Here is a 71,482-nt window from a genome sequence, read left to right as displayed (position 1 = left end):
GGGACGGCCGACTGATGCAAAACAGTGAGAGATTCCTTGGTTTCCCAACCAGTTTTTGAGAGCAGGCGTCTCAAATTGAAGACCGTTGTCAAAGACTATAGACATAAGCACCCCAAACTGGGTGATGAAAATTTCTCTAGATGAAGGAGATAACATCCTTTGTTTTAATGTCTTTGACCGCCTCCGCCTCTACCCACTTAGTGAAGTAGTCAACAGCAACCAAAATGTATCTCCATCCGCCTGTAGCAGGCGTATACGGACCCAGAATGTCCATGCCCTATTTGGCGAATGGTACTGGGCTATGGATAGCCTTCAGGTCAGAATGTCCATGCCCCAAACCTTTGACACTTGTCACATTTTTTTCACCATCTCCATGGCGTCTGCTTCTAGGGTAAGCCAGAAGTAGCCTTGCCGCTTGGCTCTCTTTGCTAGGGTCCTGCCGCCTATGTGGGAGGCGTAGAAGCCCGAGTGCAAGTCTTCTAAGACCTCTCGTCCCTTCTCTGGTGTGACACATTTCAAAAAAGGTTGGGGATAGCCTTTCTTAAAAAGCTCTCCATTGTGGATTTCGAAATTGACCGCACGTTTTTTCATTGCAACCATCTCTGGGTAAGTATCCGGCAAGGTGTTGTCTGTTAAGTATGCCCGGATGCCATCCATCCAGGTTGAGCTTCAATCTAGGATTCCAATGGGTTCCTCTTCGATGCTCCTTTTTTCCATCACCTCCCAGAAAACTGATCTTGATGTGTCACAAGAGGCGGATGATGCCAATTTGGAGAGAGCATCAGCCTGGTTATTCTCAGACCTGGGTACCTGACTTAAATGAAATTCCTCAAGCGTCCCAGCCTCTTCTTTGACCACCTGTAAATACTTTATCATAGCCGGATGCGTGGTTTCATAATCACCATGGTATTGGCTAACAATCAATTGTGAGTCAGAACATGCGTCCACTTTCCTTGCCCCAGCCGCCTTACACATGCGAATGCCGGCTAGTAGGGCTTTGTATTCTGCCTCATTATTTGAGGCTTGGAACTTGAAACGTGGTGCATACTCATACTTGTCTCCTTCAGGAGACTGACATATGACGCCTACACCACAACCGTTCAAGGTGGAGCTCCCGTCCACATATACCTTCCAAACCTGTTCAAGGTTTTCAGGATCAGCCGGCCTGGTCATTTCAACAATGAAGTCAACAAACGCTTGTCCCTTCACTGCTTTCCTTGGCTCAAAAGTAATTTCAAGGCTTTGGATTTCAATCGCCCATTTGATCATTCGGCCGGATGATTCCATGGTTGTCATTGGCCACTTGATTGGCTGGTCAGTGGAGACCACAACCGGATGCGCCAAGAAGTAAGGCTTTAACTTCTTGACTGCCATGAAGAGAGCAAGTCCAAATTTTTCAACCATGGGGTACCTCAGCTCTGCATTCCGTAGAACATGACTGATGAAGTAGACCGGGAGCTGGGTGCCGCCTTTTTCAGCAAGGAGAACAGCACTAAGCGTATGGTCAGAGACGACTAGGTACATGTACAACACTTCTTTTGGCAAAGGACTAATCAGCCTTGGTAGAGAGTGCAAGTGTTCCTTCAACTTTTGGAAGGCCGCCTCTGCATCCACCCCCCCCCCCCCCCGCCCCCATTCAAACATAGTCTTCTTCTTAATTGCTTGGAAGAAATAGAGGCATTTTTCGCCTGACCGACTGAGGAATCTCCCCAAAGCCGCCAGACAGCCTGTTAATTTTTGAACTTCTTTTACAGTACGGGGCGACTGCAAGTCTATGACCGCCTGTACTTTTTTCGGGTTGGCCTCTATCCCCTTTGATCAATCAGAAATTCGAGGAACTTCCCAAACTCAACACCAAAAACACATTTCTTAGGATTGAGCATGACCTGGTGCCGCCTGATTGTGGCGAATGTTTCTCGGAGGTCTGTAAGATGGTCCGTTTGTAGTTTGGATTAGACTATCATATCATCAATGTACGCCTCTACATTCCTTCCAATTTGATTAATGAAGACTGTATTAATCATTCTCTGGAAGGTCGCAGGCGCATTCTTCAAACCAAACGGCATCACAATGTAACAGAATAACCCCTGATCAGTGACGAATGCAGTTTTTTCTTGATCTTTTTTCCACAAGGGTATCTGGTGAAAGCCTGAATAGGCGTCCATAAAGCTCATCAAGGCATCGCCGGCTGTAGAGTCGACCAGACTGTCGATCTTTGGGAGAGGATAGCTATCCTTAGGACATGCCTTCTTAAGGTCTTTGTAGTCTACACACATGTGCCAGGTTCCGTTCGGCTTCTTTACAAGCACAATATTGGCAACCCAATCAGAGAAATAGCATTGCAGAATGAACCCGGCATCTAACAATTTTTTCACCTCGACAGTTGCCATCTGGCTTCGTTCTTCTCCATGGTTCCTCTTCTTTTGCCTTACCGGCTTCTTTTTAGGATCTACAGCAAGCTTGTGGACGGCTAGATCCGGACTGATGCCTGGCATCTCGTCCACCTCAAAGGCAAAGATGTCTTTGAATTCTTTAAACAAGTTGTGCAATTCTGCACCAAGTTTAGCAAAAGCAGACGTCCTCACCTTGACAGTCCGTTCAGGACGAGAGTCATACAAAACGATGTCCATGTGCTCACCAGCCGGCTAGGGACGGAGTTCATCCGGCCTTTTACCGGTTAATGATTGCTATTGCTTGTCTTTTTTCTCAGCCACCATTTGGTTGGCCTTTCTCTTCTTCCCGGCTGCTGTGGCAGCAGGCGCAGCTTCCTTGATTTGCTCAAGGTCAGTAGTTTCTCCATTGGGGCCGGATGCGACCATAGTGGGTTTGACATCAGAGAGGTAACACTCCCTGGCCATCTTTTGGTCTCCCCGAAGGGAGCCGACTGTTCCATTATCCTTCTCAAACTTAAGGAGCATAAGAGAAAGAATGATAATAGCCTTGGATTCATTCAGGGTGGGACGCCCCAAAGTCATGTTATAGACCGTCAGCTCTTCAACAACTAAAAATCGGACCACCACGTGGCGTCCCTCCCCTTTTTCACCCAGACGAATGGGTAGGTCTATTCGACCTACCGAATGTACCACACCACCTCCAAATCCCACTAAGAGATGAGAGACCTGGCGCATGTTCTCGGGCTTGTACCTGATCTTGGCCAGGCACTTGTGACTGATGAGATCAGACGAGCTCCCAGTATCAATGAGGATTCGGCCAACTCTTTGCATTCGATGACAATAGGGTCATCATGCAGCCTCCTGACTTTGCCCCTGTCATCCTCAGTAACTACAATTTCGGGGAAGGAGTCCTTGGACGTCTGCCCCTCGTCGACCTAGTTGACGTCGAGCCGTCTGGTGTAGTTCTTGTTACCATGGATCGTTGGGCCGCCTCCAGCAAAGCCGCCTGTTATTGTATAGATCGGAGTTTCATCAATGTCCGAACTATTAGCAGAGTGAGGCTTCTTCTTAGACGATTGCCCAGGGTTAGTTTGCAGGGTAACTTTAGACCTCAAAATATAAGACTTGAGAACTCCTTTATCAGCCAGACGGTCCAACAGCCGCTTGAGACTAAAGCATTCGTTGGTGTCATAGCCAATATCCTCATGGTAGTGGCAATATTTTTTTTGTTCCGATTTTTAACGGAACCTTTCATAACAGCCGGCTTGTCAATGGAGACCTGGTCCTTAATTTCCATGAGGATGGAGTGACAATCTTTATTGAATTTGTACTTTAGGGAGTACGTTTTTGTTTCTCTCTTTTTCTTCTGAGACAGCTTTTCAGAAGTATCAGCCACCCAGACTTCTTTTCTCTTCTTTTCTTTCTTAGCCGGCTGTAATGGCCGACTCTCTTTTTTGTCAGACCTCTTTGAGTCTGATTGTTTACTGATGTTGCAAATCTCGGTCGCCTGAATATAGGCGTCCGCCTTTATCAGTGCTTCTTGGAGGGTAGCAACCCTCTTCCTTACAAGGTCGAACTTGAAGGCCGACTCGTCTTTCAAACCTTTGAAAAAGTCTGTATAGGCCACCTCATTAGATAATCCTTGAATCTAAATTTTCATCAGATTGAACCGCCTAATATATGAGCGTAGCCCTTCCTTCTCACCCTGTTATATAGCTCCCAAGTCAAGACTTGTTTTCTTTGCAAGGATATTCATTGAGAAGTTTGACGCTAACAAGTATGCAAGCGTCTTGAAATTATTGATGCATCCGGCTGGCAAGTTGCCAGACCATTGCTGGGCGACGCCCTTCAATGTGGCCGGGAAGCATCTACACCATGCAGCATCATCCAACCGTTGAAGATACATAAGGTTGGTGTATGCCATCAGGTGGTACCGTCATAGGCACCTACCAACACATTTTTCACCTTGGCCGGCTTGGCAGCCTCTATTATTTCCTTGGAAAAGCAGAGGGCTGTTCCCCAGTCTTAGCAGTCAGAGCTGCCAATCCAAGGGCTAGACATTATGTGTCGCCTGCCCCCCAAAGAGGGTCGGCTGTATGTAATGTTGTCCATACGGCATGTATGGCTGTTGAGGCACCGCATGGAGCATCTAAGGACTAGAGTGGGCGGACATGCGCCCGTCTGGTTCTCTTGATTTGATTATGAATACCTCATTGAGGTATTCTGAAAGCTGTCTTGCAAGTTCGACATGGAGGCCGACTCTGACAGTTGCATGTTCTTCTTCTGCTGGATTAACATCCGGGCATCAGAATAAGTTTTCTTTGAACCATCCGGCTGTACATGCTGGATGGCCTTCCTCTTCCTTGGCTCAGGGAACCGAAGTCTGGCCAAATTTATAAAGGGCTTTTGTCCCTCCCTTGGTTTAGGGTAAGGAGTGGCCTTTCGGTCTTTGACCGGCTTATTCCTCCCAGAATGGGAGGGCTTTTTGGTCGACTGTTCCTTGATAGGGAAAGCCGTCCTATTATCGATCAAGTCCTTAATCTCCCCTTTGAAACTTGTCATGAGAGTCATGAGCTCGTTTCTGGTGATGGGGACAGAGCCTTCGGCCGCCTGAGGTCGACCGACCGGCTGGCCGGCTGGTTCGCTAAGGCTCGCTTGTTCGACAATCCGTTCCTTCCTTTCGAGGGGACGAATACGCCGAGTTCTTAGGGACCCGTCAGGGGCCGTGTGTGTGTCGACCTCACAGTCGTCATCTGTATCCTGGTCTGTATAGGCCTGGACATCGGCCATAGGCTGTTTTTCATTAAGAGGCGGCACAGGTTCTTGTGAAGTCATCTTAGAAGTACTCTCCCCACAGACGGCGCCGGATGTTTCGGGGTTTTTTGGATGTTCTGCGGGAGAGTTACAACACCAAGAATGACCTCTGGACGCCTGTACCTACAAAACAACGGAGACTCCTGTGGGTGGGAGTTCCGCCTCCGACGATCAAGTTAGAACGTGTTTTGAAGTAAAGATGTGGAAAGTAAAGGGGATCAGACTCCTCTCGAAAGGGGAGTGATCATCCGACTGTCTGAGACAGTCTCAGAATCCGAGCCTTAGCTCTCAAGTAGCGTAATTAAAGCTGAAGTTAATGCTCAAAAAGTAATGTACGCGTGTGTTTAACGATTTCTGAATGATGTTCCTCAGATGGAACATCTCCCTTTTATAGGGTCTTTGAAATGCGGGCCCAGTACTAGGTTTCTATAACCTAGGACTGACTGGACTTGCCTTGGAATTTGGGCCGTAAAGGTCGCTTTCCTAGTTGGCAATCCGTCTGCCACGTGTCGTGACCTGATTGGTCCACCATGGGCCTCTCACGAGGTGACACGTGGCGCACTCTGATTGGTCCATGTGGATAACACATGGCAGAGTTCCATTGGTCCACGTGGCGGGAAAAAAATCCCCTAATCAGATATTATCACGCAGGATTTCATTAATAGATACAAGTGTAATATCCAAGTGGAGACCGACCATAGAGAGCTCGAGATCCTTAAACAAAAGGAGAATAAAGGCTTCACTGCATTTTACAATAGGTGGAAAGAGACTTGTATTGATTCAAGCGAACCTTCTAGCATTTCTATAACTTTATCCATATGTGGTCGATTTGAGGGGTATGACTGTATGGACCATAATCCCACCAAAATCATCTTTCTTTTTAACTCTTTCTCTTCCCCATTCATGATCCCATGTACCTCAAGGTCCAATTGACGGTATATCCATTCAGGAAAATACTGTACATTCACTGCCCTGTTGAGCTTCTGGAACTACATTCCTTCGACCACATACCAATTCTAGGAGCATCATTCCATAACTATAAACGTCTGATTTATTAGAAACACCACCAAAATTATTTCTATAGAACACTTCTGGAGCAATGTAACCAATTGTCCCTCTTGCTTCCGACATGGACACCAAACTATCCTTTGCAGGACACAGTCTAGCCAAGCCAAAGTCTGAAATCTTAGGACAGAATTCTTCATCAAGAAGAATATTATGAGGTTTGATATCAAAGTGTAAAATACGTGCATTGCAACCTCGATGCAAGTAGTCAAGCCCCTTAGCAATGCCAACTAAAATACTATACAAAGTTTTTGATGGCAAAGACGAGCAACTTGCTGCATCATATATAAACTTTTAAAAAGACCCATTTGGAAAAAACTCGTACACAAGAGCACGTTTATCTCCTTCAAAACAGAAACCTAAGAGGGCAACTACATTAACATGATTAGTTCTACCAATGCTTACAACCTCATTGATGAATTCTTCTCCATCATCTCTCAACCTCTTCAAGTCCTTGACAGCCATAAAGCAGCTATCATGCAATTCACCTTTGAAAACAGCACCATAGCCTCCTTCCCCAAGTTTCACTTCGAAGTTATTAGTCATTTTTGTAATCTATGAATATATACATCTCTTTGGAGCAAGAGATCCATAGCTTTTAAGAAAGGCTTCTACATTTCGGTTCCTTGTTCTTTTATTCCCCAAAATCTTAAATCCTTTTGATGCTCGCCTTCTTTTTGCGCGTATGATGATAGAAACAATCAAAACAACCACCCCTAATGAAGAAGCTGTTGCAACTGTGGAACAAAGAAGTCAAATTCTAGGTGTCGTTTGGTTGATGAAAAGTTGAAATTCTTTTGTGGTGTTTGGTTGACAAATACATGGAAAGTAGAAAATCTTAGGAATTTCCACTTCCAACAAATGAAGGAACTTAGTGCTTGTTCGGTTGCACATTAAAAATGAAGGAATTGAAAAATCCCATGAATTTGTATATGAGCTTGTGGTTTGGTCGACAACAAAAGGTAAAAAGGGGGGATTGAAAGTAAATGGGAATTTCAATTTCCTACAAAACATGGGAATTTAATCATCAAGTTCCCCTTGGTAATTTGATTTTTTCATGAATTGTAAATTCCTTGATACAAACCAAACAAGATATGATAATTCTCATGAATTTTATGTGGGAAGTAAATTCACATGAAATACAATTTCCTTTAGAAATTTAGTTCCTGTGTGAACTAAATGATCCCTTAATTTTTAGGGAGACCTAAGAAATCCAATTATATAGGAAATTGAATTTTCAAGCAATTCCTAAATTCAACCAAAGAAGCCCTAAGCAATTTATGCAATTAAACTTCCGGCATAAAACAATTCTATGACGAGTCAATTATAAAGTAACATTGGAACTACAGAAGTAGTGAGCCGCGTGACAAATATAAATAAAAAAAAATTAAGAAAAGGGGGATTCGGTACTTTAACGGTAGAATTTGTTATATACACCTGGGTGCATCGTACTCTCAACTAACCCAAGGTCAATTTTTGCTTCTCATTGGATGATTAAATGAAAAACAATCATTAATGAAAACAAAATACTCATGAATGTACGGTACACCCGTGTGTATAAAACAGTCTCTCCCTTAACGGAGGAGGGAATTAAAATTGTAACCAGTTAATTCAATATACAATAGTAATGTGCACTTGTGTAGTAAGATGAGCATAAAACCTACAACTCTACAAGAACATAAGCCCTAAAATAAAACAAAGAACATGTAATTCAGATCTAAAGAGGATGTTTAATCTCCATGCCTTATAAACCCAAAAAACATATTCATTTTTTATTCAAAATTAAAAGAACTGAAGTCTTTTTTTTTTTTTTTTTGTGAACAAACCCGAGTCAATGTTGTAACGAATATTAAATTAAAAGAAATAATTCCATCAAAAATTCAATAAACATATAATTCAACTTCAAACAACATCAGTTGTTATTGTTAACGGGTGCACCATGAGCTACAGATGCTCCTGAAGATCAAATCATGATTATTTTCTGTAATCTCATCTAATGAAGGACGATTTACCTGCGCAAAACTTGAATTCAACAACCTTTGTCTAAGTTCAATATGCTTTTTAATTTGAAAGGATTCACTTACCACCTAATCCCAGAATAAGTTGCGACCTCTTTCCTGCAAGAAAACATAGAATGCTTAGCGTTTGCAAAATGGAAAATAAAAAATATAAAGTATATAAAAATATAAATTAAAAAAAAAAATCGAAAATATAAACAGGTGATATGATGAGGATCCTTATGCTACCTTTTCGCTTTCTGATACACTGAGACTGAGATTTATCATTCATGAGTTCCTGACAACGACCTCCTTCACTAATGCACTGTGAACATATGTCAGACAATTATAGTATCAGATATCTCGGATACCGAAATACTTCGCAGTCAGAAGTATCCTCTGAGTCTTCAGAAGTATCCTCTGAGTCTTCATAAATGATGTAATCTTCACAATTGATCACACAAATCCCACAGTCCGGGTAGAAGGCCGTGGTGAAGGGGTAACTGAAGGTACCAAGTGTTCCATACTGAAAGGTGAGATAGAAGGAATAACAGGGTAACTGAAGCCGATGACATTTGATCAGATACCCTTGTCAAACTACAGAGGATTTTGTGCCCATGCCAATATGAAAATGGTAGCTTCTCTTTATTGAGTTGACGGATGATAAATTGATAATGTATATAGAGCGAATGAAGAAAATTCAATGGTGCAACAGACTTTCATTACTTACGGACTAATCAAGTTGGAGGGTCATTGTTTAGAGTGTCATCTTCTGCAAAGACGAAAACAAGATCATAAATTCATATTTGTTTTTTTTTTTTATAAAAAAAAACATATTATCACCGGTCATCTAGTCCAGATAAATCTAATCTAATCTTATAAGACTATAAAGATTAATTTTATTTTATAAAAAAAAACATATTTTATAAGACTATAAAGATTAATTTTATATAAATTTTAGTTTTGATAACATGTTTTATTTATCCACTTTTATTAGATGGAAGAGATATCGGTGTGAACAAAGTTGGTGATCCTATCGAATTTTATTTTTTTTTAATACAAAGTTTTTTACATCAAAATATTACATCTAATAACTATTATTATTAATGTTCAAAAATATTATGAGTATGATCTAATACAAAAATTATTTTTGAGATTTTATGTATAAAAAACCGTGGGATATTAGGATTTAAATTATTAAAAAAAATAAAAATTATCTTACGAAATTAATGGTTTTATCTAAATACCCGATTAATAAGATGTTTTTTTTTATAAAAAAATATTTAAAACTTATAACGCAATAAAAAACTTTACCTTCTTTAAACATTTTATGTCTAAAAATTTGAAAAGACAGATAATTTGTTAGAGATCAAGAGATCACAAGAAATATACAAAATGATATATAGATTTGAGAGTTTAATTTCAAGTGTAAAAAGCAACGAATAATGATTTAGGATTTAAATTATTTTAAAAATAAAAAATTATTATCTTTTCACATTAAAGATTTTATCCTAATATGTAATCAATGAAATATACTATTTACAATTTTTTTTTTTTTTAAAGATACCATATTATTGTCATATAACTAACAACAACGAATAAAATACAATTTTTAAAACAACAATAAATTAAGTCGCATTATAAATTACATTAAAAAAATATTACTTTTGTAATTGGAAATATCATTTTAATTGAATTAATATTTTTTTTTTTGTCTGAAATTATTAAATTGTAAAATAAATCAAATAATTATAAAAAAATAAAAAAACTTAAAGTATATAGGAAATATCTTTTCTTGAGATATATGTATGAAAAATCATGCATCGCACGGGCTAAAAATTATGCCTATTACATATTAATTTAAAAAATCGACACGTAGGTAAAAACGATGAATAATGATTTATTAAAATTTAAATTATTAATATTAGTAAAAGTGACGAATGAAATTTAAAAAATTTGACACGTAGGTAAAAACAATGAATGATGATTTATTAAGATTTAAATTATTTTAAAACTAAAAATTATCTTTTCTAAAATAAAGATGATCATTTGATATTAGGATTTATATTAAAAAAAAAAAACTATAAATTATACAATTATTATATACAAACACTTTAAAATTAAATATTTGAAAAAGGAAAATATATGTTCATTTTGTTTTTAAGAAGACGTTCAATCAATTATTTTTTTTTTAAAAAAAAAATATTTTAAAAGAAATATAAATTATTAATAATTAGCTAATATTCTTCAATTTTTTTTTTTAAAAAATCAATATTCTTCAAAAAAAAAATAACACTAGCGTTCAGTCTTTATCAATATTATTCAAAAAAAAAAAAAAAAAAAAACCAATAATGTTCAATTTTTATCTTATCTAGCAACCCATTTCATGATTAGATAAAAAATTTTAAGAGATTTATTTGCTACTCCACAAATATATAAGATAGGATGATATTAAAGATTTGTATACATCCTCTCAAAAATGCAATTTTTTTTTTTTTAATTGTAAATAGACAATATATATATATATACTATACAAAAAACACAAACATGTGAATATTATTTATCTACACTTTTTCATGGTGTGAATTTTTTTCAGGTCTAATTCGTTGATTAACAAAAAATATTGGAAATAATGTAAGTATATCAAGGCTTTCTGATGGTAAACAAAATAAATTGATTGTTATTCATTATTTTATAAGATGTATATTTTGTTTTATTTTACCTAATCTAATTATGTTACTTATGGTATCAAATTTTGTGTATTATAGTTTCTGGTAGAATATCTATATTATTATTGTAAAAATCATTGTAGTAGTGTATACATATAACTCTATTATTAAGGACATATGATAATGAAATTTCATAATAAAGATTTAACTTTATTCAATTAGATTAATTTTAAGTAATGCAACACTCTTGGTAGTATATATATATATTTCATTTAACTATTTAAAAATTTATAAAGTCATATCTTTTACTGTTACTCCCACTGTCTTTATTTTAACCCTATAGTTTTGGGTTTATATTATTAATTTTTCATAGTACAAAGTTGATACGGAGTAAAAGAATAATGGTGGTGTAAGTTATTGTTTGTGAAAGAAAAATATTGATTCTATAACTATATATGTATAGTGGAACAACATGTTTTCGTCATACAAACGAATCATAGGTTAAAAAAATATGAACAGGATTATGATTTTATTCTAATATCTATCATACTTATAATTTTCATATAACTAATATTAGTAAATTAAGGTCGCATTATAAGTTGCATAAAAATAAAACAAATTATCCATTTTCTAACAAGCAAAATAATAAAAAAAAAATTATAGGGTTAAATTAAGAAAATAATCTTTTCATGAGATTTATGTATAAAAAACCGTGCATTGCACGGGCTTCCATCTAGTTTTTCTTATAAATTAGGGACTATTCAACAATAATCCAACATTGGTTTTATTAAAAATAATTTTTCCAAATTGAAATGAATAATTCTCAGAAAATTTTAACACGGCAAGGAACAGGCGAGTTCATATTCTTGATTTTCATTATCAGAAAAGACTAGTCCTCCAAAGAATCAACAACGCCTAAAATACAAAATTAAGAATGAAATATTAATTAATATTAAAGAATGATAATAATGCAGATTAGCACTTGTACCATAGAATCTATGTACATATAGAGTATTAAGCCTTTAGGCTTTTAGCATAGCTGAACACAAAAGTTCAACCTGAAATCTCATCTAGATTGATTCTATAACCATAACTACATCCAATGAACACTAAATTAAATAATCAATTATTTCTAAAGATTACATATATACTAGGTGTACTAGTTAAAGCTAACTACTACCTAAAAGAATCGCCTACCAAATGAATTAAGAATTAAAAGAATTGAATGGTAGGTATAACAACTAATAACGTTGGAGAGAATATGGATTACATAATTTTGAGACCGCTAGGGCGTTTTCCTTCCATGGCATCTTTCTTGTTTCGGCAATCACCACAGAGGAAAGGACCTTGCCAAGGCTTGCTGCAGGTGGAGAAAATGGAACCAGCATGGACTGAGATGCCTTCATTTGCAGCAAGGTCAACTTGGCATATAGCACAATTGAAACCAGAGGCTGATTGAGCAGAGGAATCACCGTTTCCCAATCTAAAAGCCAAAAAAGCAAGAAATACATTAGATCAGAGTGATCCATTAGCAAGAATCAAGCAAAAACAGGTGGCACAAGTGACTGTAACGAGAAGAATGAGTGTACTTAACAGCGTATGAAAAAAAAAGTGTGTTCTGACTATAAAGAACTTAATATGACGCTAATAGCCAGTTTGGCACAAGGTTATGTGTAGTTAGTGGTCACGAGTTTGGAAAAGCATGGAATGTCCCATGTTATTGTCAATGGCTTTTATCATGCAGAATTACATAAATTCAATACCACAGTACAAAACAAGCAAGAAAAGTGAGATCAAAACACGATTACTAATTGCGTATGAAAAAAAATAAAATAAAAATAAAAAACAAATGAAGACCCCTGAATGACAAAATACACCATTAAAAGACCATATTCCCGCCCTCTTTGCACTCTCACCAAACAGTCACTGCCAGAACACCCACCACGACTAGATACCAGCCACAGACTATCCAACTAGCCACCTCAAGTCCTCAACTAAAAAAATTAAAATTAAAATTAAAACCAAAATTATCGATTGTCCATAAATTTGTCAAAGAATGATACAGAAAAACTCTAGGACTGTATCAACTAGAAGAATAGACCTCATAATAATCAATCAGCCCTTGCCAACAAACATGCATGGTGTTCTTCCATCATCGTTACCTTAGACAGTGAATATCTTATGAAATACAAACAAGAAGTGGGTTATATACTTATATACACAGAAGTCAGAAAAAATATTTATAAAACAATATCTGCCTAATTTAATACACAGGATGATTTAGTTGCTATGTTCCCCAAAAGGCCAAAACAATAGCTGTTAAGGGGCCATAACATAGGAATAATCAAGTACCTAAAATAGTTAGGTATATCAGACTGATTATGTTGGTAGTAAAGTCTTATAGCTTCTCATGTGCTAACAGAATGAAAAGTGCCTCCCACCTTCACTGAAAGCACATCCTCTAAATTATCAATCAATTTCAGCATATACGTCAATTTTGGTTTCACAATATAGTCAAGACAAAGAAAGAATTGTCAACACATTATATGCTCTGCCAATGTACATTTTACTCAATCGACACAGATCACTGTAAAGAGAGTATATTGTTGTAATCTTTATCTTTATCTGCATTTGTCAATCTGCAAATGAAAAGTTGCTAGAAAGATCGCAACTAAAATGAGCATGAAGATAGTGCAGCTAGGATAAAAGGCAAGAAAGACATTTGTGGCAGTACGAGAGCACTAGAGCAATAAAAATTGGATTGCTTTAAGTTGACATGAAAGAATACATATTTTCCTGAAGCAGAAAGATAGGAATGCGAAACCACTGAAAGGAAAATCAAACACGGCCCAAGGTTACCCAGTACATCAGGTTGCATAAACCCGTCCATCTTTCTTAATTATTATGCTCCTAGTTATATTATGATAGCACCAAATGCCATGATTTGAAGCATTGTTCAAGCCAAATAAATCATACTTGAATCCAAAATTGTAAATGCCTAAAAGGCAACCACCAACCCAACCCCTCCCCCCCCCCCCCCCCCCCCCCCCCCCCCCCCCCCCCTCCTCTCTCTCTCTCTCTCTCTCTCTCTCTCTCCCAGTCAAAAAGACAAAGGAGCCAGTGAAGAGTCAGTAGGGATGGCAAATACAGCAGAGCAAGAACTGATCCTACACAGAGCATCTATTGCATCATTAAATGACTACAGGAAGGCACAACTTGCCTAATTGGCCATGCAATGATTTTTTTTTCTTCTTGGAAGCCAAAAGAATAAGAGGCCGCCAATTTAAATTAAAAAGTAAGCCTAATTAGCAGAAAGAACAAAAGGTATAAAGACATTTCAACCATCTTCATCCTATATAGCATTTAATTAATAAGAAATTCTAACTAATCTTAATATTTAACGAGTTAACATTCATTCCTAAAACAATCCATGATGCTTAATTCCCAGGAAAAAAAAAAAAAAAAAAAAAAAAAAAAAAAAAAAGAAGCAACCATGTATCATATCATATAATCATCATAGCATTAGCTCGTAATTAAAAAAAAGCAAGTTCTCAGTATCTTACCATAAAGAATTCAAGGGCATTACCAAAGATAAATTGCCAATTACTAAGAGCGTTATTCTGTTCACTTGATTTTCCCTCATCTAAACTTACTGAACTTATTGGCCCTAGTATTAATCTATTTTTGGAAGAAGATTAATGATAATAATAAATAGGTACATTGATAAGGGAGCAATTATCATTAATTGTATCATTGAATAAATCTTATTTGCCGTGTGCACACGTTTTCTAGATTGGTGAATAAAGAAATACTCCCTCCGTCCCATAATTTCGTGCCTGTATTCCTTTTTTGGTGTCCCAAAATGTTGTGCCAGTATCTAAAAATAACCTATAATCATTACTTACTTTTTATCTTTTTCATATAAAATGCACATGTACCCAAAAAATCATTACTTACTTTTTCTTTTTTTCATACAATATTCTATACTTTTTATTATTCCCATACAATATTCTCTACTTTTTTATATTTTCAATAGAATATTCCTCTACTTCCACCATTCTCCTTAATTACCGTGTTTTTTGAGAAATAGGCACCAAATTATGGGACGGAGGGAGTAAGATACTGAGATTTGGTTGATTAAAGGTGAATATAAAAAAAAAAAAAAAAAAAAAAAAAAAAAAAAAAAAAAGACAGTGGGGTTTGTTTATTTGAGTAAAAGTTAATAAAGAAAATAAAACAATGGTTTAAATTATCAAAAAGTGAATAAAAAGGTGAAACGGGCCTTTTATTTAGGGCAATGTTTTTGGTTTAAATGAGACATTAATATGGGGGTAGAGAGAGTTTTACTTATGTTTATTGACAAGGCTAAATGGCAAGTATTGATAGCCCTTATATTTCCTGAATTTATTTTAAAGTTGCATATTTACAAAAAAGACACCACTAGGAGATATGCCTAAATAACAATATTGAAAGTAAATTCCTCTGCGAAGCCACGGAGAAACTAACAAAAGAGTAAAACCTTGATAAGACAATTAATGGAATATCCACCATCTGTTTTGTCCCAATAAGTAATCAACTCTCAGATAATTCCATATTCACCTTGATTTGACTAACATGTCTTAATGTTTAAACGTTTATTATAAATTACTAAACAGCAATCTAATCACATTAGAAGAGGATCCATAGAGCTCTAGTCCAACAGGCGCACTATCACCTAGTTCTCCACCAACAAAACTAACTGGCATAACAACACTAAACATTTAAACATAGCATGACAGAAATTCAAGTTCAGTGGAATAGGAAGTATCAGTTTCCACTATTCTGCTTGGAGGCACCAAGTCAAATACTCAAATTCCATCCCAAAAAATCATATCATTGAAAAGTTTGCAATCAAGCTGTTAAGAGACTATTGAAGAAGTCAAAAACAGAATGCAGGAAATCCAATTGTACAATGAAGTATAAAGGATTAATCCTGTATAAATGCTCACTTTTTACACTTGAATTCCCAGTGTGCATCACGAATTCATGGTATAGCAGTTTCAAGGTGCGATAAAACACAAAAATAATACAGCCAATCAATTTACATAAACTACAACTTAGGATGCTAAATATTCTCTAACCTTACTCAAGAACTAGTAGATTAACTGTTGAACACACTGCTTCTCATTTACCTCGTTAAACTTAAACCACCAAAGATTTAAACAAGCTTACCTAACTAGAAAGCTGAAAAAATTTGGTAGCTGAATTAATAACTCACAGACCAAGGAAAAATGATACTGACCTTTCTGCAAGCATAGCTGATCCTTCTTCAAATAGCTCTTCCACAATAATTAAAGGAGATAACTTCTTCGATGATTTGTTTGTATAGTTAAGGAGTTTCTTCCAGAAATATAAAGCTTTAAGTTTGCTCTGCTTTTTAGGAGGTGGCAATAGTGGCAAAGCATTTTCAGGTGGGATTATGTCAACAACTACGCACGTTGTGTCATCCTTGAGTCCCTTTGTCCTTAGGGTTTCCTATTCACCAATGATGAGAAAAAACACATAAATGACAGTAATATCAACATTTTAGGTTATCAAGTAACCTGGAAGATTGCCAGCTTTTAATTCTTGTGTAGATACAATATCCTCAAGGAGATAGATTATGACCATGCATATTCTAACACAAATGCATGCTTCTCAAGTAAACTGAGAAAATGAAGCATGTATAAGAATTTGCATTACCTTGACAACTTGCCTGGCAGCAAGATCAGCTGGCAAACCACGACATGATTTTGCAGCCATCTCCGATGATAAAGCATCCCAAACGCCATCTGATGCGATTATAAGTCTCCCACCAACACTTGATAGCTTTAATTCATAGCAACACATACCAAAATTATTAATCTAGATACAACGTTACTAGACTGTCAAACAAAAACTATTTTTGCTACTAAATATAGACAACCAAAAAAAAAAGAAAAAAGGGTGGTGAAGATACCTTAACTTGTTTGACATGTGGAATTGGAACTATAAATTCTCCCACATCCACATCTCCAATTGACCTAGAAAGGCACAAACCCCCTGGCCAGCAACGGAGAGGCCCAATCTGTCCAAAGTATACTTGTCAAGACATCATACTTGATTTGAAAAAAAGTTCAGCATAAGTATCAACAGGAGCACAAAAGAGATGCTCAGTAGACTGCACAAGGCTGACATCTCACCTCTACACCTCCAACAATGCTTAGCCTCCCAACTTCACCACCACTAGCAATTACACGCTGCCTCCTGCAGTTAAATTTACAGTTATATTATGTATGCAGCTAAGTAATATTAATTTACAATTATAGTCCCTCCATATTTTTTTTAAGTGAAACATTTCTTCTGGACACGTATGCAGTATGCCAATGCAAAACTTTGACCAATCATATTTTTAATTATCAACAAGTAAAAGTTATAACAAGTACCACAAGACTATATAGTCTTATAGATAAATCACTTACATTAGTCAAAGTAGATTAGATGAATAATGCAAAAGGTCAAAACGGTTCACTTAAAATAAATACGGAGGGAGTATTATGAAAGAAAGAGAAATGAATAGTTGCAAATAAGATAGGGTTAAAGGACAGAAACGTACTCTTCCTCATTGTCTTCCAGCCTATGGTCAACAGATAAATCTGAAACTGCACCTCCCTGTACATCTAATACACAGCGGGAATCACCAACACATGCAACAGTAACTGTCCATCTGTCTACAATTACAAAAGTGGCTGTGGTTCCTGAAGTTTTCCCTGATAACAAAGTGAAGATGAAATCACTTAAGACACCCGGAAATGCCGGAATGAAGCATCCAGTCATCCACCAATCAGTGGTACACCTAATGTTACAGAAAAAAAGCAGGTTAATTACCTTTAAGCTGGAATTCCTTGTCAGTTTTGACAAATCCAGCGACTAGTGCTCTAGGTAAGGCGTGAAGCCATTCATCACGACCAAGCTCTCGAGGCATCGCAGCTAAAACATGATTCAGTATGTTATCCCTAGCGTATATGGCAGCAGCATTTCCATGATGCCCATCAAAAATCTGAAAATCAGCCAAGAGCAATAAGAGATTACAATTTTGACGATTCCAAGTAAATGGATAAAATTATGAACATGCCCTAAACCAGCATAAATTCAGATTATGATAAAGGAAAATTGCAGTCAAAATTGAAAACTTATTCCCTAGTTAAATTCAGACTAGTAAACATATAGATCTGGAATCGGTCAGATTATTAAAAATCCCTATTAAATTAAATCTCGAGACTAGATCAACACACACCAAAATCCCCAACAAACTATAGCATCTATCTAAAAAGGCCCATCCAGTATCATTCTATTTATTTATTTTTCTTCATTTTTGGTTACATCATTCTAATATTTGCAAATATAATTCGGAGTATTACATAACCATAAACAAAAAGAATCAAAATAATAACAGCCATAACACTACCATTAATACATGAAAACTTAAAAATCAAAATGAAGCAAAAACAACAAATGAATAACAATTGTTTATCAACAAAAACTCAAAAACAGCAAAAACAAAGGAACTCAATTGCTAACAATAACTGTTTATACCCAAATCCAAAACAAAAATGTAAATGAAAATAAAGTTAGATCACATACAGCAAAAACTGAAAATGTTGAAGCAGAATTGCCAGGAACTCTCTGACAATCAGTTTTAACCAAGTAATAATCCTCCCCTTTCTTAGCTTTCTCAGCATAACCATAGCTAACAGATGGTTTTTCCATCTTCTCACTCTTCAATTCTCTACTAATTAATGCAGCTAGTGGTATAAGTTCATGCTGTTGATTATTCTGTCTTCTCGATTCTTCTCTTGTCGCCATTTTCAGCCAAACAACCCCTTCAAATTCCTCAAAAAAAATTCACCAATTTTTCTTCTTTCTTCTACCAATCATATGATGAAATTCAAAATATAGGTTGTACCTACCAAATTGAATTTTCTGGAGATCTGAAAAAACCCAGAAATTATACCATATGATTCAGAATCAAAAACCCAGAAATTACAATATGATTTAGAATCAAAAACCCAGAAATTAAAATATAATTCAGTACCAAAAATCCCAGAAATTATATTATATGATTCAGAATAAATAAAAAAATTCCAGAAAATTGCAAAAAATAAGAGGATAACATAAATTGGATGAGTAATAAAATTACCCGCCAACAAAATGAGGAAGACAGGAGTCAGAAATTAGATCTGAAAATGACTGAAGTCGACAAAAAAGACAAAGTGCAAGTGATGAAAAGAGAAAAGGGGGAGAAAATCGACACGGCAAGGATACGCGGAATTGATTATCTTATACCAAATATCAACACCCAAATTATGAACTGTAAAATAAGGCCACCAAAATAAAAATTAAATACAACCCAATTGCAATAATTAACAATTGATTGAAGTGAAATAGCTAAGAAAGTGTAATGGGTTTTGATTAAAATAATTCAAGTAAAAGGGGAAGACTTTGTTGAGAAATGGGGGATTATTGTAGGAGGATAAAAAAAGGTGCGACTTTTTTTGGTGTTTTTGCAGGTAAAAGGAGGATGGTGAAATGGAGGGATGAGATAGTCTGAAATTTTTTAGGAGAGTGGAATTTTGACACTCTTTTGGATTCACTTGCTGTAATAAAGTAATGTTGTATCCTTTTGTAATGAAAACCATGGACAAGATTTGGAAGAGATGAGAGGATCATAGAATAGTTGGTTAGTTTGTCCAACTTTTCAATGGAAGATGTATAATTAGATTTCACGTGATTATATTTTTCTGTTAAAAATACTCTTATATATTTCAGTTTTCAAATTGTTTTATTTCAGACATATTAGAGAGATTCATTTCACATAAGTTGACTGGAAAATTACATTAATTGATATTGATACGTTTTTCTTTATGACATGAAAAAAAAAAAGGTAATAATCACAATTATTGAAAATTTATTAAATGAAAGATACTCGTTTAATGAAAGACGGGAAATGAGATAGAGCAAAACATTAAATTAAAATTTATTTTTAAGAAAAACACTCCATAAATAGGAGGGAAGAGAGTGTAATACTAGTTAAATGGAGAAAGTATTTGAAATATTAGTAACAAGAATATCCTAAAAAATACAAATACATGAAAATTATAAGTGAACAAAGGGAGCACATGAAACACCAAAAAGCTAAGATGAGAAAAATCATGTGGATAATGAAAAAAAAAAGGTGTTGAAAATAAATAAACGCGGAGGAAGTTTGATATTACAATTGCTTAAAGTTTTTATTTCTGCATTAATATGCAATTACAAATATCTATACTATAAACCTCATTGAATGGAAACCACATGTATTACCATCTTAGCTAGAATTAATTCTTACTCTATTAATCCAAATTTATATATAAAATACATACACGTATTAGAATGTAAAATAAAAACCAAAATAAATCCAAAATAAATTATTATTATCATTGTATTCTAATTTACCCACATTAAAAAAATTAATAAGTTTTTTAAAGCGTCTAATATAAAAATAAAATTATTCAAAGGGCAAAGCACAGGTCACACACTAGTTTAATAAGTAAATGGAGATAGGATACTGGTTCTAACTTTTCTTATGACAAGATAAGTACTCTGTAATGATATTCTTATGTAATTAAAGATATTCATAAATAGCCTCAAGCTTCGCATGAGCTAGGTTTGCCTCAATGCTTCGCCTCATGTACATGCATCAAAGATCCAGTCTTGTTAACCCTATCTTTGCAATTTTGTTAATTTTATCTTTGCAATAAATCCAATTAATAAGTTAGAATTAGTGCTTTGCAATTAACTTTGTTCAAATAAATCCAATTATATATCAAATAATCGCAAAATGCAGTAACTCATGTGGTCATGTCACATAAAACATATGTCAAGCACATAACACATTATAAGAAGTTAGCCCCTCCCAACTATATTAAGTTTCAATTAAGAAAGTCGTTGCCGGTCAAAACTCAATACTCACGAGTTTGATTCTAATAAGTTCTCAAATATGTGCGAAAATTTAAAGCTCGTGAAATAATTTTTTATTTCCTATCTAATTAGGCGCAACCGCTTAAGGATTTGATTATTTTATTTAATTATTTTCTAGATTTAAAATTTCAATTTTTTTTTTTTTTTTTTTTTTTTTGCAAAAGATCTAAAATAAATTGAGCAACTAAACATCCGTAACACCTAATTAAAATGGATAAAGTCCTCACGAATGATGAGGAAGTTCAAGTTTTGTCAGAGTTACAATCAGTTGGCTCTCAATCATTTAATCTTTATTGTTTGATGACGTAATGATATTCTCTAATGGTGATAGAGTTTCTATTTCCTTGCTTATTTTGAAGCTTTTGAGCTTTGCTTTGGCCTTGAAGAAAGCACTAACAATAAGACAGCTATATGTATTGGTATAGCTAACAAGAAAACACTAACAATAAGACAGTCCATAGGAGATCTTGCAGTACTCGGGTGTTGTTAAAGGTATCACTCCCTTCATATATCTCGAGATTCCTTTGAATGCTAGAAGGCTTAAGGCTAGTGATTTTGATGTGCTTATTGACAAGATGATGGCTAGGTTGCATTGCCGGACTAGTAGAAATTTATCTTATGCTGCTAGGGCTCTATTGGTTAACTATATTCCTATGAGCTTGCACACTTATTAGGCTCAAGTAGTGATATTTCCCAAAGGTATTATGCAAAGGATTACACAATTGTGTAGGACTTTTCTATGGGATGGTTATACAGTTCTTTCTAAGTTCCCCTTCCCTATTACTTGGGACTGGATTTGTAAATCCAAGTTTGCTGCCTAGTGACTTGGGCATTAGAGATTGTATTCTTTGGAATAAGGTAGCTTTCGGGAGTTATGTTAGAAAGATAGCTAAGAAGCAGGATGCATGTTGTTACATCAAGGAGCAAGATTGGTGGGAGTAGACTCCTAAGAAGGAGGTCATTTGGGGTTGGAAGATGCATGCATGGAAAAATTAAAGATAAATTGAAGCAACGTTTTTATAGAGAACAAGTGGTTAAACTCTAAGTTTAAGATATTTGCTTGTTACAAATGGTTGTCTATTAATAAGCAACCTTGGATAGTCTAGGTATGAATAGATTTAATGTTCCTAAGCATTCCTTTATCACTTGGCTAGTTGTGCACAAGAGGCTTCAAGGGATAAGCTAGTTATGGTGTTTGTGATGATAACAGACGTTTGCTTTGTGGTGATGAAGAGGAATCTGTATTGAATCTTTTCTACAATGTAGAAACAGCATTATGTGCTTACAAGATATTTGTAGTTGGTTATACATTTAAGGTTAGCACCTTTGTCTTGATAGTGCCTGGATGGAAGAGGTGGAGAAGGTTCATGTAAACTGAAGTTTAGATGAAAGTTGCTCTTGATGTGCTTCTTGTTGTGACATATCATATCTGGATGGCTAGGAACAATAGTGGCGGATCTAGGACTTTATGGGTCTTGTGTCACCGCCATCTATCAATAATCCATGAGGTGGAGTTTGTAGAGGATGATTTTGTGATGGAGGAAGAGGATTTTGTGGAGGAGGAGGATGAATTTTAGGACTAAAGTAAGTTGTTATATCACATGTTTTTTTTCCTTTTCATTCTAATAATTAAATTACATTTTCAATTAGATTAATTGATATAACTCATGTAATTAATATAGGTTACTATTAAGGACTAAATAGCTAGGTATGAGATTTATCTTGCGCCAATTAGGAAATGTTTTCACTTAAAGCACTCGAGTGCTGAACCACGGAGATGTATATGAATTATACCGTACTTGTTTTCATTTTATTTAACCTTTTTATTTTCCTGTGTCACGTGACTAAGCGTGAACAAGGTTGGGTCCACTACTGGCTAGGAATCATTCCTTTTGGCATCTAGTGGTTACCTACCCTTATATTTTGGCGCTTTCTATTCAACTGGAAATTTGTGGAACAACTCAATTCTCATAAGTTAAGTAGAGGGGATTTTAAATGGATGTATTCTCGTAAGTTAAGTAGAGGGGATTTTAAATGGATGTATCATGTATGAGTTGAGAACTTGTATGACTTCCTTTGTTTTTTATTCTGTTTTCTGTTGTTCTTTGTTAGGGGAGCTCTTTTTAGTTGTGTTGATGCTGGGGTATAGGTTGTTGGTTCAAAGGGTATGCCCTCTTTCCTTGTACATATGTTTTAGTGATTAATAATATTCTTTCTTACTTAAAAAAAAAAAAAAAAAAAATGCCGTACAGAATCTCATGTGTGACTGAAAACATAATTACCATGACTACCATCCCCAACTCGTTTGTAGATAATTGTGAAACAAAGAGTAAGCTTCTTGTAATTGGAAATCTTTAAATTTGAGTATCTCACCTCCCAATAATTTTTTATATTTTTTTAAGAAAAAAAACCAAAAAATAATAAAATTATGTTGCTCCACAAAATTGATTTTAGAATCATAGGTCACGGAAGTAAAATCATGCAAATATGCGAAGTAACACCCAAGATAAAATCAGCTAATTTGCAATATCTAGCATAACATGCAAAACAAAGAATGAAAATAAAAAATTTCTAACATTCAAAACAAATGTTAATCAAATTTTCCAGCATTCACAACAAAGAAAGAATGTAAACATGTACAATTTGAAATGTTGCATAAACAATTTTATGCAATCAGCCGCAAATGCACAACTGTACAATCAAAATAAACAGATATACATGAATCTTGAAAAAGAGGGGGAAAGGAAACAATAGAGAGAGCAGAAGAAACAGTGCCGATGGCACGCGAGCACTTAAAATTTAAGCCGAGCAATATGTTACAATGGTTCTCTATGTTAGAGATATTAGGGAAGTCCATGTTCCTAATATCTCTTACACTATGATTTCGTCATCATCATATACTCAGGCCTCAGGGCACTTGCCTGGATTCCGCGACCTATGCGTCAGTCAGAATCAAGTACAAGAATAAACTCAATCAGGGTTTCCTTGCCAGCAGAATAACAGAAGTCACCCAAGAGAATACTCTCATCACCAAATTGGAAAATAATGGCTTTCATTGTTCCTGAACTTCACTATTAACTGTTTTACTTTCTGTACGCACTAAAGTTTTCAATTAATGGAAACTGTTTTTTCCTGCATTACAGAGTTGCAACTATCAATCTATCACTATCTCGCCGTCAACTGGTCCTTACTCACAGGGATTGACGGTGCTCTACTATTAGATTGGTCCTGTGTGTGCTCAGAACCAGAGCCACTCTCTTCTTCACCCTTCACACTACATTGAGGCTTGCTATGATCATCAATATTAGATTGGCTTAATGGTGTCTTTGTTGCAGGAGTTACTAGCTGCATCAAATACCTAAGAATCATCTCATAACTTGTAAATGTAATGACAGCATTTGGGACTGTTCTCATTAGGTTAGTTGCACATCCACGATAAAATCCAGCTAGACCTTCAGCTAGGAAAACCTTACGGACACAATCAACAACCCCAGAGTAATGAACTTCACGATTACGAACTTGCCCTTGCTCCTGAAGCCTAGAACGAACAACCTGATAAAGCTAAAAAAAGTAAGGCAAATGCCAAAAGGTAATTTGCTAGAGTACAAAAAATATAAGGACTGCGATCAGAAACAAACCTCATGGGGATAAGTCAACATTGAAGCTACTATCTTCGACGATGAAGAAGCTATTGCAACATCTCCTGTACTTAGCTTGTCAACAGTTGTGTTTTCTGCAAATCAAACAGTGCCAAGTTCAGCATTACAGCAAACAAGTCCAATAAAATGGTAATTTCTGCAAATCAAACAGTGCCAAGTTCAGCATTAAAGCAAACAAGTCCAATAAAATGGTAAGGAGAAGAAGTTTTTGTAATACCCCTGCTCGCCAAATAGAACTTGATTCTTTCATATGCAGGAAACTGGATGGCTACATGAGTTATCCCTGCCAATGAAGGCAAAAGCCCACTGTTCAAACCAATTACTCATCAGTATCAAGAGGTAAAAATAACAAAATTTCCAAATATATCATTGTCGACAATTAAAAATATTTTACACAATAAAAAACTTGTTCTACAATTCACCAAATTAACCAACTTCCAAAAACAAATTTCACACATTTTACCAGCTTCAATTGATACAGCACTGAACATTTTTAGCCGATAGAACAAAGCTCATTGAACAAATTGAACTAAACTAATTAATCAGAAATACATAGGCCATCCTAACCAGACAAAGATTAAAGAAAGCAATATTATCCCCAAAATATGAACGGAAATAACAATGCTTATACTTAACTACCCTCCAAACCTCCATCCATACATAATGATCCCATATCATAAGTTTACACAACAATAATATTCAATGCTTTTAACTAATATCCTATTTAAGCTGGGATGGCCAGATGGCTGCACCTACCCTCTGCGATAACAGAGAAGATGTTTATAATAACCTTATGACCAAAAATGCAATAACCGTTACTTTGATAAATAAAGTAGCTTTATGACCCAAAATGAAACAACCTTTGCTCCAGATAAATAAGAGTACAGCAATCAGTCATGTTGTATCAGTCCAATGTAGCATTAGTATGGGCACATGCTAGTGTAATCTAAAATAAAGAACACTGAATTTTCAACTGTTTTGCAAATGGACAAAAAACCAATACAAAGGCCAATAGACTATTTATTCTATTTATTCTTTATGATGAAATAATAATGGATTGTGTTAACAGCTAACAGAGGACAAGCTGTCCTTCAAACAGAAAAATCTAGAGCTACAGATTAACACACTCTCTTTGAAACGCCTCAACTGAGGAACTCTTAAAAGCACCAAACACCTTAGCCCAAAGTGACACTAAAGAAGTGACTTTGTCCCACCACAAGTCAGAAGACAAAGAAAGTTAAGCAAAGATCTGGAAGTTAAGCTCCAACCACACAGTCACACACATGAAAGCTTTGTGCCTATGAATGCTACTGGTTACGTGATTCAAATTTCAAATAAAACTTTACAAGTTATACTGCCATTGATATAGGTTTTTTGCAATTTTATAGTGAATCCAGCATGTGGAAAAGAAGATTCGTGGGTAGGAAGTAGTTTAAAGGTAAAAGTATTTGTTGTAAAAAGATGTAAATATGCAGGAAAAGGAAAAAAAATAAACTAAGAAAAAAAAAAAGCTAATTATGATAATCACTCCACATAAAACTGAGGACTGTTTTGAGACACTGAAGATGGAAAATAACAATTATTTTGAGATGAGACAAAAGAAACTAAGTAGAATATTGCTTCAATTATTCTGTGTATTTTACCTGTACAACCCACGAATTCCTTCTTCACGCGTTATCCTTGATAAGGCAGAAAGTATGCTTTTATATGGAATTACATCTTTCCTCATTCCCTGCGTCTGAAATTGACAAAGCTTAATGATCAATCATAATAGGTCCCACCAAAATGAATATATTAATCAGAGTTTTTTTAGAAAGAATGAAACAATAATTGTATCTATACTTGATCACATGTAGATTGCAAGCTTTAAAACAAGTGGCAAACAATTTACCCATTGAACTCAATAAACTTGTAAATTAGTATTTACCCTATATCAAAGAAACCAGTTCCAATTTTCAATCATCAATGAGAGTAAAGAATAAAATAAATTAAAACCCAAACTTGATAACCAATGATTTGTTCACTCAAAGGCAGAGTTTATTTAACAAATTCTACTTTGAAAAAGCTTTTTCTGACCACCCAACAAAAATGGTTGCAGAAAATGTTATCATCCAAGAAAAACAACAATCTTGCGAACAATTATTCAAAAAAAAAAAAAAAAAAAAATCAAACAGACATAGTTGGAAGACATTCACATAAACTGAATTTCGTCTTCTCACACAGTCTGTATAAAAAATTACACCTCCGTTTCAATTTATTTGCTACAATGTAACATTCACCAACATCTAGGTAAAATTTGTGTGTGAGTGGTAAATGGAGAGATAAAAATAAAGTTGCATGTGATGAGGAGAGATAGAGAGAAATGACAAGTAAAAAAAAGGGAAAAAAAAAAAAACATTTGTTGCAAATAATTTGTAGTATCCATTTATGGTAAATGTTGCAAATAAATTGAAACAGAGGTAGTATATAAGAGATAGAAGTTATAAATGATATAAAAGGGCCCTACTTAGTTCAAAATAGATGAAGCATGAATGTTTACTCACATGATACAAATCTCAAGTCTTTAATGAGTATTTACCCAGTTATTAAATATTTTCCCCTAAGCTTCTCACGTACTCACGTACTGTACACTTACTATGCATTATATTCACCTGATATTTACTTATCTGAACCTTATTTTAACTCGATTTATTTCAACTTATCTGAACTTGAATAAACTAAGCTGAACTTATCTAAACTTATTTAGTTGTAAATGAATTTGGGTAGCCCTTATTTGAACTTTACTGAACGTATTACCCTTTGTCTGATCTAATATTTCCTGAAATAAGTGGAAATGAGGTGAGCTGAACAAGGTCTTAAGGAAGAACTGAAGAAGATATAAAACATGTGACAGTTCAAGATATCTCCTGCATGACTGGCATAGCGAGCCTTGAGCAAAATAAGCATGGTAGTAGGTGCGAATCTTTAAGGTGACACGTTTGTATAAATCCCAATGAATAACACTGATTTAATAATCTGCAGTCATAAGTTGAGATAAACATTTCATCCCCCAATTTGACATTTGATAGACTATGTCCATTCCAAGAAATGCTTTCAATGGTAATCTAAGTGCTGAAATGATTGTACTTGATAAGACTCATAAGAATGAGTAATTTTATTTATAAAACCATTAACACAAGTCTTTCATACAGCAATTGCTGACTTGCCACAAAATCAAATCCCAAAATAGGTGTATGAGTCACAATACTTCTTAATGAGATCTCAAAATCAAATAAATACCCACTTTGACATAATAGATTTTCACATGCAACACCAAACACTACCAGCACTGGTCTAGAGGCTAGAGCACAGCACAAACAATAAATTCTTACCACAAAACTATGTTCAATCTAAAATAACATGAATATAAAGAAGCTATTTGTTGAATACAACATACCCCCTCCATCCTACATTAATAGGCTAAATTTCTATTTTGGAATGTCCCAATATATAGGTCACTTTTTATAAATAGTAAGTAAAAGCATGGAATATCCAGTATTACTCAAACTTTCTTTTTTCGATTTAATAAGTAGTATCATGATAAGATGTGTTATAAACAATTGTACAAATTATCAAGGATGGTTAGGGTATTTCGAGTGAATACCTTGAGAATGACCTGTAACCAAATGTGGCCAATTAAAGTGGGATTGGTTATAGTTATTTTTCATCTAAGCATATGCCACTATCCAAAACATACTTAACATTATTTTGGGAATACGTAATTCCCCTCCCTCATATTTCCAAAATAATGTTACCTCTGTTAAAAAATTTGGTAACCACCTTTTTTGTGAGAGAAATAAGCAATTGTCCTTAAATATCCACTAATTGCTCCTGTTCGTAACCTTTAAGCCAACATCAAACTAACTTCGGTCGGCACTTAATTTATTAGAAAAATTCTACTCCTTCCATCCCGTAGTGTTTGCTAGGTGTTTCCATTTGAATGGTTCTGAAAGGCTAATATCCGCATTAATTAATTGTCCACAAGTAAAATTATAATTAATGCAAGTTTGATGATATCTTGCTTTCGTTACTCCGTAATTTCCAAACCAATGCAATCAAAATTAATATCAAGGAAGAATAGTTTACTTATGTGAGAATACTTTTGTCTGTTTCAAATCTTAAAAGCAAGTTTACATGATCTTATATGTTTTATGAATTTGTTAAAAAATAAATAAAAAATTGTTGTCCCAAAAGACAGGTTTTTAAGGACTTTCAGCCCATACATCCAATCAATATCAGCATTTTTAGATTGCCAAACCAATATCGAAATTGCAAAGGATTGTCAAGTTTCAGCTTTCACCTAATATGATCGAAGGTCAAAAGTCAAGCAACAAAATTTCCACACACAAGTCAATGGGGGTGACCATGTGCTTAGTAGTGTGACCAAGTTCAGAACACATAGCATATGACCAAACATCCTACTTACTTGGAGTCGGGTCTTCACTACCCACAGGGGATTAGCTGCGACAGCTGTAGCAGCTCCAGCACCAGCAGCAGCAATCATATTTCTACCAATTGTAAGCTGACCATTACCATGCTCTAGATAAATGGAAACAATTTCAGTCGTAGAAAACCATAACAATATAAAGTGAGTAACAAATACTTTTACTCCCTCCGTCCCATAATTTCGTGCCTTTAACCTTTTTGGGTGTCCCAAAATGTTGTGCCTGTTTCTAAAAATAGCCCATAATTATTACTTACTTTTTATCTTTCCTATACAAAATACACATATACCTAAAAAATCATTACTTACTTTTTCTCTTTTTTCATACAATATTCTCTACTTTTTATCAATCCCATACAATATTCTCTACTTTTTATCTTTCCAATAGAATATTCTCCTACTTCCTCCATTTTCCTTAATTACCGTGTTTTTAGCAAAATAGGCACGAAATAATGGGACGCAGGGAGTAATTAATTTCATAAAAAGTGTCAAATAAACCAACCATCTGTTTGGAGTAAACCTTTAAGATGTTCATAAACAGCAAAGTATACCTACATACGAAATGAACAAGTATGTCATTCAAAAAATTTGGAGGTAGTATATGGAGCATGTATCTCCACAGAGCCACAAAAAAATAGGAATGGAGGTATTAACATGGAGAGTGCAAATATATGCCAGAATATAGAAAAATTGGATGCAATAAACCTACTCTTTTGATATTAGATAGAGAACTTTAATAAATCTAGCATGAAATCTGATTCATTACCAATTTTATCAAGTAAATTACATAAAGGCCAATACCTATCGTATAGATAACTGTTGCTAAGGAAAGAGCAAAATAAAAACCAATTTAATGTACAACGATACTGATCTCATATATAAGGAAAAGAGCCTTGAGATCCAAATAAAACAAAATAAAATAATAATCATAATAAACTAAGAAATACTGCTAGTTGTAACATGTAATTAAACTAAGAAAACCAATGTTAGGCTACTAAATTAATGTCAATGAGCCAATTTCAACAGGTTTTAGTACATAGCATCCATTTAGAATCCTCATAGCCCTGATTTTATTTGGAAACTCAGAGTAGTATGATGTGATGCTATGACAATTGTGCATGTGTTTTATCATCACAGAGAACACCAAAGCTCTTAACATCAATCCATAGACATTCCTTCAAACAAAATTTCAACTCCTATTACTTGATTTGTGGTGCTAAATCCATTGATGACCTGATGAAGTACCACAGGTGCAAAATTGAGTTCAAAAAATCAAACAATACAGTTAATGCAATAGCAATTTTCCCAAAAGACCGTCTTTGAAATCCACAAGTGACATCCATACTTTATTCCACGCCAATCTTCTAAAGGTAACATAAGAGATAGGATTGTGGATTATTAAAAGGAGTTGGAGCCGTCACAAATGGCATGATGGAAGGAGTAACACATTCTTTATCCATTTTCTTGAGTTCTAATATGAACTGATAACCAAGGAAAATATAGCAGTTTTAAGAGGGAAAAGGTAATCGCAGCCCCATGTTGATTGGAGGTCAGATAAGGAATATAGCAAAGGTGATTAGATCTTAAAAAACAGATGTGAAAAGAAAGTGAGCAGAACGCCAGAACATAGGAAAACGGAAGGAGTATAATAGAACGGCCACCGTCTCCCTCTCATTCTATATAATAATTTTCAAAAGAAATTGAAGAAAAAGATGAAAAAGAATAAATAATGGAAATCACAAAGGTGCCATTAATGTCTAGATTGTAATATGTAAAGCCAATTAACTAAGCTACAAAAAACAAAAGCTCTCATTTTGTCCTTTTCTCCAAAATTAACAGTGAGCTAGAGTGGTATCGTTTATGCACTTATCACTCACTTACAATCATACCTAGAAGAGATAGGCACATGAGTGCGCAAAACACACCTATAGCCTAAAACACATACACACATCAAGAATCTTCTTCTTCTTCTTCTGCTTGAACGCCTTAATCCCATGAGTGGAGTTGACTACATGAACCAACATGAGGACTTCCCGGGAGGTCACCCATCCTAGTACTACTCTCAATCATTGTGGCTCTTGTCAAACGATGTGACAAAATATGATAATAACTTCCAAAAATGTACCAGATTATTTCTATAAATGCATAATTGCAAATGAAGGGACAACCAATATGCATATATCTCCTCAAGTACATGAATTAGGCCGCCCATGGTTGTTTAAGAATCAATTTTGACCCCATGTTACCTAACTCGCTAATCCACCCAATCCCAAAATAAATTAAGCTATAAATAAGCAATTTGGTACATGATACTAATGCACTATGCACTTTGATTGTTAATTTTACTCATTATATATTAGTAAAAACTAGTTTGTCAAATTTAATAAAATAAAATAAAATAAATCTTTCATATGTTTTTATGAATATAAAATATTTAAGAGATATGGAAGGAGCATCTTTCATTAAGACATTTCCACATCAGTCGATATGGGATATGAGGTTTTCGCATCCAATAATCTACCAATTACAATTAAATACAACTCGCTCGTAGATTTAATTTTTCATCCTAAAAATTTTCTAGAATATGGATAAAAAAACCTACGTCATGTAGATATTTGGAGGCAATGTATAAATAGGCTCAAGGAGCACAAAGGAATTTCAAAATTCCCTAGGAACGCCTTAGTGCACTTCGATGTGCCTTGTTGAAGTGAGGGGCATATAAAAAGCAATAAAAAAATTTGTGAAAAAGATGTAGTGGGCCACATGCTTCAACTACGCTTCATCAAAATCACTACGACGGACAACAAAAGGTGCATGACCCCTAAGGCCCTGCGCGTTAGTGCCTAGGCGCGCTTTTTCATACATAGTTTGGAGAATAATTGGAGTTATGGATATTGAGGATAAGATAAAGGAGAATTGATTATGATGATTTGGGCATATTAGACATCGATTGGAAGATGCTCCGATAAGGAAAGTGAAGGGTTAAGGTAATGGAGATCTCAAGCATAGTCGAGAAAGACCAAAGATGACTCGAGTGGAAGGAATGATGTAGCACTAGATGAAAGCGAATGGAGGACGATCTTTATGGGCTTTCGACTCATGCATCCGACCTCATCTCTATGGAAATAAGGCTATGGGTTTGTTGTTTTAACACTAGATGACCAATATAAACCTTATTCGGAAATTTAGAAATTTTAAATCCATACCATTCAATGTAACCAGGGAAAATCAACTCCATAAAACACCTATGGTTTTGATTCTTTTCTTTGTTAAAAATAGTAATTGGATTCTATCCAACTTTCCTTTCAAAAAGCTCAAAGATAATCACCTTTAAAACCTTGTACTGGAAAACAATCATCTAATTGTTCTCTATAGAGAATTTTTTAATTGTCCTCAAAGAAGAGGGGAAAAAAATAAATAAATAAATAATTCAATAACATTTTAGCCCAGTTCAGCTGAATTTCCCCTATTGAAAAGAGGTTAGATAAATTTTCTTTTTTTTTTTTTTTTTTTTTACTTATATCTTATGAATTAGTGCTTCTCACCATGAAAAGTGAAGTGAATGACACTCTGCCTAGGATTTATATATTTGATAAGTCATAGTTAAAGGTAAGTTTGGAGCCTTGTGATATATTCCATTCCCACAATTCTATTTGCCATTTCAATAGGCTACAATTTCTAACTTCAAATTCTAATAAAACCACCTATTCAACAAAACCCAAACAAATTTGTCTCCATTCTTTGTTAATCCCCTTTCCTACAATTCTTGGTATTTCTAAGGCCATGTCCAAATTACATTTTCTGCTACGATATTTTACAAGTGGAGATGGTGCGTAAGAAATGTTACATTTTGGGTAATAAATAGCTAACAACCGGAAGAAAGGTAGTCATAAGGAAATTCTATTGGTCCCCTTCAAATTCACTTTATTTTATCTTATAATACTTATTGACATCATTTTAAGAGAATCTGAAGAGTAGTCCACCTTCCAGAAACAAGCAGGACTTTATCACTGCTATCTGTTCTTATGATCGATTATAAGAGCATCATAGAACCCTAAGAGAACCTAGCTACACATGCAAATTTCTATACACATATATAAATATGTACATAAAGTGATAAATCCCTATTCCCCCACTAAAAAAGGCCCTGTTCTCCACCTGATTTTACTAGACTGAAATTAATTTTGATAGATTGTAACTGACTATTACTGATCCCAACTTATTTTTACTAATTGAAAATAATTTTTACTGATTCACTAGTATACTTTTCTATAGAAAGTTACTGATAAAAACTGATCAAAACTGGAGTTTTAAGAAATTTTCACTACGAGTAAATATATATACTAAAATAGTTGATTGTATTCCTTTCTGGGAAATTTCTTTTTAGTCGACATGTTTTTTTAATATAAAAAAGTTTTCTTATGTATAATTCCTACTTTACCCTTATTATCCCACATTTTGAGAGGGTAGGAGTATTATTGTCTTTTTCCTTCTTTTTATCATACCTATATGTGTGTCAAAATCAAGTGCGTCAACTAATAAAGAACGGGTTAAGAAGAGAAAAAAGCCTTAAGAGGTAAAAAGAGATCAGATGTCGTTGCCAAATATTGGTAAATTATAAACCTTCTGGTGCAAAAGGGGGGTATTAAGACATCTGATGTTAAAATCCGCTAACATGGAAAAGATACAGAGAATCAAACCCGGTCCACAACAAATGTTGTTCAAGAAATTCATGATATTATTATGTTGCAAATGAATTACCAAAATGTTTGATTTGCTTGATGAAGTTAAGTACACTAAACGCATATTTTCTTTTTATAATAATTTTTTTAATAAATGAACAGAAAACAGAAGTACAGAAGACAGAAGACAAATTTCCCTCAAAACACCAAAGAACAAATTACATATTAGCACAATTCCACTGAATTTCCCCCACCAACTTTAAAGTCCTCCCCTGCCTTAGCCCACAAAGAAGGTAAATAAATTATTCTATCCTACAACAAAGCACTAGTTGAAGCAGTGCATTCTGTTCTAATCACAAAGCGAACTTGCAGCATATACAGCCAATAGGCTCCTCCAACTTTGCCCTTTCACAATGAAGACAGACATGACAGCAGGACTCACTATTACCATGACATGAAATGCAAACATCCTGTGAAATAACCATTCATCGTCTTCTCAAAAGGCATTAGATAATATCATTAGTGTTGATTCTACACCAAGGTGCATATTAAGAGGAACACTAGCCTTCCAAGCAATCTATGAAATTAAGAAAGGGGGTGCCTAGGTGTCAAAGATAGACAAACCAAAAACTATTGCAAGTTAGATGTTCCCTAATTACATGTTCTGCCCAACGACTCCTGAGTAACCAACTAAGGAGGCCAACTCCCATGCAGCTTCAATTTGTAAACTGCTAAGACTCTGGTAAGTAATCACAACCACTGAACCACATCTTACTATAAATGCAGCCAAGAACTCACTTCGATGTTCAGAGTGCCCATTTAAAAAAATTCACGAGAAAGAAAAAAAATGATTACTATGGGGTAACAACGCATAATAAACAATAAGATGCCAGAATATTAAATGATGGAAAGAACTTAGATAATTAACATGTTAAATCATATCACTGAATCAAGTGACCAAGCAATAAAGTAATTAAAAATTAATCAGCTTCAATAAAAGGGGGAAAAACACTCCCTTCACTGGAACCTCAGGAACATTGTATAGAGTGGGAAGTGAACAAGATGTATACAGATAATTATAATTGTTTCATTCAAAATCCTAAGTCAACTAAGCTTAAGCATACCGCCCAATTTGGAAGTAAAGCAAAAATTGTTGGAGAAAGCCCACGATACATGCCACGAAACCCTTCCTTTTTAACAATGTCTTGAAGGCTTGTAATGATAATGCTACCTGCTTCACATATAATATAACTTTATTAGATAAAAAAAATCAAAAGTTAAGGAAAGCAGTAATAGACCAGCAGCATACTAAAAACAAAAACAAATAAGAATGAACAAGATTTGATCTTTCACAGCTGTGGTCTGGTTCAAGTTCACAGATATATAGTCAGAAGTAGGAATCATTTGAAAGATTTGACCCTCTAACTTGTACCAGAAATTTACATTTACTAAATGAATCCCATGCAGCCATGCCTATAAGAAGTTCAAAATGACTTCAGCCTAATAAATCGTGTTAGGGTACCAGCAGTATACAATTTCTAGAAACATGTTTGATTTAAATCCCTTTGCTCTTCCAATAGAACAAAAGTGAATGAATGAATTGCATGTCAAAATAAGCTCATTTCACCAGCAAATGAATGTTAAGGGATAGAATTCACAGTTCATGAGAACCAGATCAAGTGCTTAACTCAAAATCACAGCAAATGTTGAAAGAGCCTAGAGGTCAAAGCTCCTGAAAGAAGCACTTAGTTGTTCAATTACATTGCTGTAAGCAGAAAAGGGAAAATATTTGCAGCATAATTAGTTATTTAATCTAGGTCATAGAGATTCTGTGTAGACAATTGAGCTTTAAACCATCACCAAAAAGCAATTGAAGAGCTTCCGGATGAATTATAAGGATGTTCAGTACTCTCCAATCCAAGTTGGACTTGAAGTCAGGTTATTATCACATCCAAACAAGGGCAGGGGATGAAGTCTAGACAATCCTCTGCACACATAAGGGTATTATGAGTTTGTGGCCGTGCCTTTTGCGCTTACCAATCCCAAGCTACCTTACTATCCTCTGCACACATAAGGGTATCAAATGAATCCTTATAAGTCCGATTGTTTGCGGGGTCAGTTAAAAACTGTTCAGCTATCTAGAACAACAAAACAGTTGAAAACCAAAAACATCATTCTTCTAAACCCCCAAAGTCACTCCACCATCTCTACCACATCAATAAAAAACCAAATCACTTTTTTAACTGTTGCATTACGTACAAAGCAATTTAGTAGTCCAATCATCTCAATGCCCTCTCACATATCTTTATGTTGGTGAAGCTACTTCTCAATTACCCAAAAAAAAAAAAAAAAAAAAAAAAAAGTTGCTATAATAATATCATGTAATTTCTAATTTAAAATATAGTTAAGCATCCACTGTATCCTTGATATACTATGACATCCTTCTTCCAAAATAATTTATCATTAAAAAAGCATTTTGAAAAAAATAAAGCTCTAATAAAATAGAGTACATCATTCAGATTCAATTAGCATACCTAGCCATTAACTTTACAATCATTTGATCAGAAAAGAAAAAAAACTTCCACAGCTAAGTAACTTAAGTTCTTCAACTAGGCTCGACACCATTGTATCCTATGACTTATATATTAACACCTCCAAGAAGAATACTATTCAAACCATCCATTCTCCCATGCTCAAAACAATCAATTGAATAAGAATCAAATTTGAAGTTTAACCATAACCCAAAAAAAAAAAGATCAAAGTCGTCCATTGTATCCTTGATATACCCATGACATCCTTCTTCCAAATCAATTTCTCAAACAAGGAAAAATACCATTCAAACCCTCCATCCCTATCATGCTCGAAACAGCCAATTTGACATGAATTTTTATCAACGATTAAGCAAGTCCCCCCCCCCCCTCCCCAAAAAAAAAAAAATCAAAATCATCCAATTTATCCTTCTTTCTATCAATTTCTCATACAACATAATTTGAAAGATTGTAAACAAAATCATAACAAGAATTCCCTTGCTCAATTTTCAGCAATTACATTTTTTTTTTTTTTGACAGCCAGCAATTACATAACCCACATTAATCAAAAACAAAAAAAAATAAAAAATAAAAAGAATCAAACAAGTAAATTCAACTACCTTTGTAAGCAGAAGTAGAAGAAGTGACAGGACGGCCATGAACTTGTAATCTTGTCTTAATTACATCCAATGGACACACAAATGTTGCAGCAATTCCACCTACACTTTCACAACTACTGATATCAACCTTTACACCATCAAAATTCCATTAAAAACATCAATTTAACACCAAAAAAAATACAAAAACCTAATCAATCAATTCAATTAACATGCAAAAAATGTAAAATTAAGAAATGGAGGAATTAAAATAAAGAACCTGCAGCGGCGCCAGCGACGGCATCACAGAAAATGTTCTTGCTGCCACCACCACTCTCCGACGACGGTCCACCGCCAGTCATTTCAAACACCCAAATTCAATGAATTAAACAAATAAAATGAAATGGGTATTGGAAAAAAGTATTATTTATATTGCAAGAATCAAAGAATACTTGAAAAAGAGGAGAGAGAAAGAGGCATTTGGCGGGGTTAAGACGGTGCAAAGTGGAGGAAAAATTATTAAATTTGCATTTAATTTTTTGGATGAAAAAGGGAAATTGATTAGGAAATGTGAGATTTGGGAAAAATCTGGGGTGAAAAATAATGTGAGTATTCCAGATTATCTGGGTTTTCTTCCTTTTCTGTTGAATCAATCCCAAGAATGCTTACGTTTTTTCTGTTTCAATGAATTAATGAATGGGGTTGAATTGTTGAATTTGTTGAAATGTTGAGTGTGTTTTTCGTGTTACCTGGGTTAACGTTGTAATAATGTGATGATGAAGATTAATTATTTAAACTTGGGCTTATAAATTGTGTTTAATTATAATCACGATTATTTTATTTCATTACATAGGATAAGATAGAAGATTGAGTTGAGCAATATAATAGGGATAGAGTCAAAGAAGGGACGTTTTCCCAAACTAAGCCATTTTTGGTAAATATTAACCAAATTGGTTGTGTGGCAAAAGTATTTACGAAACTAAGCTTCTAGGGTAAAACGCTGTCTCGGACAGCGTTTTATATCCTAATTTTTTTTTTAAAAAAATCAATGTGTAAAACGCTGTCTCGGACAGCGTTTTACGTGTTGACTTTTTTCTTTTCAATTTCGGAATTTTTTGATTTAAAATTTTCTAAAAGAAAATTGAATATGTAAAACGCTGTCCCAGACAGCGATTTACATATTGACTTTTTTTTAAAAAAAAAAAATTACCAAGTTTCTGATTTAAAATTGGTTTTTTTTAAAAAAAAAAAAAAAAAAAAAAAAAAAAAAAAAAAAAAAAAAAAAAATTAGCTAGTGAAACGCTGTTCGAGACAGCGTTTCACTTACTAATTTTTTTTTTTTTTTTTTTTTTGTAAAAAATCAAAAACTTGTTTTTTTAAAAAAAAAAAAAATAGTGAAACGCTGTCTCAGACAGCGTTTCACTTACAATTTTTTTTTTTTTTTTTAACAAAAAATCAGAAAATTGGTTATTGTTTTATTTAAAAAATTAAAATGTAAAACGCTGTCTGAGACAGCGTTTTACATATTGAGTTTTTTTTTTTTACAAAAATTTTAAATCAGAAATTACGAAATTAAAAAGAAAAAAGTCAACACGTAAAACGCTGTCCGAGACAGCGTTTTACACTTTGATTTTTTTAAAAAAAAAAACAGGGTATAAAACGCTGTCCGAGACAGCGTTTTACCCTACAAGCTTAGTTTCGTAAATACTTTTACCACGCAACCATTTTGGTTAATATTTACCACAAATGGCTTAGTTTGGGAAAACGTCCTCAAAGAAAGGAGTGTGATTGTACATTTGTACTATGACTTTATAACTTTTTGTAGCATGAAAATATGGAAATGTATTTGATTTTATTTTGGATTTATGACTTTATGAGTACTATGCATGCTTGAAAAATGTGTGGGTTGGCTTTGGTCATCTTTGAAAGTTTGAAGTCATATGAAAACAACAATTTTATTTTCCAATATCATCATCCCTCGTTTTTTTATAATTGCATTAGTTTGATCGACGTATTTGCCAAGACGTAATTTTGACCATTAATATCTTTAATTGTGTATTGGTAAAAGAGAAGGTTTTGCGTGAGACCGGACTCACCGTGAGTCCAATATGTATGACAATGATATTCTAATATCTAACAATAATAATCTAATACCTGACAATAATAATCTAATATCTGACTATAATAATCTAATACCCAACAATAATAATCTAATACCTGACATTATTTTCTCCTTCACCACTGACCCTCTTCTTCTTCCATGGCTATAATATTTTCTTTCTCCTCAACCCTCAGATTTCACATCATCTCTAACAAGCCCTAACAATTCATCTCCATCCGACACCTTCCCCTCTAAACTCACACTCAAAGCTCTCCTCGACTTAATCACCGCAGCACGAGGCATCCGAACAGTCCTCGATGCCGAAGCAGCAGCAGCAATGTCGTAGAGGATGGAAGTGGGTTGGACGTGGAGGAGTGTGATGGAGTCGGAGGGACGGAGGTAGTTTTGGACGGCCCATTGAACAGCAAAGGCGCTCTCGTCGCTGAGATCGACAGGAATTACGATTTTCCTGTGGGGGGGTTCGTTGCCGGCGGCGGAAGTGGTGGTGGAGGAAGACGGTTGAAATGGGTAACGAGGTGATGATGGTTGGATTTCGATGGCAATTGGACGGTCGAGATTTGGTTTTGATGGTGAACTCATTTTAGCGAGAGTTGTTGAATGAATGGTGTTGTGAGTATTGGCGACGGACTCACGGTGAGTCCGTCTCACCCAAAATTTTACCATTAGTAAAAATTGTAAAAAAAAAAAAGAATAAAAATAAAAAATAAAAGGGAAATTCTATTTGGTGGCCTCGTGGTTTCAAAAATTCCACATGGAAGACAAACTTTTTTTTTAGTCTCTTTCGTGGCACCAAGGTTTAGAAAAATATACATAGTGACCTTTTTTAAGTTTATGGCTAACCTTTTTAGCTAAAATGGTTAACCTTTTGATTTTTTTTTAAAAATAAATTAATTTAAAAAATAAAATAAATTAATTAAAAAAAAAAGTCAGCCACCATCAACTACCACCCTGCCACCACCAACCCCACACCCGCCGGCGCCCATACCCACCCTCGCCGGCGCCCAGACCCACCCTCGCCGGCGTGCAGGCCTTCCCAGCCGTCGCCAATCCCCCTGAACCACCACCCCATCCCCGAAACCCCCTCCCTCTTTCACCGAAACTCCACCACCGACCCTTCCCTCACCTCGAAAACCCCAATCGGGCCTCCTCCCACCTCGAGAAAACCCATCGCCCCTCCCCCCACCACGAGAAAATCCAGCTCCGGCTTTGTTGCTTCGATTTGTTGCTTCGATTTGTGGTTGTTGCCGCTTATTGAGAGGTGTGGCTGCTGGTTTGTGATGGAGTTTCGGTGAGAGAGGGAAGGGGTTTCGGGGATGGGGTGGTGGCTTAGGGGGATTGGCGACAGCTGGAAAGGCCTGCACGCCGGCGAGGGTGGGTCTGGGCGCCGACGGGTGTGGGGTTGGTGGTGGCAGGGAGGAAGGGTGGTAGTTGATGGTGGCTGACTTTTTTTTTTTTTAATTTATTTATTTTATTTTTTAATTTAATTTATTTTTAAAAAAAAATCAAAAGGTTAACCATTTTAGCTAAAAAGGTTAGCCATAAACTTAAAAAAGGTCACTATGTATATTTTTCAAAACCTTGGTGCCACTGAAGAGACTAAAAAAAAAGTTAGTCTTCCATGTGGAATTCTTGAAACCACGAAGCCACCAAATAGAATTTCCCAAAATAAATAAATAATGAAAGTAGACATTGCAACTAATCTAATGATTTACTCCCTCCGTGTTTAAATAAATGAAACATTTTGACTTTTTACACTCTAATTCACTTTGACTAATGTTTGTGATTTATACATAAGAATAAATATAGTCTTGTGGGTACTTGTTGGAATCGTCTCAATGAATATTTTATCAATAGGAAAATTTGTCAATAATAAGGCAACCTTTGCGTGGTTAGCTCAAAATAAGCCAACTTTTCGATTAACTCAAATTAAGTCAACTTTTAAAGGGTATTTTTTTAAATAGGTCTGGTGACCTACAACCTACTAAACAAGCCATTTTTTAATTAAAAACAATTTATTACATTTTATTAAATGTTAATTATAATTATATTAAATAAACAAATTAAAAAAGATTAAGAAAAAAAAATCCCAGCAGCCACCCTCTTCCCCCACCCACTGCCAGCTCCCACCTGTCACCGACGGCGACCAACTCCCTCTACGGGCACCGACGACCCTGCCCCTCCAGGCCTCCACCCTTTCCCCCCACCCACAAGTCCACGAGACCCCCACCCCTGCTCCCTTTCCCCTTTCTCGCTTCCCCCACCCCAACACCACCCTCATGTCCCCCCCAATCAAAACAGCCCGCCTCCCTTGTCTGGTTGTACCCAAACCTGATTCGACCCCCACTCCCCCTTCCCCACCCAAATACCACTGCTCCCAAACTCATAAACCAACCCCGACTTTCCGGCGAACTAGAGAGCGAAAAAGGGGAGATAGAGAGAGAGGGGTGAGTGTCGAGGTGGGGGTGTAATACCTTGCAAATTTCCTTCCTTTAAAATACTCTTTTAACTCTAACTAAAACCCTTTTTAGGAAATAAGCAAAATATTACCGCCACTGTGATAACGGCTTAGGCTAATTTTCAAAGTCTCACGGCAGAAGTCTAAAACAAAAACCAACTTTTAAAAATAAAACTTGAGTTCACAACCTCAAAACAAATGTAGAATAAAACATCCACAAGTTGGAACCAATTCAAACATGGCCCTTCTTAAAAACCAATTAAAAACAAACATAATATTGTTAGTCCATAAACAATAACCAATAATTCAAAATATCAAAACTAAGAAACATAACAAGTAACTCTCTGCACTTTATCCCATCATGCTCTTCATGCTTCAAGTACCTGTTACTTTCTCTTTATTTAACTCTCTACTCATCATATAAATGGGTCATAGTAGGGTCAATCCAAAGAAAAGCCAAACACAAAAGTACGAATCAGCAAAGCTGAGTACATATGCACCACACTAACATGAATACCCTAGCATCAAAATAAAAGTAATAATTAAAACATGCTCGCTACACAATCACAATTCAACTTACCTTTGACTTCTAACTAGCAATATTAATTGTTAATAATAATTTTGGATTACGCATCGAACGGGTTTCCTTCCTTGAAAAAATCCCATTTGAATATTGAGCTTCCGATCAGGGAGCTACCCCAATTGGCACCTACTATGTCACCTTGTGAGGGAATTCCATCGCATTAATAATAAAAGAAAGTACAGCGTCCTGTACCCCTGTAGAAGCTATGGTTAAATATAAAACCCCATAACTCCCCCCATATGTTCATACTCAAGGTATATACGTTCCAAGAGTTTTGGTGCGTATCCTCTTACACTTTATGTGATTTACCAATTTAAGTTGTGACAACTCCAACCAATCAATCAAGAACAAACATAACAATTCACAACACATACTTCCATTTCATTCTTGATTTAATTAGTGAACACATACTATTTATTTTAATTCAGGTTCCTTGCCTAATTTTGTGCACAAAGCACTACTAAACTTCCTTGACCAAACTCAACTTACATGAGCGAGTAAATAAAGTAACTTCTTGACTCAACACCAATAATAAATGGGTGAGAAATAAATTCATGAATCATGCTCAATAATTCTAACTTTAGTTCTTTAATTCATATATAAGCCTTGCTTATTAAATACATGCCTTCTTAATACTTGAAAATAAAACATACTTCCATGATTCATACATACTCAACTTGTATCATGCCTCAAATAATATATTCACATGCTTGCATAACAATTCATGCTCAACCAACATCAATTCCAAACATATAATCAACCAAACATGCTACTAATTCATCACTTAAATCATACTTTTACAAATCCTAGCATGATACTACGCATACACAAATATTCTTGTGCACATACGTACCTTGAAAAACGCCTAAACTCGGTCACACTCGCTAGAAATCGCCTAGCTTGAAGCTTCCTACAAATAAGAATACATAACTATAATTAATCTACTATTCTCACAAATTTCTAGCAACTATAATACACTTTAAACCTTACTAATCAACCCAATTTAATGACATAAAAGCCATAAAACCTTTTCTTTTAGTGGCTACCTCAAGTCCTTTCAAAGAAACTTAATTTTTATGACTTAAGTAAAATTTCAGCATACTTATTTAATATAAAACATCACTAATTGACTAGGAAATCATATTTAAATCATTAAAACCTTTTTCCCTTTTATGGATAATCAAACCCTAACTCAATAATTAAAAAGTAGTGTGCATAGATAAATTCCAACATTAATTTGAGGGCTTTAAACTCATTAAAAACATGCACTACATGAAAACAGCTTAATTCCGACGGAAATTCCATCAGAAAATGGTCTTCCGTCGGAATCAGTCTGTCGCAAAACCCTTTGTAGGAAATTCGACCTTTTCCGAAGGAATTTCCGTCGGAAGGCTGGTTTCCGACGGAATTTCCGACAAATTTATCTCTGTCGACGTTTTTTTTACTGAAATTTCGTCGCAATTTTCCGACGGAAATTTCCGTCGGAGTTGGAAAGGTTTCCGACGGAAATTTCCGTCGGTAGAGGTATATTCCGACGGAAATTTCCGTCGGAAAAGTCAATAAAAAAAAACAGCTCCCACCACCCCACCACCAGCCCACACCACCAACCACAAGCCCCCTAACCCGTACCACCAGCCCACACCACTAGCCACAAGCCCCCCTAACCCGTACCACCAGCCCACGCCACCCACCACCACCACGTTCAACCCCTTTTCCCACACCACCCACCACCACCACGTCCAACCGAAAAACCCACCCACCACCCTAACCCGTATCCCCTCCCCACCACCCAAATACCACCACCGAAACCACCACCCACCTCGCCAGATCTACAAACCACCACCACCCACCTCGCCATTCCACACCCTCCCAAACCACCACCGAAACCACGCAAAAAAACATCCAAAAATTCCGACCAAAACCCGGATCTACCCACCACAACCCAGCCAACAAAATCCGAACTCCAACATCCACCACCACCACCATAAATTTTCAAAAAAAAAAACCAAAAAAACAACAAAATTAATTAAAAAAAAAAAAAAAGATACATACCTTAATTCGACCACACAAGACCTCGAAATTGGGTTTACGAGGCCAAATTCGACCATAAAAACTCTAGATTAACTCTAGATGTAGAGTTTTCATGGTCGAATTTGACTTGAAAACCTTGTGTTGTTGATGTTGATGGCGAAAATGACGAGAATTTGTTGTTGGTGGTGTTTGTTGTTGTTGATTTCAAAGTTGGTGGTGTCAGCGAAAATGACGGAAAGAGAAGAAGAACGAGAGAGGAGGAGGGGCGTAGAGGAAGAGAAGGAGAAGGAGAAGGAGAGAAAAAGAAGACAAGGGGCGTAGAGTAAGAGAAGGAGAAGGAGAGAAAAAGAAGACAAGGTGTGTAGAGGAAGAGAAGGAGAAGGAGAGAAAAAAAAGACAAGGTGTGTAGAGGAAGAGAAGGAGAAGGAGAGAGGAAGAGAAGGAGGAGGACAGAGAAAAGATGAAATGAGAAAGAAGGAGGAGGAGAGAGAATCAGTAGAAGGAGAGAGGAAGAGAAGGAGGAGGGTTTTAACTTTTAAGGGTTGGTTTTTTTTTATATATATAATTATATTCCGACGGATTTTACTTCCCTCGGAAATTAAATTTTTCGACAGAATATTCCGTCGAAAAGTTTCGACTGATTTTATATCCGTCGGAAATTTATATTCTGACGGAATATTCCGTCGGAATGCCCATATATTCCGACGGATTTCCAATGGAATAAAAATCCGTCGAAATTTCTGATTTTTCCAACGGAAATACGTGTCCATCGGATACTGTCCGTCGAAAATCGGCCTATTTCTACTAGTGATGTTTAAACCATTAATTAAACAGCAACAACAACCTAGGATCAAACCCTAAACATAAACATTAAATTCCCAAATTCTACGGCTTGTAAATTGGAGTTTTTGATTGAAAAAAAATCTGAAAACACTACAAGAAATAGGCCGGATTCCGACGGAAACGTTCCGACGAACTTAAATTCCGTCGGAAATTTCGAAATTTCCTACAGAATTTGGGTCTGTCAGAAAATTCCGTCTGAAAAGGTAAGTTACGACGGAAAATCCCTCGAAAATATTCCGACGGATTTCTTTTCCCTCGGAATTTACAGGTTTCGACGGAATATTTCCTAGAAACATTTTTTTCGACGGAATATTCCGTCGAAAGCTGTAAATTCCGAGGGGAAAAAATCCGTTGGAACAAATAAAATAAAAAAAAAAACCAAACCCTAACTCTAACCTCTTTCTCTTCCGCCCTTTTTTTTCCCTCTCTTCTCTTTCTCTCTCCTGCGCCTCTTCTTTCCTCTCTTTCTCTTTCTCTCTCCTCTCTTCTCTTTCTCTCTCCTCCTGGTCGCCTATTTTCTTCTCCTTCTTTCCCTTCTTCTCTCTCCGCCTTTTTCTTCTCCTTCTTTCCTCTATTTTCTTCTCCTTCTTTCTTCTCTTCTCTGTCCGCCTCTTTCTTCTCTCCTCTTCTTCTTTTTCTTCTATCCATGACCAACACCATCGCCATCACCCACCATCACCAACAACCAACAACAACAACGGAGACCACAACCATCGTGCAACAACAACGGCGACGACAACAACACCGACAACGCGCAACAACATCAATTGCACAGCCACCGTCGCGAGAATCGTCAACCGCACAAGTGTTGTAGATCTAATTTTTTTTTTATAAATTTCTTATTATGGTTAATTTTTGAAGTAATTGTATTATTAGGTTATAAATTGTATGAGATAATTGTATATTTATCTAATTCCTTAAATTTTTTGTGGTTGATTTTATTTTTATTTTTATCGAAATTCGGAATATTAGATCTTGTTTCGCTTTTTTTTTTGGGTTAATTGTTGTTGTTTTCGTGGTTAATTTTAGATCTACATTTTTTTCATTATTAGATCTACCTGTTTTGGTGGTTAATTTTAGTTTCGATTTTTTTTTTTTTGGTGGTGAACAGTGAACGGAGGTCGTGGTGTGGGGTTTGGGTTGGTGGTGGTCATTGTTTGAGGTTGGGGCTGGTGGGGAGTAGTGGGGGCTAGTGGGGAGTGGTGGCGGTTAAGAGGGAGGTGAGGTCGTGGGGTGGTGATGGTGTGGGGTAGGTGGGGCAGTTTTTTTATTATTATTATTATTAATTTTTCCAACAGAAATTTCCGTCGGAAGGAAGTAGCTTCCGACGGACTCTCGATTAAAGTCAAAAACAGCGCCGACAGAAATAAATCTGTCGGAAATTGGTCTTCCGACGGAATTTCCCTCAGAATAGGTCGAATTCCCTACAAAGAGTTTTGCGACAGAATTTTCCGACGGAATTTCAACTGTTTCCGACGGAAAAAATCCGTCGGAATCAAGCTGTTTTCTAGTAGTGAAATTATATAAATAATTTAACAACAACAAATACCCAAAATCAATACCAAAACATAATCAAAATCATGTTTTAAATTAATGAAAACCATAGAATTAAATTAGGAAGAGAAAAAGAGTTTATTTTATTTTATTTTTTTTATAATAATACCAAACCGCAAAAACAAAAGGAGAAAGAAGGAGGGGTGGCCAGCGGTGCGCCGTCTACTGCTGCTGGCTGCCGGTGGCTGCTGACGTGCGTGAGGGGGAAGAGGAGAGATAGGCGTGGGAGAAGAAAGAAAAAGAAGAGGAAAAATAAGGAGAAAAAGGAGAGAGAAAATAAAGAGAAAATTTTTGGAATTTTTGTGAAGTATGACAATAATGATTTTAGAGTGAAAAATCTTGAGGTTTTGAAGTATTTATACTCCTCTTTTAAAACAAAAACTCATAATTACAAAACTGTCATTACTAAATCCTACTTCCCTATTGACTTTTTCCTTTGGGGCCAACTTGTTGGGCTCTTAAGGGTCCTTAATTTCCCAACAAGTTGATCCAACTATTTAAATAAAGATGACCCAATTCAAAACACTTTTATTGCCTCATTTAATGACCCATATTATTTTATGCACACGTACATAATATTTAAGTAATTAATTTCTTTTAAAATGAAAAAAATCATTTTAATTTATAAAAATAAATAAAATAAATAATTTATATATGTAAAAATATTATAAAAATACGGAGTATTACAGGGGATGTGGGTGTGGGGCAGCGGGAAAAGGGAAAAGGAGGGAGGGGGTGTGGTAGCCGGGGGAGGGGAGGGGGTGGTCTGTGGCCGACAGCCGGTGGCAGGGTAAGTGGTGGGATGGGGGGTTGGCGCCAGGCAGTAGGTAGGGGGTGGCTGGGATAATTTTTTTTTTTTTTAAGTTATATATATATATATAATTGAAAAATAGTTTTTTAAAAAATAATTAATCAAAATAAATCTTAATTAATTATTTTTAAAAAGCACCAACCAAATAATGACACGTGACATAATTGACCGAAGCAACTGGTTACTCCAAAAGATAACTGGTCATGACTCATTTTGAGAAGATACTATATAAAGGCCGACTTATTTTTAGTTAATCAAAAGGTTGACTTATTTTGAGCTAACCGGACAAAGGTTGGCTTGTTCTAGACAAATTTTCCTTATTAATATTCAATTGTTATAATTTTTATTTATTGATATTTAAAGATATTATCAGTCAAGTGTTGCATTGACATACGTGTACAAGGGAAAATTTCATTTATTTAGACACGGAGGGAGTATTAATAATTAATTATCTTTTAAAATTTATTTATTTTATAATAGTGAAAAATTAAGTCAGACATAGTATATGAATAGTGCAAAAGTCAGAGTGATGCATTTAAAAAAAAAAAAGAGGGAATAACTTTTATTCATATTGGAAAATTCATTTATTTTGGGGTAACTTGTGAATTTTGATCATTTTAGAATAACTTTTCAATGAAGTACACTGTGCACCTGATTTTTTAAAAAGTCACAAATAAACCACAAACAACTAATTTAATGAGAATCTATTGTCAAAATTTTAAACTTTAACCATAATAATTAAATAAACACTATATAATGGGACAAATGGAGTGAAATATATTTATATACACCCTTCATTTTTCTGTAAGTGTTACACTTTGACTGATACATAGTTTTAGGCAACTTAATTGTCTTTAATATAATACTCCTTTCATTTTCTAATAAGTGCTCTATTTCTCCAGAGCACATACGCCGATGCAAATCTTCGACCAATAATACCTTTAATTATCAATAAGTATAGATTATAACAATTGAAATTTACATATCTACACATTGAAACGATTCCAACAAGTACCCATAAGACTATATTTTTTTTTATGTATAAATCACAAATATTAATTAAAATAATAAGTCAAGTAAATTCTTTTTAAAAAAAAACAAAAAAAGTCAAGTAAATAGTGCTAATACAGCACTTACAGAGTATTAAAAAGTGGAGGGAGTAAGAGGAAAGTGCAGTATTTAGTTGGGTATTAAAAAATAATAAAATAAGATAATGGAGTTAGTATTTTAATTATTGATTTGTGCACCCAGGAGCACCATGAGCCAGTAAAAAAATAATAAATAAAATAAATAAAACCTAGCAAAAAAAACATTGTTATAAATTATAAAAACATGGATATATATAAAAGAACATGTATAATACTGAATTCTCATAATATTTTTCTCTCTTAAATTAATTTTTCCTAAAAATAATTCAAGGTTTCATTTTCAAATATTAAAATTTTACATTTACAAAATTTATTTACAAAATTTCAGTTTTCAAAATATTTTATTTCAATCATATTATATCACCATTTTTTTTTATTTTATATTAATTATAATATTCATCTTAATAATGGCCGTGTATTTCTTAGAACAACCCGTCTTGTGTGTGGACCTGAAACCCGACCTGAAATAGAAAAATATATAAAATAATTAAAAAAAATCATTTTTAATTAACATTACTAATTAAACACAAATAAATAAACAATCAATTTCAGCCGTCCATTTTAAAAAATTATGGTAGTCAAAAGTCATAAGATTACATTAGAATTTTCACACTTATGACCTTTCATTTCTAAATATATACAAACCACCTACTCTGATTTATCTTTTCCATTCTCACTTTTTATCTTTCTTTCTCATACTCTATAACAATGGACAATGGCTATGATCTCTCACAAATTTGTGAGTTTAGCAAACTAGCTAAATATTAGATTTGCCTGCTTCACACGGCTTTCCCTTCGCCGACTAAAGGGTTCAGAGGCATTGGCCATTCACTCTGTCGCCGACCAAACACAAAGCTGTCTTCAAGTCCTTCGACGGTGATAGAGTTAGGCTCCAATGAGGTAGTGACGACGTTTCACGACCACCAGTCTAACCAGTAGTACTTGAGGCGTCGTTTTCTTTCTAGCTTTCCTATTTTATACGGAGTACTCCCTTCGTCTCTTATTTACATGCCTGTATTCCTTTTTGGGGATTACAAAATTACATGCCTATTTCTATGTAAAGAATGTACTTTTTGACAATATTCCCTCTTTTTGATGAGTTGTCATCAATTTTCTTTTATTTTTTTTGTACTTTTGACATCATTTTCCAACACTTTCTCCTACTATCTCTTCAATAATTACCAACTATCTTTTCTTTCTTTCTATCTCTCTCTAACTCCACATGCACATTTGTAATTCCCAATCATGGGTTTTAAAGAATCTCTAAGTTCCTTAATTTTCGTGAAAAATGAAAACTAGGCATGTAGATAAGGGACGGAGGGAGTATATATATTTTTTATCAATATGTTGAATAAAGTATTAACAAAGCCCAAAATTAGATCCATCAGGTCCAAAACCAGACCGGATCTGATTTTTCAGGTCGAGACCGAAACTGGACCGGATGATTCAGGTCTGGTCTTTGGTCATCAAAAAATAAAATTCAGGTCCCGGTCCTAACCGGTTCCGATTCGGTTCGGTGTTGGACCGGTTTACAGCCTATGTGTGGCTAGCCACACCGTGTGGCCACTTATAGAAGAACAAAGTAACCCCTATAACACTGACTAAGTAATCCCTGTAATACTGACCAAATAACTCCTGTAACACTGATCGAGTAATCCTACATCACTGACGAAGTAATCCCTTTAACATTGACCAAGTAACTCCTATTACACTAACGAAGTAACCCTATAATGACGGCTACATGCTGGCCGATGTAATCCCTTTAACACTGACCAAGTAACTCCTATTACACTAACGAAGTAACCCTATAATGACAGCTACATGCTGGCCACACCGTGTGGCTAGCCACATAGGTGACACGCACCAAGTTCCCTTGATCAACGAGTAACCTCTGACCGAGTAACCCCTAACCGACCAAGTAACCCCTAACCGAGTAATCCATGACCGACTTAGTAACCCATGATCGAGTGAGTAACCTCTGATTGAGTGATTATCCCCTGACCGACCGAGTAACCCCTGACCGGCCAAGTAACCCTTACCGAGTAACCCCTGACCGACTTAGTAACCCCTGACCGAGTGAGTAACCCCTATAGCACTAACAAAGTAACCCCCATAATGGTTGGTCACACGGTGTGGCCAGCCACATATAAAAGTTTGTGTTCTTAGAATGTTCTTTATATGATTTAATAATGTTCTTTACTTAAAAATATAATGTACTTTATATTTGTTTGTAATATACAAAATATTATTAACACTATATTCTTTCCATATGTTCATTATTATTCTATCATCATATACTAAAACACATACACATTGACAATAAAAACAAGTGCTTTAAAAAATATAAGGGATAAAAGAAAATAACACAATAATACAACAAATATATTGGCACGTTTTCCAACACTCTATAAAAGGGAGTTGTTTCCCTCTGAGGAACAATTCATTCAAAAACATTCAATACACATTAACTCTCTATCAGAGAAAGTCAGACACCTGACACCTCAAACTGAGCAGTTACACATTGCAGATACTCTCTTGGAATCCAAGAGAGACCTTTTACTTTCCGCACTTTACTCCTCGTACACGTTCTAACTTGATCGTCGAAGGCGGAACTCCCACCCACCGGAGTCTCCGTTGTTTTTCAGGTACAGGCGTCCAGAGGTCAGTCTTGGAATTGTAACTCTTTCGAAGGACATAAAAAAACCCCAAAACATATCTCTTAATTCTTCTAAAGCTAATCTTGTTGAGTCTCATTTGAATGTGTCTAAAAACAGGAAAAACTCTAAGAAGAAAGGAAACAACAAGTCCAAAAGCAACTTCACTCATAACAACAAAATCCAAAAGCCTAGCTAAGGGAGCATGCTATGTATGTGGAATCATTAGACACAAAGCATACCAATGCAACCAAAGGCATGGAGCCAAGAAAGATGGCAATACCCCCCAAGCCAAAATTGTTGAAAAGGAAGATATCATTGCGGCGGTGGTGGTTGAAGTCAACTTGGTGGAAAAAAAAAATTGAGTGGATTTTGGACACCGGAGCATCAAGGCAACTTTGTGCAAACAAGGTTTTGATGACCGAGTTTGAAGATGTGACCGACGGTGAACATGTCTACATGGGCAATAGTAGCACCGCCGAAGTCCTTGGAAAAGGAAAGGTCCATCTCAAACTTGCCTCCGGAAAAACTTTATTTTTAAATAATGTGTTGTATGTACCTTCTCTTAGGAGAAATCTTGTTTCGGGAGCCCTTCTCAACAAAGTCGGCCTAAAACTTGTCTTTGAGGCCGACAAGATTATAATGATTAAGAATGGAGACTTTGTTGGGAAAGGTTACCTCAATAATGGCTAGTTTGTGTTGAATGTTATGAATGAAAATGAAAGTACTTCGTTTGCTTATATTGTTGAGTCTTTGGATGTTTGGCACAATCATTTGAGTCACTTAAATTCTTCTTATTTAAAAAAGTTAAAAGACATGAATTTGATTAATTTTTCAATGGATGATAAACTTGATAAATACCAAATTTGTGTTGAGGCCAAACATACTAAGAAACCATTTAAGCAATTGGTCTCAAGAAGTACAAAATTACTTGAATTGATTCATTCAGATTTAGCAGACTTTAAAAAAATGCACTAGTAGGGGTGGAAAAAATTATTATATTACTTTTGTTGATGAATTTTCTCGTTACACCAAAGTTTATTTGCTTAAAACAAAAGATGAAGCCGAAAGTGCATTTTTAAAGTACAAAGCCAAAGTAGAAAATCAATTGGACCTAAAGATCAAAAGAGTTAGAACCGATAGAGGTGGTGAATATGGTAAAGATTTGTTAAAAGATTTTTGTGAGGCCAATGGCATGATACATGAAACAAGTCCACCTTACACACCCCAATCTAATGGTATTGTCGAAAGGAATTTTTTTTTTTTTGAAGAGACTATGAATGCCATGCCTCTTAGTTTCGGTTTATCCGATAACTTGTGGGGAGAGGCGGTTCTTTCCGCTTGTTATGTACTTAATAGAGTGCCCCATAAGAAATTGGATAAAACCCCCTATGAACTTTGGAAGGGAAATAGTCCAAATTTAAAATTTTTGAAAGTGTAGGGGTGTTTGGCTAAGGTGGCTTTTCCAGATTTTAAAAAATCCAATATCGGGTCTAGAACTTTTGATTGTGTGTTCATTGGATATTCTCATAATAGTGCAGCCTATAAGTTCATGTTATTAAGTGATAGAACACTTTGTGAAGCTAGAGATGCGATATTTTTTTAGCATATTTTTCCTATGAACAAGTCCTTGTCTTCTAATGTTGATGTGCATGCTAGTAAATCAAGTATGAATGTGCCTTTTGTTGGTTTTATGCTTAATTTTAGTCTCCCCTCTTCCTCTACCAAAGTGGTAGAAGTTGAACCTAGGAGAAGTAAGAGACCTAGAGTAGAGTCTTCCTTTGGACCGGATTTCTTGACTTCTTTTGTGGTAGAAGACTTTAATGTGGATTCTTTAAGTGAGCATGTTGTGTCTTTGTTTCTTTTAGAAGAAGACCCTAAGACTTATGATGAGGCAATGAGATCCATTGATGCTAGTTTTTTGGAAAGAGGTCATTAAAAGTGAACTTGATTCGATTATGTCCAATCACACTTGGGATCTTTGTGACTTACCTAAGGGTTCTAAACCTATGAGTTGTAAGTGGATTTTCAAGAAGAAACTTAGACTGGATGGGACCATAGATAAATTCAAAGCTAGACTTATTATTAGAGGTTTCACCCAAAAAGAAGGTATAGATTTCTTTGACACCTACTCTTCCGTGACTAAGATTGCCACCATTGAAACCTTAGTAGCCCTTGCGGCAATTCATGACTTAGTGGTTCATCAAATGGATGTTAAAACGGTTTTTCTTAACGGAGACCTTGATGAAGAAATCTATATGACTCAACCGGAAGGGTTTGTGGTGAAAGGCCAAGAACATAAAGTGTGTAGGCTTAGAAAGTCCCTCTATGGTCTTAAGCAAGCTCCTAAGAAATGGTTTGAAAAGTTTGATAGCACTCTTAGGAGTTGTGGCTGTGTGGCTAATTCTTCGGATTCTTGTTTATACTCTAAGGAGTTTGAATCATTTTGTGTTATAATATATTTATATGTTGATGATATGCTTATTGTTGGTACTAACATTGATGTGGTGAATAATGTTAAGGCTATGCTTTCTACCAAGTTTGAAATGAAGGACATGGGAGAAGTCGATGTAATCTTTGGAATTCAACTAAGGAAAACAGAAAATGGTTTTGCCATGAGCCAATCTCACTATGTGGAAAAAATTCTCAAGAAATTTGATTTTTTTGATGTAGTGCCTTGCAATACCCCATATGATCCCAATATGAAGCTTGAGAAAAATAAGGGTCCTAGTGTATCTCAAGAGCTCTATGCAAAGGTAATTGGTAGTGTGATGTTTCTAATGAATTGCACACGACCCGACATTGCCTGTGCGGTAAGTAGACTTAGTGGATATACTCACAATCCAAGTCAAAGTTATTGTGTTGCACTTCATCGGTTACTAAGGTACCTTAAAGGTACTATGAATGATTGTTTGCATTTTTATCGCTTTCCTAATGTTTTAGAAGGATATTGTGATGCAAATTGGGTAACCGATAATGATGAAATTTCCTCAACTAGTGGCTATGTTTTTATTTTGGGTGGAGGTGCTATTTCATGGAAGTTCTCAAAACAACCATGTTTAGCTCGCTCCACCATGGAATCTGAACTTATTGCTCTTGAGTTGGCAGGTCATGAAACAGAATGGCTTAGGAACCTCCTAGCCGACATACCATTGTGGGGAAAGAGTTTATCACCGGTGTCTATACATTGTGACTCTCAAGCGGCGATTGAGTGGCCAATAATAGCAACTACAATGGCAAAGAGGCATATTCGTATGAGACATAAAGTGTTCAAGCAATTTCTCAAGAATGGAGTGATTGCATTGGACTATGTACGGTCCGAAAAGAACTTGGCGGAGAAAGGATTGGCAAGAAAACAAGTTGGTGAATCATTGAGGGGAATAGGACTTAAGCCATATAATACATTACATTTGTCCTAATTCCTATGGTGATAATGTTTGTAATGTTTGACTTTGTTTGTAAGGTTGAGTTGTTTAACTCTTAATGGGTCCTTGTGCTATTGAGACGCACACTAAAGGACTCACCTATGTGGTTGTGAAGATTAGCCATCTTCTATGAAAATTTTGGCCGGTTTTCTAGAGCCTCCACTAGACCTAAGGTGAATGTGTTTGGCTATAAATAGGTACATCTCTTCGCGGAGTTCAAGTATATTTTGGAGTGATGTATGTGATGTGGGGGACTTGGATTAAATCTTAGAGTTTCAAGGTTCGTCCACTCTTTGATCAAGGGTCTAAGGGTTTCAAGGTTTGTCCAACCTTATACTTGTAATTCATTGTCTCACTTCACTAAACACTAGATTTCAAATTACTTATGTAGTATCTAAGTGTTATGTATTGATCTTCTCTTATGCCCAATATGTTGCTTATCCTCATCTTTTGTTGACTTTTCTTCCCTTCCTTTAGTGGGGGATTGTTGGAATAGAGAAAGGAAATTCAAAGAAGTCAGATATGGGCGCCCGACCGGGCGAGCACCACCCGAGCGGGCACGAGAGAACGTCTGAAAAAAGGGGAGTGTCCGCCCGATCGGGCGCGAAAGCAACCCATATTTTGTCTGGGTGCTCACCCGACCGGGCGAGCCGAACTCGTCCGTTGGACTCCAACGGCTCCCTTGGATTCCTCTTCTTGTTTGATTTCTTGTAACCTCCCATTTAAGAGGTTGATTATGGTGTCTTAAACTCCATGATTATTCTGATTTTATTTCTTATTGATGAAAAAGATTCCTCTATGATCTTCCATCTTCTTCTTTTCATCATTATAAATTGGAGGATAAATTTCTGATTTCATACACCTTGGAAAATATACATCAAACACAAGTTAAACACATATTCTATTTTGGACATAAGTTACTTGGCTCCAACCTTTCACCTAAAAGTGCCTTTGAGTGGAAGTGGTATGTTAATTTTAGGGAACGTGCCGACGAATACAATTGAACACCCCGATTGCGTCAGAATTTCGTTCCCAAGTCAGTGAATTTGCTTGACGACACACCGTTCTCTTCCTTGTTTGTAAGATCACCTTTTCGATCTTGCTTAATTCTTCTATGCTACTTGTACTAGACTACTTCATTATTAACAACAAATCCTTAACACTAACGGAAACACAAAGTCACAAACCTCTTTTCCTAGCACGAAAACTCGATCATCTAACGATTTCACAGCAACCCAAGTAACCCAATCTTCATCCAGCTTATACACCTTCATATCCACGATACGATGACGATTATTGACTCCCGACTCCTGAAACAATGTCGGTTGCCCTCCTGCTACCACCTCCTCCTCCTCCTCCATGTAATGATCAACAATATAAAACTGCCCTTCAGATACAACTAAATTTTTGAACTGTCCATTTCCATAAAGTGATAACCTCTATCAATTTCAATCAACCGAATATCAAGTAAGTTAATTGTCTTGCGAGAATAATTATAGTTACCCTGAAATTGTCTTGGGAAATCAGAGAGTGGACTGACGAGCTTTAATGTGCCACGAATATATTCAACCACCTTCACCAAGACGGCGGCTCCACCGGTGTGGTGTTGGAGGCGGTAGATTGTGACGGGAACAGGAACAGTGGCCGGACGTGGCTGCGGAAGAGTTATAAGAGATTTTCGATAGTTGGGGAGAGGAATGGCTGAGCGCCATGAGGTTGAGACGGCTCGGAATCGGAAAACGTCAATGCGAGATTGCAGGTATTTTGCTATGATTTCGAGGATTTCATTTGGGAGATCTTCCCATGTGTTACTGATTGTGTTGAAGGAGTTGTTCATTTTGAAGATATTATGGTTTTAGAATTTAGAGTGAGATCAATTTGGAAATTATCGATGCCATAAATTATACGGAGTAACTATTACAGCAGTGGTAATAGTGGTAAAGAATTACAGCAATGGTAAATTGGTAATAGTGGTAAAGAAATGTGCAAAGGTAGGAGATAGCTAGCGGTTTTGGGAGCAAAGGCTACACTGCCTATACATATGTCTATGTGAGCTAGCCATTGACAAACACTTCTAGCCTCCTAGGATTTTTAGAAAAGAATTTATAATACAAGAAGTTTCAAATTTTAAAATTTGAATTTCAAATCCAAATATTTCAAAATTTATAAGCTCTTTGTTTCGTAGCAATTGTAGCATTAGATGATACACAAAATTTTACGAAGGGGTGATATATTTAATTGTTAGTAGGACATAAATAATAATAATAATAATAATAATAATAATAATAATAATAATAATAATAATAATAGTGAGTTATTACCAAATAAGTAATAAGTAGTGTAAGTGAGCTTTGTGAGAGAGTAATAATAAAATAATAGTGAGTTATTACCAAATACGAAAGTGTTACAATTATTATAAAACAGACGTAAGATGCAATTATTATGAAACAAAAGAAATATCTATTTTATTGAGGTATTATCAAAATTGGATTTTATGCAATGGTTTAAAAAATATAAAAGAAATATTGTCAAAAACTACGAGTGAGCCCAGGTTACTCAATTTGAGTAGTAACAAATATTGTTACTCAAATGACAATTTTGTAAATATTGGCAATCCTTTCTTCTTCATCTCTCTCCACCATGTTACTCCATAGCTGCAGCTTTCTTCTTCATCTCTATTCGTCGGCGTCACGGTTCACCACCATCAAAACCACCACAGCCACCATCACTCCGCCGAACACATCACAACAACCACCATCGATCTTCCCTTCTCCGATCTTTCTCAAGCCCGGGCGTCGACCTCCATTCTTTTTCAAGCTGTTGACCTCCGATCTTCTTCGTACTTCCTCAAGCCCGCCGACCTTCGTCCTTTCTCAAGCCCGTCGACCTCCGATCTTCTTCTTCCCCCATCGACCTCCTCTTCTTCGTCCTTTCTCAAGCCCACAATGCCGCTTCGCGGCGGAACAAAACGAAACCCTAGTAATAAAGAGTGTCAAGTAGGGCCATATCAACCCTTTAGGGAAAACATCTTGTTTGCGACAACAATTTTAACCACCTTAGGTGGTGGAAATGGAGGAGGCATTGATGGAGGAAGCTAGACTATGGAGGAGAAAACAATGGAGGAAATTTGAGATGGAAGATGAAGAAGAAAGAAATTAGTGGCCTGACTATTTTACCCCCTATTTAGGCAGGCGCAATTACAACGGTGCCCCTTAAGTAACAATTCTTATTACTCAGCTTCAGTAACTTGAATTTCCTCAAAAACTACTCATTAAAATTTTATCAAAAAATTTATTCTCTAAATTTAAAAAGTTTGAGTGGCATTACTCTTTTGGATTTTCCAGCTACAAAATTCGACGATCAAGCCTCACTTCTGCTTTTCCCTCAAACTTAGGATTGACAAGAGATATGCAATTCCTTTGGTGATCCAAAAAACCCTAAAACTAACGATAAAACATCCCTTTTTTCGTCTAACACCTTTTATATATACCAAGAGTGGTTTTTACTCATTTGAATTATTTTTTTTACTCACTTTAATATTTTAAAATCAATTGAGTTTATTACACCCTTGGCTCCACCCAAATATATACTACCTCCGTTGTTTTTTTTGATACTTTTTGACTTTAGCACTATTCACATACTTTCCTTTGACCATATTTTGTGATTTGTACATAATGAAAAATGTAATTATATAGGAGTTAGATTCGTCACGGTATATAATGAATTTTTTTTATTATGTTTGCTTATCGGTAATTAAAGATATTAATGGTTAAATTTGTGCATTGACAAACGTGATTAAAGAAACGTGTAAACTAAAAAGAAACGGAAAAAGTATAAAAATTTACTAGATACATGACATCAAAATACAAGAGACAAGTTTAAAAATGAGTACGGAATGCATACTTGAATAACAATACTAAAGTGGTAGGAATCTCATAACTCGGAACTTAAACCAACTAAAGTGCCCCATGTCATGTTGTGAAACAACAATTACACAGCAACATCATCACGAGAAGATGAAATAGCCAACGGCCAATTCATATGAGGAGAGAACAACTTGTTATAGGCAGGGAAACACTGAACCGCCCTTACACTCCCATTGTCAAACCGAAATACACGACCAACAAATCGTTTGAAAGTCTCTCCTAAAGTTTGAAATTCCGTTTTAGTATCCGAAGCATCAACAAAATATATGCAATTCCCTCGGCAACCCGGGAAATCCTGAACACTAACCGAAACACAAACTTCTTTTCCTAGCACAAAAATTCGATCCTCTAACGATTTCACGTCAACCCAAGTACCCCATTCTTCATCCAGCTTATACACCTTCATATCCACTGTCCGACGACGGCCTCGAACACCCGGCTCCTCAAACATAGCCGCTTGCACTCTTGCTGCATCCTCCTCCATGTAAAAATCAACTACATAAAACTGCGCTTCGGATACAAGTAGATTTTTCAGGTGCCCAAATCCACAAAGTGGAGGTGAATATTGAACAAGATTCCTACATTTATCAATCCAATACACAATCCCCAAATTATTAATCACATAAAATTGATTCTTGTACCTCATAACATCATCATAACAATCCCCTTCATTACCCAAATTCGTCCAATTTTTATCCCCAAATCCCCAAAACCTCAATTCCCCCAACTCAAACAATGCCAAAATTCCAAAATCATAAAACAAAACCACTTTCTTCACATAAAAATTCGTGGGAATTGAATCGAATATCAAACGGAAACCTCTATACAACTCAGTCAACCGAAGATCCACTAAATTAATCGTCCTGCGAACACTACTATTACCCTTACATGTTTTGGTCGAGAGCGGGTTGAGGAGCTGTAATTCGCCGGAAATTGATTCAACCACCTTCATCAAGACGGAAGCGCCGCCGGAGTGGTGTTGGAGGCGGCAGATTGTGACGGGAGATAATACGGCGGCGGCCGTAAACGGCGGCGGAAGAGTGAGGGATGATTGAGTTTGACGGTGTGAGAGTGGAACGACGGAGCGCCATGAGGTGGAGATGGCACGAAATCGGAAGACATCGATGCGAGATTGAAGGTGTTTTGCTATGATTTCGAGGATTTCGTTTGGGAGATCTTCCCATTTGTTACTGATGGTGTTGGAGGAGTTTCTCATTTCTATCCTTAGCTTTTTCTTTTGTTTGTTTGTTTTTTTGAGAGATAGATTAGTTGGCTATTGGCTAATGAAGGATCTGATTCCGATGGAATATTGCATAATTATAGATTAGAGAAGTCAGCGAGTCAACGCAAGTGTATAGTACAAGACTACAATACCACATAAATTATAGTAATTGTTAGTTTTTTAATTTTTGTTTTGTTTTTAACTTTTTGGCAATTGGTCACTTATAATGTACTCCCTCTATCCTACTGAGTTTTTTTTTTTTTTTTTTTTTTTTTTTTTTTTTTTTTTTGTCTCTCTCTCTCCTCCATTTGACTTTTTACAGTTTTCAAGATGTATTTTAAAATGAGTATATCGAGAATATATCACTATTTTCATACTCGTTAAATTTTTAAAAACTTGAAATATATAATGAGATGAATGTAATAACATGACTATATTATCTTTCATAAATAAAAACAATTAATGGTTACAGTTTAAAATTTTGACCTATAATTTAGCAATGGGACAAAAATTCAGGGATAGAGGGAGTTTATGTATGAATGTATAATGCACATCCCCAATTTTATTTTAGTTGATACATAATATATACCAACCCGATCTAATCCTACCTGAAAGTAAACCAATTTAGATATCAGCTTGTATGAAAATAATGATTAAACATGGACTAAAACCCTAGACCCGACCCAACCCAACACAACTAAATTCGAATTAATCACACGAGTTGATATGTCTATCAAGTATCAATGCATTATATTAATTATCAAACATTCAAACCTTAATTCATTAAAGTATTGAGACATCTTGTTACATTATTCTTGTATGTACCGGCTTTTCACTTTTTTAAACTTAGTCATTTGATTTAATTGATTATGTATTTGACAAATTCAATTGATATTGTAGATGTTGTATGATTTGTATCACACTATTGATTCAATTGATTGTAACTGTATTGAATTTACTAATTAAAAAAAAAAATCAAAAACTAATCTATCTATGTTAATCTTTAAAGGGAACTCCCTTTTTTGGTTGGGAATTTTCCTTTCCAAAAATGCCCTTTAAAAAAATACTTATTTTCAAGAAAAAATATTTGTTAAAAAAAAATAATAATAACTACCCAAATAAATAAATAAAATAAATAAATAAATAAATAAATAAATAAATACAATAACTACTACCAGTAAATAAAGTTGATACTCCATAACTACCTACGAAGTATAATTTCTTAAAAACTGTCCATTGTTCTAGCTATCCTCCTTCCTCATACAAAATAAAAACCTTCAAATTAAAAAAACAAAATAATATTAATGTTCATTACTCAGTTTTCCTACGCACCATACTCTCCTCCTACAACTGCTTCTCGTCCCTAAAAAATAAAACCCCTCATAATCTGTGTTAATTCCAGTCCAACCTCCAATACTTATGGCTTTCCTCCTAGCAGTTGTATATTGATTAATTACTCAATTAAAGTCATATCATCGGTTTTATATGTTTGGTTAATTACTCAATTTAATATTTCTTTGTCTAAAAGTTTTAATACTATAATTATAAATTAATAAGGATGTAAATTTTCGCAAATTTTTTGTTTTCGACTCAAGTATAAAAGATTTTGTTAAACTACTAGACTGATTTACTATGTTTATGTTTTTGTTTGAATAACTTATACTGTGATTATAGTTTTACATCTTTTTTCCTTTTGATTTCTGATTGTTTTTGGGAAAGTCATGGAACGATTCTTTACCCTCAACTTCTATTATCAATTTTTTTTTTTTTTTTTTTTTTTTTTTTATCCTTTTCGAAGTTTTGATATTGTGTTTAGGAAAGTATTGGAAGGATTCTTTGCCCTCAACTTCTAAATCCAATAAATCTATCCATCATCTTAATCTTTAGAAGATTATATACAGCAAAAAAATAAAAATTGTGTTTTCCACTGCTTCCTTGATCAATCGAAATTGATTTTAATTTTTTACAAATTGGTTTTGTCCTATCCATATCCAATGTCACTATGACAAATTACAAACGACAGTATATTGATCAATCGAACTTCATTTTAATTTTTTACAAATTGGTTTTGTCCTATCCATGTCCAGTGTCACTATGAAAAATTACAAACGACAGTATAATATAACTGTTTTTTATATCCAGTGTCACTATGAAAAATTACAAATTAAATGGCAGTATAATATAATTGGTTTTTTTTTTTGGTTTATGGGTTTATATAGTTATAGATTTTTGTTGCTAATCACTTTTTGAGTCCCTTTGTTATAGTCACACATGAATATATGAGGTATGTCAATCTTTTGTATGAGAACCAATGTGTGCCCTTTTCTTTCTATGTTTCTTCTATTTTCTCATGCTACATTTGATTGCGGGTAGTGTTTTCAATTATTTTTTAATATGGGGGTTGCTTAATTATTAGTGTCTTTGCTTGATTTGATTATGAGTACATATTTTCAATAATACTTCGTATATGCTTCCTCCATAACATATACCTCCTACATTTAAAAAAAAAATTGTTTAATTTTTAATTCCTTGCTTGATATGATATACAACTTCAATTTCTTATTATTTTAGTCATTATATCATATCATATCATATCACTAATATATAAAGTCGGTCTCGCAGCTAGGCCACGAGACAGCGACACTAGGCATTCCAGTTATTCGCCAAGTGTCGCGCCACGTAGGTGAAAATTAAGTATTATTGTGACACATATGATGCTAAGTAAGCAAATTTTGGATAGATTTTTTAAGATAGAGTTTTAAAATTGTCTAATAGAGTTTTATTGTCGATAAACTTCTAATATTTCATATATACAAAATAATCCTAACTTTTAATAAATATCCTATTACTCGGTTCTATTTCCATCATAAAATTCGTTTTAAAAAGTTCTTTAAAATAATATCCATTTATAATATATTAATTTATTTTAAAAAATAATAGTGAATATTGGTAAAAATACTTCCATTTCTGTAAAAGTAATTTAAGTTCAATAAAAATAATTTCAAGTTAGTAACAACATAAATATAATATATTTATTCAAAAAAATAGAGATTATGTAAAAATAAGTCCTAATCAGTAAAAATAATTTTAGTTTGCTAATAATGCCTTCAGTTTAGTAAAAATAATTTAAGTTCAATAAAAATAATTTCAAGTCAATAATAACATAGATATCTATTTACAAACAAAACCACACAAAGTACACTACTATATCAATGATCAAAAGGGATTATATGACCGTATTTAACATTCACGCTAAAATTTTATCCTAAATCTTATCTATCAAATGGGCATCGCCCAAGCACCAAAGCCGGTCTCGCAGCCAGGCCACGAGATAGCGACACTTGGCATTCCAGGTTTTCGTCAAGTGTTGCGTCACGTAGGTGACAAATAGATATTATTGTGACACATATGATGCTAAGTAAGGCCTTGTTCTTTTGAGTTGCTCTGCCCTGCTCTGCTGTGCTCTACTATTCCCTGCACTGCTATGTTCTGCTAAAAAATAATAATAATTAATAATAATAATAATAATAAATATTTAATAATAATAATAATAAATAATATTTAATAATAATAACTAATATTTATAGATAATAATAATTGATATTTAATAATAATAATAATAATAATAATAATTAATATTTTATAATAATAATTAATATATAATATTAATTGATAATAATAACTAATATTTAATGATAATAATTAATATTTTATATTATTTACAACATTTTCTAATGTTATTAAAAGAGTAAAAAAAATCAAATAATAATAATAATAATAATATATAATAACAAAATGCGATAATAATAATAGCAATAATAATAATAATATGAATATTAATAATAATAATAATAATAATAATAATAAATAATTAATAATGCAATAATAATAATAATAATAATAATAGTAGTAGTAGTAGTAGTAGTAGTAGTAGTAGTAGTAGTATAGTAGTAGTAGTAGTAGTAGTAGTAGTAGTAGTCGATGATAATAATAATAATAATAATAATAATAATAATAATATTAATAATAATAATATTAATAATAATAATAACTAAATCTTCTTTGCTTTGCTCTGCTCTGCCCTGCTCTGCTCTGCTCTGCTATGCTGAAATCTGCTTTGCTCTGCTAAAATCTACTCTACTCTACTTTGCCCAGAAGCTCAAAGAACAGGGCCTAAGCGAATTTTTAATAGGTTTTCTAAGATAAAAATGTTGTATAGTATTTTATTATCGATATACTTCTAATATTTCATATATACAAAATAAATCATAACTTTTAATAAATATCGTATAATTCGGTTCTAATTCGATCATAAAATTCGTTTTAAGAAGTTCTATAAAATAAGATCCATTTATAATACAAGTATATTAAATTAATATAAAAAATAATAGAGAATTAGTAAAAATAAGTTTTAATAATCAAAAATAATTTTAGTTTGGCAAAAATACTTTTAGTTCAATAAAAACAATTTAAGTTCAATAAAATAATTTCAAGTAAAAAGTAACATAGATATCTACTTTATAAACAAAATTACAAAAAGTACACTATCATATAAATAAGCGATATGATATCGCACGTCTAAATATCTTGCAAAATTAAAAGGGATTATACAACCGCATTTAACATTCAAGTCAAAAAAATTATTCTAAGATTTTATCAACAATCTGGGCATCGCCCGGGCACAAAACTAGTCACTAATAAATAAAGCCGGTCTCGCAGCCAGGCCACGAGACAACGACATTTCGCATTCTAGATTTTCTCCAAGTGTCGCACCACGTAGGAGATAAAATATGTATTATTGTGACACATATGATGTTAAGTTAGCGATTTTTGAAAAGATTTTTTAAGATAAAATTGTTGTATAGAGTTTTATTATCGATAGAATTCTAATATTTCATATATACAAAATTAATCATACCTTTTAATAAATATCCTATAACTCAATTCTATTTCCATCATCAAATTCGTTTTAAAAAGTTATTTAAAATAAGATCCATTTATAATATATTTAATCACAAACTTTTATACGTAGCTGGCCAAATCGTGTCACCAACTATTACAAGAGTTACTTCGTTAGTGCTATAGGGATTACTTAGTCAATGTTATAGTGCTTACTCAATCAGTGTTACAGATAGGGGACGAGTTGCTTAATCAGTGTTAGAGGTAACTCAGTTAGTATTACAGGAGTTACTCGGTCAGTTTTATAGGGGTTACTTTGTCCGACCAGATGGTGTGGCTAGTCGCATACAATATGCATTGTTATTTAATTTATTTTAAAAAAAATATTAGAGAATCAGTATAAATAAGTTTTAATCAGTAAAAATAATAATTTTAGTTTGGTAAAAATACTTTCACTTTAGTGAAAATAATTTAAGTTCAATAAAAATAATTTCAAGTCAATAATAACATAGATATCTATTTACAAACAAAACTACAAAAAGTACACTATTATATAAATATAAGCCATATGATATCGTATGTCTAAATATCTAACATTATCAGAACGAATTATTTGACTGTATTTAATGTTCAAGTAAAAATGTTATCTTAAAATTTTATCAACCATCTAGGCATCACCCAGACACAAAACTAGCAGTCAGGCCACAAGACAACGACACTTCGCAATTAATTTTTTGCCAAGTGTCGTGCCACGTAGGCGATAAATAGGTATTATTGTGACACATATGAAGTGAATCCTTTTCAGGTAAAGTCTACAACTTTATTGAAGTTAGTTATGTTGAATGTAACATGCTCTAACAATACTAATCAAGTTCGTAAAATTCTAACATGTTGTTGCAATCAATATTGTGTTTTAATTCGTTTTACTTGCAGTGGTTTGTGTTCTTAGTGTCCTAGAATAATGTATAGATCAGGACGATGTTAAACAAAGAACAAAGTAACAAGTAGATGCTTGAAGTTTTGAGTCGGTTATCTTTTTTTCCCGCAATTTTAAGTATTGATTATGGTTATGTGATTTGCAGGATATATGGAGGAACTTATTTGATTGGAGAAAGAAACAAACATACATCCAAACCCAAAAATAGATGCGTATACGAAGGTTGTGTTTTAGAAATGACCTTGTTCTTTACCCCTTACATAGAGAGTAAGCTCAGCAATTTACTAATAGTGTAATTATTTGCTAACATGTACTCTAGGCATTATCAGTTGGTGGAAAAAAAGCACAACATTGCGACAGATTACCTTCTCAAAGTTCTTGGCCTTAATATATGCGCTGATACAGCAGTTGGTGATGACATGAATCAAGGGGTTCCGAGTGGTCAAAGAAAGAGAGTTTCTTCAGGTTGTCTATTCTTTCATTCAACTGACTCTACCAGTTGTCAATTTTTTTTCCCTTCCTATTGACATATGCACTTCTTTGCAATCTTTGATGCCATCTCACCTAATACAGGAGAAATCATTGTTGGGCCGAAGAAAACACTCTTCATGGATGAAATATCAACTAGATTAGATAGCTTGACTACATTCCAGATTGTTAAACGCATGGGGAATTTTGTCCATCAAATGGATGGGAGGTGCTCATGGCTCTACTTCAGCCAGTACCTGAGATATTTGACATCTTTTGATGATCTGATGCTCTTGTCAGGAGGTCATATATGGTCTATCATGGCCCTCGTGCAAATGTGTTGGACCTCTTGATCGATTTGCTTACTTGCATTCTGGGTATATCTCCTATTCATCAATTAATTCAACATTTTTTGATGATTTAAATTTTAGGATCATAGAATTGGGCAATTATTAAATTTAGTTTGGAGCTTCTGAATTGATGATTTGCTGAAATTTTGTGAACGGCATTTGGTAGAGTTGAATTTAATTTGAGTATGGAAGCCATTGATTAACGCTTACCCAGCATAAATTATTTGCTTAGGAATTATTTTGTGGTTAGTACATTTTTTTGTGTATTTCTCAGTGTTGGTTTCTAGCTATGCTTAGGAACTATTTTTATTTCAAGTATAGTTGTTCTAATTGCATGCTATTATAATAATTTTTTAAACATATACATGTTTAATTTTTCAAGGCTTATATATGATTTCTATTTAAAGTTGATGCAATTGAGTTAGTCTTAGTATTGAACCTTGATTTTATGAGCTTGGAGAATTTCTACTCTGTTTAGCTTTTGTGCAAGTATCATGCTAATTGCTGTCAGGTGTTGATTCTTACACTTTCAAAGTACGAGATCATAAGACTTATATGTTTTATGCCTTGTACCTTCCGAAATTGTCTTGTGGCAGGGGATAAAAGGAAGGATGTGGCTCCAAACCATGCTGCTTCTTCAGGGAAAATTCCTCCTATCCTTGCTGTGCTAATCTTTCTTGACTTGCAACTATACTTGCTATGATGTGTGCTACTTGGTTCTGTAGGAACAAATTCATCTTTGAAAACATAACATTGCACATAGTGTATAAAACTATGGGATTTGTAAAATATGTTGAGGCGTATGGCTCTTATGCACACAAAGTATTCGTTAGAACTGAAGCTCATGACTACCCTTCCGCATCAGGTTGGATTCCCCCTTCCCCCCCCGGAAGGTATTATCATGTCGAATGTGGACGCCAAGCTGTTCTCATGAAGCAATCTGAAACTATTAGCAAAGTTTGTGCTTTGATGTTTCTTTTTTCTTTGATTGTCTTAATGTCTTTGGCAGTTTGGCCAGCACGGTCTGATTTATTTTTGGAAAAAGAACACACAAATGTTGAGATATGTGAGTTGTGTGCAGGTGAAGGCACTTTTGAAGGACTGTTTAAATGGAAAAGCAGGAGGATCAAGTGAGAAGAAGCCTGAGCTTAGTGCATCAGTTGAACTGAACTCACGTAACTTTGATGTATTAGTGCTGAAAAGCAAAGATCTTTGGGTTGTAGAGTTCTTTGCACCTTGGTATCTTTTTGTACGACTTTCTTTGTTTGAATTGTTAGTTTGTATTATGATCTTCAAGATTCTTGTACTATAATGCATCAATTGTCATTGGGTAAAATCATCATAGTGAACTGCTTCATATCTATTATAAATACAACTTTATTGTTGCCATGTTCTCCCTATTTTATTGGTTGTTATAGGATCCACAAGGAGTAGATTGAGAAATGACAGGAAGAGATGAAGGAAGAGCTGAGGGTGATCGATGCAACTAACGAGGAAATGAATGATCGTCTGAATAATGTCATCAAAGGCCTACTTCAAACTGTTTATAAATATTGGCTTTTGTGAGTGTGTGTGTATAAAACAGTGTTGAGATGTTAATAGATATTAGTGAAAGTTGTACTCTTACTTTTGGGTGAAATTAGCTTATATTGGTTAATCTTCCATTAATTTGAACCCATGATCACATTTTTGGGCTGCATGATGAGCCCCAAGTGACTCGAACCTTGATGGATGGTAAAACGTCAAGTATCAACCCTTGATTTGAACATTGCCAAGTTGTTGAAAATTTCCCTGTTAGTTTCTTTCAAGTCCATAATTAATGATTTCATGTTTTTACCATCAAAAGAGCATTTTGAGTGAATAATTCACGATTGGTCAAAGGTTGAGCAATTTACTAGCTTTTTCATAGTTGTACTTGAAAGAAAATGTGAGGCACTTTAGAATTGGACATCATTACGTCATCACTATTAAAAGGTTACTCCTTGTATATGAGGTGAAGTTAGAGTAAATTATGTTTAGAAACTTCATATTTATTTTGTGGAATATAATAATCCATGCTCAATGAGAACATGAGAGTGAATCGATCTGTTTCACTTGGTCTTTTAAACAACCGTGTTTCTTGAACTTAATAGTAAGATCACATTTTATAAACTATGCAAAACAATAAAAAGACGATGGAAAATGATGAAGACAATTATGAGTGAGTTCTAACCACATTATTAGATTTATGTCTCATGTAATAAATTCATTATGATTACAATGGCTCATCTTTGATCTTGTAAGGATTAATGAGCTTGTTCCTTCTTAATCTATATAAAGTCATAAAAGTTTAAGAGACTTCAAAATTTATCTATATGTTAGGAATAAAATGTTTTGTTATATTTTAATCAATTGAGAATATAAATACTAGATTTTATAAATAAGAATATACTCTAAATTGAATAATGCTATCACCCATATCACAAAAAAATATTTTAAGAGTCTTTATTCAATTTTGCTGAGAAGATTTTGGCTTAGACCTATAATTGGTTGATGAAACAGTTCTTATAATATAACAATACAAGAATTATTTAGTCATCCATATAAACTTCCCTTCCCCAATCAAATGAATATAGAGGGGGAAGGGAGAAAGAAAAAGGCCAGCAAAGATATAGGGGGCAAGGGAAAGAGTGGGGTCAGGAGAGTGATAAAGAGCAAGCCGGAAAAGAGAGATGATTGGGCATGCCGGGAGAGGAGAGGATTTTAGAGAGAGAAAGAGAGCGAGATAAAAAGGGACTAGAGAGGAGCCTAGAGAAGAGAGAGAGAGAGAAAGAAAGGGAGAGAGAGATAGAGAGGGGCTGGGAGAAAAAGTGAATGAGAAAAAGAGAAGAATCGGAAGAGAGATATAGAGCAATAAAGAAAAATTGCGGCCGGGAGAAAGAGAGATATAGAGTGATAAAGAGAGAGATGGATCGAGGGAGAAAGAAAGGGAGGTCAGAAGAAAGAGGGAGATAGAGAGAGACCAAGAGATATAAAGGGGAGAGGGAGGGAAGAAGGGCTAGGGGAAGAGTTATCAAGTGCAAGCTATAATTTTCAAAGCCTTTTAAAGGATGGAATAAGGACAAGAAGGATTGAGAATTTTCAAAGCCTTTAGAATATGGAACAATGACAAGTCATCTGATTAGAACCCCATTTAACATAAAAGTTCAATATTATGGTAGAATCGTGTTAAATTCATGAGCAAGTGTTTTTTTTTATGTTTGTACAACCCCGGTGAGAGAAGGAGAGAAAGAAAAAGATGAAGATAAAGGGAACATGAACAGAGAGAAGGAGAGAATGGGAGAGGGAGGCAGAGAAACAAGGGCCAGAAGAGAGAGATGCATCAAGAGAGAGAAAGGGAACCGGGGAAGAGAAAGGTTGGAAGATAGACAGAGGGCAACCCGGGGACAGAGAGAGCAGTTCAAAAGAGAGGGGGGATAGGCTAGAAGAGGAAAGAGAGAGAGAGGCAGGAGAAAAAAGAGAGAGAGAGAAGGGGACTGAGAGAAAAGGATGGAGAAATAGTGTATGATGTAATGATAAAGAAGGAGAAGGCTCAGGGGAGAGAAAGATAGAGAGGACCAAGAAAGAAAGAGCGAGGGGGAGGCCAGAAGAAAGAGGGAGATAGAAAGAAGTTGGGAGAGATAGAGGGGCCGATAGGGAGAGATGGGAAGGTGGAGGGGCCAAGGGGGATAGGAAGCAAGTGCAACGTACTATTCAAAGCCTTTTAGAGGATGAAATGGGGACAAGAACGATTAGGAAAGAAAGAGAATAAGAGAAAGAGTTTGAGCCAATAAAGGAAGGAATAAGTGAGAGGGGAGCAATTATGACTTATAATTTTCAAAGCCATTAAAAAAAAAAGAGGGAGCAGGGAGACAAGGCAATAAAGGAGATAAAGGGAAAGAGATAAAGAGAGATTTTAGAGCAACAGAGGAAGGAAAAGGAGAAACATTTCAATGGACAATTCTTAGTATTTAATTGTGAAAGAGACTTAAAGGCTATAGAAGAGGGAAATGAAGAGAAATTAGGAATGTGAAATGAAGAAATAAAAAAATAAGGGGGTTTGAGGAAAGAGAAAGAGATTAAGAACTCTTTAGAGGACCATCGTTAGTATGTAACAAATAATTAGGTAAATAGTATTTTTTTAAAATGATTCTAAATTTTTTAAAACCAAATAAGTTAATTGTTAAAATTTAAAGGAAGATGGAAAATGGTGAGATGGGGAATGAGGATAGGGGGGTGACAAGTAAGGATTAACTTTGTAAATTTTGCTAAATCATTAAACAAGGAAAGAGGGAGATAGTGAAGGATGGAAAAATAATGGTTTGTTTCATAAAAAACTAAATTCTCAAACTAATAAGCATTCAAACAAATCGGGAAAGATTGAAAGTGAGGGGAAGGAAGGTATCAAGTTTAAAAAGGCTATTTGAAATTTGCAAAATTGTAGAGTTCAAATGAGTAGTTGTAGGAGGAAAAAAAAAACATTACTATGCATTACATGTTTACATGTACACATTAGTACTCTTAGAAGTACATATTTAATCAACCAACCAAAAAATATAACTTACTCTATTACTCATGAGAGGCATAGAAAAGGGTCAAGAGACGGAGAGGGTGGCTATGAGAACGAGAGGCCATTAAAAAGGAGGAAGGAGAAGAGGGAGAGATAGACCGAGAAAGAGACAGGGAGAGTTTGAGGAAATAAAGAAATGAAGGAGAGAGAATTTTTTTTAGAGTGTAATTAAGGAGATGAAAATAATTTTTAGAAACTTTCTAAAATACTCAAAATTATAAAACATAAATGAAAGAAAATGAAAGCTAAAGGGATAGAAACACAGAGTGACCAAGAAAGATGGAATAGAAATCGACAATTAGATTTGGACAAACTTCAATTCTTTCAATAAATGTTATTTGTTAACAAATGTGGTTTTGTGACAATTATGAAAATGTTAACTAATTTGTAGCACTTTTAGAATAAAACGTTCAATCATATAGTAGAATCGTACTAGATTCACAAGTAAATGTTTTTTTTTAAATGTTTATATAACCATATTAATATATAGCTTTTAAGAGAAAGAATGGAAGAAGGATGGAGGGAGGAGTAGAGAGGAAGAGAATGAAGGAGGGATCAGAGTG

At 34.8% G+C, this 71,482-nt stretch overlaps 3 protein-coding genes and 1 pseudogene across 3 annotated transcripts; all 4 read right to left on the bottom strand.

Moving 5' to 3' along the window:
• Window positions 1-5,956: 5,956 nt before the first annotated feature.
• LOC110715845 lies at window positions 5,957-8,992 on the bottom strand (annotated as a pseudogene).
• A 3,049-nt stretch (window positions 8,993-12,041) lies between these two features.
• On the bottom strand, window positions 12,042-19,609 carry LOC110715359 (probable protein phosphatase 2C 15). The gene is made up of 9 exons (XM_021893928.1): window positions 19,136-19,609; window positions 18,580-18,926; window positions 17,824-17,995; window positions 17,552-17,705; window positions 17,139-17,202; window positions 16,916-17,023; window positions 16,660-16,785; window positions 16,220-16,452; window positions 12,042-12,421 (listed from the first exon to the last, which is right to left on the bottom strand). The coding sequence occupies exons 2-9, from the start codon at window positions 18,799-18,801 to the stop codon at window positions 12,205-12,207; spliced, it is 1,296 nt and encodes a 431-aa protein (XP_021749620.1). The 5' UTR covers window positions 18,802-18,926; window positions 19,136-19,609; the 3' UTR covers window positions 12,042-12,204.
• A 3,901-nt stretch (window positions 19,610-23,510) lies between these two features.
• On the bottom strand, window positions 23,511-37,686 carry LOC110715350 (nicotinamide adenine dinucleotide transporter 1, chloroplastic-like). The gene is made up of 9 exons (XM_021893916.1): window positions 37,184-37,686; window positions 36,928-37,026; window positions 34,904-35,010; window positions 29,600-29,648; window positions 29,080-29,192; window positions 26,258-26,352; window positions 24,832-24,920; window positions 24,594-24,688; window positions 23,511-24,507 (listed from the first exon to the last, which is right to left on the bottom strand). Exons 1-9 carry the CDS (start codon window positions 37,263-37,265, stop codon window positions 24,121-24,123), a joined length of 1,116 nt encoding a protein of 371 aa, XP_021749608.1. The 5' UTR covers window positions 37,266-37,686; the 3' UTR covers window positions 23,511-24,120.
• A 20,670-nt stretch (window positions 37,687-58,356) lies between these two features.
• Window positions 58,357-59,926, bottom strand: LOC110715341 (F-box protein SKIP23-like). The gene has a single exon (XM_021893907.1). The coding sequence runs from the start codon at window positions 59,669-59,671 to the stop codon at window positions 58,520-58,522; it is 1,152 nt and encodes a 383-aa protein (XP_021749599.1). The 5' UTR covers window positions 59,672-59,926; the 3' UTR covers window positions 58,357-58,519.
• Between the last annotated feature and the right edge of the window lie 11,556 nt (window positions 59,927-71,482).

The sequence above is a fragment of the Chenopodium quinoa genome, unplaced genomic scaffold (genome assembly GCF_001683475.1).
Source record: "Chenopodium quinoa cultivar QQ74 unplaced genomic scaffold, ASM168347v1, whole genome shotgun sequence".
Taxonomy (NCBI): Eukaryota; Viridiplantae; Streptophyta; class Magnoliopsida; order Caryophyllales; family Amaranthaceae; genus Chenopodium; species Chenopodium quinoa.
The sequence above is the reverse complement of the archived record's forward strand: the minus strand, read 5'-3'. Positions and strand labels throughout refer to the sequence as shown.

Bases quoted from the DNA above. Each gene is read 5' to 3' on its own strand.
- LOC110715341 (XM_021893907.1), bottom strand. From the start codon at position 59,671: ATGAGAAACTCCTCCAACACCATCAGTAACAAATGGGAAGATCTCCCA.
- LOC110715359 (XM_021893928.1), bottom strand. From the start codon at position 18,801: ATGGCGACAAGAGAAGAATCGAGAAGACAGAATAATCAACAGCATGAA. The intron at 17,996-18,579 runs GTATGTGATCTA...GCTGATTTTCAG, and splicing joins CAACATTTTCAGTTTTTGCT to ATTTTTGATGGGCATCATGG. The intron at 17,706-17,823 runs GTAATTAACCTG...CTTTGTTATCAG, and splicing joins CAAGGAATTCCAGCTTAAAG to GGAAAACTTCAGGAACCACA.
- LOC110715350 (XM_021893916.1), bottom strand. From the start codon at position 37,265: ATGACTGGCGGTGGACCGTCGTCGGAGAGTGGTGGTGGCAGCAAGAAC. The intron at 35,011-36,927 runs GTAGTTGAATTT...TATGTGAAGCAG, and splicing joins TTCTACTTCTGCTTACAAAG to GTAGCATTATCATTACAAGC. The intron at 24,921-26,257 runs GTAAAATACACA...TGGTTTGAACAG, and splicing joins GGAATTCGTGGGTTGTACAG to TGGGCTTTTGCCTTCATTGG.